Consider the following 71398-nt stretch of genomic DNA (forward strand, 5'->3'; position numbering starts at 1 on the left):
TGATACTGTTTTTATATATTTTTTTTGGAGGGCATTTAGGTTGTTAGTTTCTCTTCACTATTTTTAAGGGCCTTCCACAATGCAAGTTCACCTGCCAACAGCAAAGGATGTAAACATTTTATCTTTCTTTTAATCTTGGGTCAAAATGACAGATCTCTGGGTTTTCTCTATAGTGGCAATTATATGAGTTGTAAGATACTAGGTTTTTAAATTATGTCATAGGTGCCAATTTATTCTAAAGTGCAATGTGTCAAAGTGTAACTAATACTCACTGAGCAATAAAACACTGAGTTCAGAAAAAATTCAGGCTGTCTTGATTTATTTATTCTTTTCTCTGTGTGTTGAAGCCTCACAGCATGGTCATGAACTGTTCATAAAAGCTCTGCCATGAGCCTTAGAATGACAGTTCATCCCATGAGAAATATGAATGGTTTGAAATTTCTCTAGGGGATGAATCTTGGTGACCTTTCTGTAAGAGAAGGTTTTGACCCTGCCAAGCCCTCTGTTTGCCTGCTCGTCGTTAAACTGTTAGTTCCTGAACCTGACCTTTTCTAGCATGTTTGTGAAGCAGCAACATCTTTCCTTCATGAGACTGAAGGAGACTTTGTGCCATAAATAAGAGCGTGCAGATGTTCAGTGTCTTGCAGAACTGGCTCCAGCTTCCTGAGACCAGCATTCTGGACAAATGCTGAGCATGAGATCTGCCCCACTGGAAGAAGGACCCTGCAGAGCTCCAGTCCCCCTGATGACAAGCCCATCTTTTGCTTGAAGGTACACATAATTCCTGGTTATTAAAAGACAAGTGAGGAGCCTTGTTTAGTGGGGGTCATGGATTTGTGACAGTCTACTTTATACTCTCACTTCAGTGATGCATTTTAGTTGGGGGATTGGGCATATGAGTGTGCCTTTTGATTTTTAGCAATCATGATGCTAATAGAGATGGTGTGTACCTTGGGTACACATTGCAATTCAAGGTTGATATTCAAACCAAGAAAAAAGAAAACCAACAGACTCCACATTCTTTACTCGGCTCAGACTTTCTCATACAGATGTGAAGTCAGAAGGAAGAGGCAGCGCATTGTGTTAATTAGATCAGAAGTCTGTGATTGTTCCATCTCACTTCTAGCTGCAGTACCCCATCTCATACAGCTGTCTGCAGCAGCAGTGGATGCTTGTGTGTGTACTAATTGAGGAAACAAATAAATGATTCAGCTACCACACTTGACCTGTTTACTTTGCTGACGCTGTGAGATTTTTATGCCCTGTGATATAACTTACTTTTTGGAACAAATGACTTTTGATATTCTCTGTGAGGTTCTATGTGTCATATTGAGGACAGAAGCTCCTTGAATGATTCGATTTCCTTTTTGTGATAATGAAGCTCCTTGTGGCTGGCATGAGTTCAGTACAGGCAGGGCCATCTCTCCTGTGAACTTGAATAAACCCCACCTCCAGTCATGCTAAGGCACTTCAGATATAGAATACGGAAAACCTACTAGGTAATGGAAAGTTACATCTTGCTAAATAGTCATTGTTGGCATTTGAGGAACCAGTTCTCATGTCTGATGGGGAAACCACCTGCCTATTTCACTTATCATGTAGCAGCCATTCTTGCTTGCCACTGTACTTTGTTGCAGTTAAGCTCATAGAAATGTCTATGATATTAGGACATGCACCAGTTGGAGAAAAGGCTGGGGTCACCTATTAGTAAATTATCACAACATCTCACTGTATAGCAACACAAATTACAGGCTGGTTTATCCTCTTTGCTGTGTTGTGCTTGCTTCCCTAGTACCTTTTAGGTCTCTCTCTGAGAGCTGGAAGTAATTAGGAAACTGCACTGGCTCTAATTCATTCCTCCATGCTGGTGGATATCTCTGAGAGGATAAAATTAGATCAGCCCAAGAAACTCCCTGCATTCCTTACTGAGCCTTAGAGAAAAGCTGAGGGATGGAAGCCTCAACAAATGTGGATATTGGCTGCACTGTATTTGAAATTCATATTTAAAGCCATGGCACATTCTTTACTGTTCTTTTTATAAACCTTTTGGCAGGAAGCCTAAGCAAATGGCCCAGCTGGAGTTACTGATTGTAGCTCCCAGAAGCCATATTTGTTGAGATCCAGCGCCTGCTGCTTGCCTTGCATTGCTCAGTTGGAACAACGCCTCCCCCACCTTGCTCCTTGCTAAGTCCTTCCTGCATTTTAGCAGCCACCACCAGCAGTGCTCCTGGGGAGCAGGAATCCCGGACAAGTCTGACACTCAAGCATGAATCAGCCCTACAGCGTGGTCTGTGATGGGATTCTCTGTGACACAGCTGAGGGGGCAACCTCTTAGAGTTTGAAGAATGGAGCTCATTTGATATTGTACAATTCAGTACGCTTCTGCAAAGGCTTCAGTAAAGATGAATTTCTGCTATAGTGAAGGAAATGCTACATGGTATTCTGAGACTCAGAAACCTTGGCTTGTTTAGATATACGGAGCTCTGTGCCAGTTAGAGCTTATTCTGTATGCGAGGCCAGCCTGGCTCACCTCCAGCCCTGTTACAACACATCCTCAACACCCAAATTATTGCAATTTCTCATTTGCATTAGGTGCACATGTTCATGCTTTGTTTTCCTTTGGGCTTTTCCCATATCCTGAGCCAAAACCAGATCTTTGTGCTGGCTAAGTTTCCAAATGCTCTAGTGTAGCACTAGACCGTGTTCTTTCTGTCTCTTCACAGAAATCCAGTTCCCAGCTCTGCTTACCCACAGATGCTGGCAGCACAACTGAAAGCTTTCTTGTGTCTGTTCTACGAATAATTTGTTTATGAGTGTTTGGAAGTCTTTTACTGTTCTTGTCTTCAAGAAGGTGGGCTTGTCTTAGAAGCTGTGGACCACAGAGTTTTCTCCTGGGTCTTAGCCAAAGTGAGGTGAGAGGCATGGGAAGATTTGGGGAGGAGGGATCTTTTTCAGTCACTAACATAAACCCAAGTCTATTGAGTACAAAAAAAAGACACTTTATTGTCTCTAAACTGCAACAATATAAGGAAATACACAATTTCAACTCCAAATGATGGCCAAGGTCATGTGTCTTATTTTCTTAAAGTGGTCTTGTAAATTCCTTCTCTGTCTTATCTACACAAACTTCTTGAATGATTCTGCTTGTCACCTGTCTGCAACAGCTGCAAGTGCCTGTTTCAGATATTTCAGAGGTATAGAATTTGGTTTTTTTTCTTTCTGAGGCCAGCTGTCTGATGGATAAAAACAGAAAGGAAATTACCAAAATGGAGAGACTGAAAATTGGGTCATTATAATGGAACGTTCTTCCCTTTACTTTTTGCTCTTGGGTTAACTCCTGGTTCTTGCTTTATATCACACATCCTGTTGGTTAGAATGTAGCATCTCAACTGCAACAGGGGCAACTTCACAAGTTTTCTGTGCTCAAACACAGAGCTCCTAAGTTATCCTCCTCACCTTTCTTTGTCAGAAGAGTCTAACCATTTGTAGCCTGGGGAGAAGATATGTCAAGATCAGCTGTTTTTTTAGAATATGTACCACAGTTAGCTTTTAATTCTTTTGATGAAACAATGAATGTGGCCCCACAAGTTAACTGGTGTAGTATAACAACCTGCTTCTCCCTACTCAGTGTGCCTCCATTACTAATCTCTTCCAACCAGGAGCCTGCAGACTCCTGCAGCCTCCAGGTTGATTCTGGACTCCTGGTTGAAAAGATACATTGCTTTCCTGGAGGGGGATTTCTTCCCTTCTGTAGCAGCTTATTTCCTGCCTTCCTAGGTGTGTTCCAGTGTAACATGAATCTGATCTTCTCACTTTTGAATGGATTGAAAGTCCCACCTCATGACTTGCAACTTTTATGGCTAGTGGAAGGTAATGTTCTGTGTGTTAAGTAAGAATTCCGCGAACTTAATGAGCTAAATATATTTCCAGCTTCAATTTGGGATGGGGTTCTCTTTCCATTAAAGTTGTGTTTGGAAATGTCTACTGATGCAAAGTTTCTGCTCTACAGCAGTCCTGAGCTTCATTCTATCTTATCTATCACTTCTTAGGGAAATTATATGTGATACATGTAACACAGACATGATAGTGTTGTATTAGGGCATTAAAACACTTTTTATCTTCCAGACTGATGATTAAGTTTAGATCTTGAAATAAAATAGCTTTTTCTGAGAAGTCACAGAACAGTGGTTTCAAGATCTGATATCCTTGAATGTTCTGTGCTAGATTTATGTGTGATATTCAAGTGGAAATGGAACTGTAAATAGCTAAGGAGAGGGGGAAATTTTTGTATCTGCTCCTAGACTCAGTGGTTAACTAAGTGCTGGTTAATAATTAATGAAGGCACTCTCCTCAAAAGTGATGTAGAAGATAGAGTTCTGAAAGTCCAATGTATGGTATGTCATAAGGTACTCCTGAATAAAATAGGAGCCAGAATTTGTTGCTGTCTCATATCATTACTGCTGTGTGGTTGTGAACCTCCCATTTTTATGTAGTGACACAAAAGGGCAAAAGTTTGTGATGGAAGTTAGTGACTGGTTTTGAAAGGTATCTATCTGTTGTTCTTCTCGGATGTTTATTGACATTTTTTTAAAAAAGTTGCAGTACAGGAGGAAGACTGAGAGCTGAAGGAATGTAAGAGAGATGTATTTTTGTACACAGCTCGCCTTCCTTCTGTATGAAGATGTTTCATGCATTTGGTCATGGTTTATACTTGGCTTTTCAGACTGATTAGCTTTTTTATAGCCTGCTCTCCTGAAATGTAAAGCACCAAGTTGCTTCTTTCAAGTGAAGATGTTCCACGTCAAAACTTATTTTTAATTCTAAATAGGGTTTTTTTCCTAAGGCAAATTATTGGTATTTTTTCCCTCCATCCATAGACATAGAGAAATAAAGCCAGCAGCTATCTCCATTGACAGAAATGGAAAAAGAAGTGATTTAAAGAATTGCTAAGTACCATAATTTGGTTGCAGGCATTGAATGTTTTTATGACAGGATTCATTAGAAAATGAAGTAGGGTTTTCTTATTCTTTTATATTTGACATCTGTAACTTCAAAAATGTTCATAAAATAAGAAAAATTCATTCCCTTCTGAGATGAGAAATCAGAATTTGATGGGAAAAAAAGGGCAAAAATTGAGAACTAGATCAATTGAGCACCTTTAGGAGGAATCATTTAAGTAATAATTTCTGTTATTTAGCTTCAAAAAAGAAAAGACATAGTGGTGAAGTTGGAAGAATTACATCATCTGTGTTCTGCAGTGGGTTCTTCTGCTTAGTTTGTGTGAGATATTCACTTAAACCTTCTTTGTCTCTGGTTTCTCTAAAACATTATGAATATCTTCTGATCACTGCAAAAGGCTTTATCAGCCACGAAAGATTTGGAGTGAAACAAGAAAATTTCCACTGAGATAAAAATGCAGGGGTGGACCTCAGTTCCCTTGGGTCCATACAAGAATTCCTAGAACTCAAGAGGTACAAATCTGTTTGCATTCAAAACCACCCCAACAATGCAGGCTTGGCTGCAAAAGAATTTAAGAACTGCTGAAAATAAAGCTATTCTCAGACTTTCCTGCCTTTGGGGAAGTTGAAAGGTTACTGAGCAGAGAAGAGATCCTACAAGGCAGCAATGGCCATAGTCCAAAAGTGAGTGGGACTGCTTTGGCACAGCTGGAGCAGAGCTATAACCCAAGCTCAGGAAATCGTCCTGAGCAAGGAATGCCATACAGACACGGTGGGAACAATGTTAGTTGGGCTAGGCCTTTCCCCTGTGCAGAGGGAAGTTGTTTATGCCCATCACTTATCTGAATGCCTCAGGTGGGACACATTCACGTTCCCTTCTGCAGTGGACAACTAGGAGTGAAGGAACAGTAGGTGGATCAGGTTAAGAAGAAAGGATGGGGTATTATCAGGAAGCCAATATCAGCAGGATGGGCAAAAGGTGTTTTTGCCTTGGCTGTGGAGTGGATACCAGAGGGGGGCAAGTAAGGATCTGGCAGGAATTTCAGAGCTAAAGGTATGTCTTCTCTTTTCACCTGCCCTCAGGGCCGGGCCCTTGCTGGGCCCAGAGCAGGTGGCAGCTGCTGGTGCTGCGATGGACAGGCAGCTGGGCTGGGGGCAGGAGGCCTGGGGGGCCAGGCAGGATGCTGGGCCCCTTGCAGCTGCTGGGAGGGGCAGCACAGGCAAGGTGGAGCAGTCAGCTTCCCTCCTTGCACCTCTCTCTGCTGCTCTAACAGTCATGAGTCACTGCTCACACACAGTCAATGTTTGTCATGTTGGTATCTTTGACTCAGTACTAGGAGCTTGCTTGAGGGACATTTTGTCTTTTTGTGTTTCTGTTCACCTCCTCCCTCTACTGTGCTCCCTCTGCATTGATCATCTGCAGTGGTTTGAACTACTGCTGCAAAGGAGGATTATCTTTCATTTAAGAAGATGGAAACTCATCATTTAAATCTCTTTTATTGTTCATCATATCCTCAAAACTGCAGACATTCAGTTATTAAACACGGGGAGAGCATGAGCATCCTCAGCATCTTTAAATCCAGTCAGGAAGGTATTTCAAAGACTGATGGTTGGACTACATCTAGTAAGGGGAAAGAGCTGTCACTCAGCACAGATCTGTTTATAAATACTGTTCTCCAGAAGACAACTGACAATTGTAATGGGGCTAATTCTTCTACCAGCATTGGCATAACACCATCAGGGCTGTCTGGCGCTGCACAGGATATTTCTTCCATGAAAGAAAACTAATCCTTAGCAAGACGGTTTTAGTGTGAATTATGTTCCTTGAAGTGCTATTACAGCAAGTAAAACAAGTGGCATCATTTCTCAGTGTTTTAAAATAAGCTACCCTGAAATCAATATGGATTTATTCCTTGTCTCTTTCCACAGTATCCAGAAGGATTTTTCCATTCCTCTTTCTGACAAATGTGTGTCTTCATTTAATGCATATTATGTATTGCACCTGCTGTAAACCAGAATTTATATTCGATTGGCTCTCTTGAACCCCAGTCCTGCCCCCAAGCAATTGCAGCTGACTCAGTGGTGATGAATAGTGCCTCTCATGGATCTAGAGCTAATGCTAATGCTAGGCTTAACAGATTCTATTTTTCACTAAATGATGGTTTAACTTCCTTTCTCATATGAATGTGTGATTTCTATTTGTATTTCTTTCATTTATAATTTGAGTAATGCCTGACTTTTTTGTTTAATGTACATGAAGTCTTATCTTGTGTAGTTGTGTAAGATGTCCAAAGGCTGCATACAGTGGCTTGGATTTTTCAGAACATTATGATTTGTAGTTTAAAAATCAGAAGTCCAATTTGGGTGTAGTGGAAGTTAGTTTAGCTGGAGCTGTATGAGAACATTATGACCTTACTTGTGTTTTTCCATACCAGAAGCAGATACTTTCCAAAGCACTTCATCTGGGGAGACAGAGCGCAAGTTTGTTTATTTTAAGTGACATCTCCATGGTTCCAAACCCCTTATCTAGACTCTTCATGGACTGTAACTGGGTAATTAAAAATCAGAGTATGAGTCAGCTACTTCTGGTTTCAGTGTGGGATAAATGCATGTTTTGGAGCAACTTAACGTGGCATGGCTTTTAGGACAGCAATTTCTTTGGGCAGGGACTTTGGGGCAACTTTGGTCCAGAAATGGAAGCTTCACTAAGAAATGGCTCTGGAGCAAAACAAAATGTTTTGAGTGTCAAAGCGTCTCTGGGTTCTCTTGGAGGCTGTAGCAACTCTTTCAGAGCCTTATTCCCAAGAAACTGCTCAGAGCCAGCCCAACAGCAGCGCATTTGGCCTTGTTAGAGAAAACTCCCTGTCTGAATGGCAGGTACTCAGCTGGCTCACATAAGTAAGAACAATTGTAACAGAGCAGGGAGTCCTTTTGTACTGCTTATTGCTATTGCAATAACCCGATATGCAGTTACTTGCTAACAGAAATGTTAAAACTATTTCTGATTATCTGTACCAAATAACTGCCTGTTAGCCAATACCAGAGCGTATCAGAAGTGGATCTGGATTCACTCAAGGTGGTTGTCAAATCCAAATCTCAGGCTCTTGGGAGAGTTGCTCGCTACAGGACAAGATGCAGATGCTCTCACTAGCCCACAGACACTTCATTAGTATTAAACCTTGCACTACAGGTGGTGGGATTGGCTGTTGTGCTAAAACCAGAGGATTATTTTGAAAAAGGGAGAGGAATTGATGGCAGGTTTTACAGCTGCCACACAGCTGAATTTTACACTTTTTCACACTGTTGTAGTATTTCACTGTATCTTTGTATCTAAGTTAGGTAAGCAAGTGAAGAGCTACAGCTGCTGACAGCTGTGGGCTTAAGGTTTCAGAAGTGCAATGTAAGAATTCAGAATAAACTGCTGTATATCAGGTGTTTAATTATAATTTTTAAGCTTCTAAAGTCTACACCTTTTAGGTCCAGATTTTTTCTCTCTCAGACAGTAGCTAATCAAACCCATTTTTGTGCTGGATTTAAGTGCCCTGGTGTCTATCTCCTGTACCCAGTTATACCGACAGTGTGGACAGCTCATGTTTGTAGTTGGCTGAAGTGCCCTTACCTGGTGTGCAGAGCAGGGCAAGGACATGCTCATGTACTGCCTCTGTTCATTATCATGAACAGAGTGCTGAGCACTGAGAGGCATATTTAAAAATAGAAAGGTTCTACAGGCAGTTGTTTTTTTGTCCAGCTCTCATTGATGACTGACTGAGCCTGGATGAGCTGCTGTAATGTAAGATCACAAAAGAGAATCTTGATGTGCCTCCTCTCATTGAGGCTAGGCCCCTTCAAGCAGATCTGCTCCAGAAGGGAGAGAGAAAACGCTTCGAGCCTTCGACTCACATCTGAAAATCAGTTTGGCAGGTATCACATAGCAAACTTCCTTCCCCCTTCCTTTATCTGCACTGTGACTGAGCAGCCCCTGGGGAAGTGTTCAGTTATATCAGTATATGGCAGAGCTCCCTCGCACCACAGCAGATGTCTGCATGTGCATTAAAGATGAGAGGGGATGGTCTCCAGCTCTGAAATATAAGGCCGCACAGGGGACAGAGGAAAGGCAAAACCAAATGGTCAAAGATCAGGACTTGTGCAGGAGGGTGCATAGTGGTGCCTGTAAACAGATGGTGTAAGTCAGAGGTGAGCTGATTCCTCCTGAATAAACAACCTTCTCTCAATATACAGCACCTGAAACAAGTCTGGGGATGGCTCTTCTCTGAGAAGAGTCTACTTCAAAGTGAACGATTCTGTGGTTTTTTCCTGACTGTTCAAAACAGACTGGACTGAATCACACAATATTTTGCAAGTGAGAACACATATTTTGACTAATGAAAGCATTTACAAGTAAACATAGAAATTAGTGCTCACTACTAATCTGGAAGCAGGTGAAGTCTTAAAGAATTCAAGTACAACTTGAGAGTCAAACCTGGGAGGGAGACCTGAGAGCTCCTCTACCTTGCTCTGTGGGCACCCAGGTGCAGCAGGCAGAGGAAGGGGAGCAAAAGAGGTCTCTTCTCTGCTCAGAAAACTGATCCAGGCTGGTACATAACCCGTCTGCCCTAACGATTTTCTGTCACAGCTGATGGTGGCTTGCAGCACTAGGATTTGAACGTGCCCAGCAGGAGTGGCCACTGGCCTTCTGTGAACCAAACTACATGGCATGCTTGAGTCGAAAGCCCTGTGGGATGGAGCAGGGCTCTGCTGGAGCAGCTCTTATTTAACAGCTTCCATTTCAATTCATATTGTGAAATAATGCTAATCCATGCAAGTGTTATCAGTAAATTGTATTTCCCTGTGCTTGCAGAAGTAGAGAAATACATCAAAAGTGACTGCAGAACAAAACCAAACTGAAATCAGTCATCTGGATATGGTTTAAGACTCTTTGAAGCTCAACTGTGCACATTAAGGACAGTTGCTGGCAAAACGATACAGCTCTTCAAGTTCAACTTTGAGTGGTTTACCTTCCATCTGATCTTTGTGGCAGACGCAGTACAGAATTGATTGGTTCTGAACTGATGCTACTCTTAGCTGGTACCAAAAAAAATCTCAGTTATTAAAAATTTAAAAGAAAAACACACAGGAATTATGCAAATTTTTAATGCAAATTTCTTTTAATTTCAAATTAACCAAATTTTTATTCTTCAGTAAGAGTATTTACAATGCCGTGCAAAACCACAGTGTGTCGAGCTTACCCTGGGCTATGATTTAAGCTACGAGTACAAACTCAGTGCAGAGGTAGCTTGGGCTATAATTACTCCTACCCAGCCCCTCCTTTTGGTCCCACCTACAGGCACCTGTGTGTTCCAGCTGCTCTTTGCATGGTGCTATCCCAGGAGCCTGGCACAGAGGAGCTGAGCTTCTTCACAGCCAGGAAGCTGCTTAACAGCCCAGGCTGGAAGAGAAAGGCAGCCAGCAGTAGGCAAGGGGCTCATTTAAAGGTACTGTAGATCATTGATGCTGATTACCTGATGCACTCATGCAAGTTAGGTCTTGCTAGGCTGCTCCCCATTCTTTATGTGAGGAACTTCATGCTTACAGCAACTCAAGTTTTACTGCTGCCATGAAAAAAAAAAAAAAAAGCCTTTCATAACAATTAAACTGTTGTTAGTTATGTTGTAAGGTCTATATTTTAATCTCAAAGCAAGAGGCAGGAATACTACAGAACACATTTTAGAAGATAGCCAAGTAATCTTCCTGCTACTTTCTTAGCCTAGCTAAACAAAAACAAACAAAAAAACCCCCCACAAAACCAACCAAAATCAGTAGGTCCCTATGGCAGTATCTCATGGAGATATACTCCATTTTTCTTGCTGTCCTCTCTCATGTCTGGTCAGTAATAAGATCTAATTACATGGATTACAGTAGACTTAGTAAGCCCTCTACATGTGCTAAGCTAAAAGTAATTACTCTGCTGTTTGTACGGGAAGTTATTCCCTTTTCTTTTTCCAAAGTTGCTCTTTCTCTACTTTCCCAACAAATTGCAGAATATCCTTAGCAAGAAGTTCAGGTTCCTCCAAAGCTGCGAAATGGCCCCCTCGAGGCATGAAATGGAAGGAAACTATATTGGTGTATTTCTTCTGGGCCCAAGCCTGGGGTGTGTGTATGATTTCATTAGGGAAGGAGGCAATGCCAGTAGGTACTTGTACTGTGAGCCTGAGAGAGGAGAGAAAATAGTTTTAATCTTTCAAACACTTAAATCTGCAAGAAGTGAAAAGTCCCAAGAAAATGGTGTTCTTAAACAGCTGGGCACGCTGTTGTTAGACAATTATAATTTGACTTCCAGATCCTAAAATTGAAGACAAGACTGTAATTCCTGAAGAAAAAAAATATTTTTTTTTGGCATACATTTACATTAAGGCAATTTTTCAAGGGCATGAGAGTTAAAAGCATAGAAATGGAGAAGAGAGCTCCAGGAGGTGGTGGGCAGCAAATTTCTTCATGCTGCACTCGTGCTCAAGAGATTTACAGTGAAGATTACAACTCAAACATGTTGAGCCTGGCAGGACAACTTGGAGGGTAGGCAGGGGAAGAATTACTTCAAAGTGCTGCAAAGTGGAAGGGAGGAGAAGAAAATAGAGAGTAAATCTAGACTAGGTCAGAAGAAATGCTTCTGAATGTGAGACTTTACCCTGTAAAGTAGCTCTTGCTTTTAAGTGGCACAAATGCACTCTACAAAACATTCTGTGCATTAGGAAGTGTAAGAAAGCAAATGGATTTGAGGGGAAGAGTCTCTTAGAAAGGGAAACGATGTGTGCTTGTTATAAGAAGAGCCACATTTTCTAGGTTTAAATATCTCATACACATAAGCTGCACTGTCAGAAGTGACAGACTTTAAAATGTAGATACAAAAAACGTTGGGCACATAACCCCTAGAAGCCTGAGATCAGAGTGCCTAATTTTACACAAGACTTTGAGACTCTGTCCTCTAGGCACATAGAAGCTCATATACATCATCTCATGGAGCAGAACCAGAGCAAGATACTGCTCACAGTGTAGCCACTACAGCTCCAAGAACTGAGTCAGCTTCCTGAGAGCATCATTTCACAGCTAAATGAATCCCATAGCAGTAAGCTGTTGGTGCAAGTACCTCAGGGCAGGTTTAAGCCTTCACTAATACTCAAGCTGACACAAGTATATGCAACCAAGCTGCTGTCTTTAGTGTCTGTGGAGCAGGCACATCAGTCTTACTGACTTCTGACTTTACCCCTTTTGTCAGTATGCTGAAGTTGCTTCCAAAGGCAGGACTTCAGACTTTTGCAGAAATAGGCAAAGTGTGCCCAGAAAAGTAGTAAAACTACAAACCAAACTAAACAAAACTGACTGCATGACTCAGTCACAGGCTAATTTAGTAGCTGAAATAAAATCTGGAAGTACATGGATACACCATGAATGGGAGGTCCTCAAGCAGCACTTCCAGTCAGGTGTTCTTACTGATGGTTCAGGATTCCTACCTAATTACTGCATTTTCCAAGCTCAACACAGTTCATCAACTGTTCATCAACCAGGCCTGTCCTGCAGAGGAACATTGTGATATATTCAGAAACCTGCAACATCTATAAGGCAACAGTCTGTCTGCAACCATAAAATTAAGATCAGGGCAAAATATTTAAAGAGAAAAAAAAACCCACTTACTTTTCATGTTTCTGTGTGCCTATCCCCTTCTGCAAGTTTTCTTTGTAGAAACGCATTGAGGAGACTATACAGCCTGACACCCAGTAGATCATGATATTGGTGAGCAGATCATCCAGGTTAAACTTCCTGAATAGGTAAGCCCAGAGGATGCTTAGTTAGAACTGAATATCAATTTGCATTACTTTAGTAGGAGCTTGAATTTGGTTTGGTTGCAAGAAAAAAAACATTACAGGTAAAAAAACAATTAACTTGTTTGAGAGTGGAGAGGTGAAGTGTACTATTCCCCCTCTGTCTGTCAGTGACCAATTTAGGATGTTAAAGGCTTTCAGACACAAACTGGGAAGTGACATTTTAACTCCTACACAGAAGGCAGACTCCAATGAGCACCTTATGCTCCAGCATAGCTGTCTATCCTGTCCATAGACTGGGAGGGTGGGAGAGGAACAGCACATGGAACAGCTTGTGCCATTTATTAATGGTAATGTGAAATGCTACCGTGAGCCTTCAACAGAGCCATCACACACCAACATGTGCTGTAAACAGTGCATGTTTCATATATAATTATTAGCTGTATGAAGTGCAAACATTCCACTCAAATGGGCCTTTTCATAACATGCCACTTTGCTCCATTCCTGCCAGGTGGTTCTCAAATGGGATTTCATCTTGGATTTCTGCTGCACACTAAGAATGGTCCTGTATTAGCAAATGGTAGGTACATGAAGCAAAACCAATGAAGCCAAAGCAAATTCATAGAGAGTTAATTATTAGTATTAAAATAAATCAAGAGTTTTGTTTCTCAGCATCTTAATGGAAGTTAAACTTTTGGATTTTTTAATCCTAATGAGATTCTTCCCCCTAAGTCAGTTTTTAATATCCCAAAGTTGCAGGGTGTATTTCTTTTCTAGGAGATCAAAGTGGGAAGGGAATACATCAGCCTCCATGGCCTATTTGCTTCTCTGCATGCTGTAGTACAGCCCTGCACCATCTGTGGTCATCACAGGCTCCCTGTGAGGCAATCAAACCTCTTTAGCTATGACTCGGGGCTGAGTCACCTCATCCAAAATGGCATAAGAGAAAAGGCTTACCTCTCTAGTCCTCCATCCTCTAAATTCTGGAATTCCATATCAGTCCAGGAAGAAAACTTCTCCAGGATATATGCAGCCAGTCCTACAGGAGAGTCATTCAAACCACAGCCTGAAAAGGAGGAGGAAAAATTAACTGAAATTGTGATATCCAGCTACTGAACTCAGACTATTATAGAAGCAGCCTGTTACAATACAGCAGATGTAACTTTACAAAAGGTCTTCCAGCAGCTGTGTTCTTAAATAAATAAATAAAACAGTGCAATGAGTTGGAACCACTTAATCCTGAACTGATGTAACAGTACTGGATTTCTGCTGGCTTTTTATTTTTTCTTGTAAGCTAATAAGATTAAGCTCTATGTGCCAAGTAGGGTTTGCTTCCATTAATCTGGAAGTTGTCATGTATTAAACAGTATTGTAGGGCCAAACCTCACATGCCTACACATGACCAGGAGGATTTGCAGCATTACCTAACAGCAAAAACATTTTAAGGATTATTAGAAAGTCATTAAGGAAGAGCAAGACTTGACTAAAAGTCCATCTTCTGAATTAGCAATAACCAACTGCCTTCCTGTAGAACAAGCATTAATATAGTTTCTATAGTTTGTTTTGCTTGGACAGGAAAAGCACACCTGCACCTGGAACTCTGCTCACACATTCTAGTGCTGTGAAATACAGGGACGATAAACTGTCCCAGCTGCTCAGTAAAACCTGAGAAAAAGCTGTTCCCAAGGAACAGCAATATATTTGAAGTTCCATGCATGCAACCAAACCTTCCTGAAAGATGCCTAACACTGCAGCTGGCACAATGTCATCAGTAATTGCTATTTAAACATGACAGTGAAATTTCAGTTATCAAACAACCAATATTGATAACTGAAATAGTAAGCGTTTGAAAAAGTTCTATTTAGCACGTGTTCCAGATCTGCTGAACTAAAAAGCAATAGCCTGTGAGTAAAGAAGAGGACATCTGTTTACATATAGGAAAAACCAGCACTGATCCTAACAGCACCTGGAATACAGGTGCTGCCTATTTCCCTCAGTTGAAAATGAAACCACTCTCCATGCAGGTTTCCCAAAGAGGAGCTTCCAGCAACCTTACATCTCCTTCTTCAGAGTGTTTTCCTCCTTACAGGAACCTGCCACTGTAGACAACTCCTCTCTCCTTTGTCCTCAGAATTGCAGGAATGCTCCAGCTCCCAAAGCATGAAGTGGCTGCTGGTTCCCAGTCTGCACAGTCTGCTTTGACAGACCACACACCACTGGTAGGGACAAGAATCGGCCAAAAAAGCACAGCAGAGGGAGCATGGCTGTCAGCTTCCCCCTCTTTCCTAAAGTACAAAAGACTAGCAAAGTTTTAGAAATCAAAACTCAGTGGGAGCAAAATTATTTTAAATCCATATAATTATCATTTTGCCTACACATTTTAAGAACATACCTGCCTCTGTAGGTAAGCTTATGGAAGACCATTAAGAAATATTTTCCTTAGCTATGTTTTTAATAAAATCCATGAGTGAATTGGTCCTGCACTAAACTAAAATGTAGTCAGTATTCTTGACTCAGTTGTCCAATTCAGTCATAAAAGATGTTTTTAAAATAGAAACACTTAATATCCAGATACTTAAAGTAGTTAAGCAATCTGAGTGACTAGCTCATCTAGGAAGAACATTCATAGCCACACTTTTTTTTTTCCTTGAAAGTCTGCAAGTGATTCAGAACAATGAGTGAAAATGAAATGTGATTTCACTTCTCAGGTATTACTTATCTCTATAGTAAATAAGTTACACTGTGTGTTGAGACAGCTAAAAGCTTCTCATGGTTTACATCATTTGAATGTGATCCATTCTCTGAGAAGAAACTCTCTTTTGCTCTCAGCCTAGCTGCGTTTGAAATGGAATTACAGTCCCCAGTGGCAGCAGAAGTGGAAAAGTATTAAACAATCTATTTTATTTATGAAAACTAGAAATGAGGTCAGTGGCACTTAGAGCATGCTCAGTTTTGATGTGCAGGTACGATGCTTCTGCATGCAGAAGTGAGTGTAATGCTATATACACAGATGTAACCCTTTCTGACTTGGATAGAGAAAAGGAGCCCATCTTTTAAAATCTCCAACCTTCCCATTTCAAAGAAAAAAATATTTTCTGCATATTTTAAACAGGACATTTTGTTTCTACAGAAGTACAGCTAAAATGAACAGACTAAGTATTCTGAGCTCAAAAGGTTGGGGTTTTGCTTGTTTGTTTTACCAACAGTATCCGGCTTTGTAGCCTGTATGTGAGCATAGCCAGACTCCGACAAGATCCTGTAGAGCCCCTTTTCCAAGAAGGGAAACATCCGCCTAATATCTTCCTCCTGGAAGCCAAAGAGCCCTGGAAAGTAGCGGCCCAGCAGAACGGAGAGCAGGTGAGTGAATCCCATCTTCGAAACCGAGGCTAGATTTAAATGGAGACCTTTCATATGGCTAAAAGTAAAAACAGAAGAAGCCCCACAAATTAACAAAAATCAAAAGGGGTTTAAAGTTGTTACATTTAGAATCAGAGAATCATAGAATATCCCAAGTTGGAAGGGACCCACAAAGATCACTGAAGTCCAACTCCTGGCCTTGCACAGGACGACACCAAAAAAAAAACCAAAACCACACCATGTGCCTGGCAGTGTTGTCCAAATGTTTCTGAACTCTGGCAGGCTTGGTGCTGTGACCACTGACATTTAAAATGTTACTAACAAAAATGCATGCCCTTAAATTCCAACCTGCTAATTACACCATGACCTCAGCTGTACTTTCCAGTGTGGCTTTTCACACAAAAATGACAAGTCAAAGGGACAGCAGTCAGTAATCAGCACACACTCCTGGGCATTAAGCCACAAATCCTCTTTTTTTTTTAAACTTACAAGCACTTATCCCACTCCAGACATCAGCGGGGCCATTACAAAACTACTGCACAACAGTTTGAAAGAACAGGTATATAATATAAATTAAGGTATGTAATTTTGGATCACTGCTGAACACTGAACAGCAATGAAAGAAATTACGCAGTGCTCATGTGAGGACTTGGAGAGGAACTTTCAAGTGCACAAGAAATAACTACTCACAGAATAAAAGAGCTTTGCAGTGCTCCACCAAAGGGGTACTCACTTGGGAGCTATTTGGGCCAGGTTGGTGCAGATGAGCCAGCCCCAGTCACCACCTTGGGCATAGAACTCATTGAATCCCAGTCTGAGCATCAATTCATAAAAAACAGAAGCAGCACTTACAGAATTAAAGTCTGCATTAAAAGAAAAGAACACTGTTGTATTAATTCCACCTACACTGCTCACCCTGGAGCATTTATTCTCCACATAAAGGCAACATTCAAGTTCCTAAAAAGCTACAAGTCCGTTTCTCCTCGCCTGTCCAACAGACTATATGGAAGCCTTTGCACACCATCTAGGCAAGGTCTAGAGAGCAAGCAGAAAGGACCAAGTCCAGCCTTTGTTGCAGACTAGTGTTCTTCTAATCCCACCACTTGCCCATGCACTCGCCCCACCAAGGGGTTGCCAGACTCCCTTTACACTAAACTGTGGTCATAGTGCAGCTGAGCCCCATCAGAGGCACAGAGCATTGCCCAGGGAGTGTGCTTCTATTTTGTCTACTGTGGGCACACACTCCTCTTAATGACAGCTGGAAACTCTTAAGTTTCCACTAGTAATGCAGTTCTCCACTTCATTAGACATTGACAACATAAATTGTAAATGGGGAAGTAGAGAAAAGCAAAACCAACCTTCCCCACATCATTCACCTGCACACATAATTAAATACGAAACTCAGTATGACTCTAAATACTACCTTGCTTCAATTTGATGCAGCTTGTGTTTGCATAACTGAAAGCACAAGCTGAATGAGCAGGCTGCAATCTGCCTTGTAGATAATATGAACTGATTTGTTTCAACTGATGCTTCTCACCTACCTGTATAACGCCGTTGAATGTAACGCTGAATTCAGAACACCCAAAAGGAACAGTAATAAATTAAATTTACTCTGCCGGCTCACTCACAGACAATTCATGGACTCAATTACAATTCCTGAGTTGTCACTTCATAGCTTTTTATAGTTCTTTTAAACTTATCTATATGTTGCTCCAGAAACAACTCAGTGATGTCACCTAAAGTCACCCTCTTATCTCCCTCTTCCCACATGACACACAGGATCTCTGTTTCTACAGTGAGAAAACAAAAAGTGTGTAAGAGGAGTTACTGTGCTGCTACCAGGGGCCATCTCACTGTGAGACCGGGTTTGTGCTAGCTCAGTTTCTTCTCATGCATCATACCTTTTTTGTGGGGTGCTTCTGAGAAACCATAACCAGGGATAGATGGGCAAATGACTTCAAAAACGTGTTCATCACTGAGGCCATGGCTTGCAGGATCCGTCAGGAGAGGGATAATTTTGTAAAACTCATAAAATGAGCCAGGCCAACCATGAACCATTAATAATGGCTTTGCAGACTGGCCTTCAGACAAACGAGGAGGCTTTACATGAACAAAGTGGATATCAATGCCTGTAAAAATAAAATAATTAATTAGCATGCTCAAATTTACCACAGCGCTGAAACTATTCACAGAACAGACTAAGAATAAAGCTTTTCTGAAGTCTTTTTTTTAGTGAGGATGCAAACACACTGCACTTCTCTGGATACATTTATCCAAGGACCTTAAAGTACTTTATGATGGGTAATTAAGCATCACAGCAGCCAAATGAGGTTGGTGTATTTCTGTTTTAAAATAAATTGCTTCACTGCTATGTCTTAATTTGCCAATCTACTAACGGTAACACAGTGACTCACACAGCTTAAAGGCAGAAGAGACAATTACATCATTCCGTCCAAGTGCCCTTAAATTTTACCCAAATGTCCCTATATGGCACGGGATAGGCTCCAGTCAACCCCAGATTTTTCTTCCTGAAGGCATAAATTGCCACTTGAAGGCACCAAGAGATAGGGAATTCATCTCAACCAGCAGCTGTTTGTTTGGGGGTGTTAATCACTTCCCTCGTTTTGTGCATGCCTTACTTTACACTTGAACATGTCTGGCTTCTGTCTCCAGCCACTGATCCTAAATGTTACAGCAAAAGGAATTCTCTGTCTATGGAGGCCTCCTGTAATCAAGCCAGATAAACCAATCATGCCAAATCAAGGACTTGACAAAATGCCTTCCTAAAAGAGAGTTAATTTTTGTAGTTCTTTTCTATCTTTTGTCCAAAGCTTTCAGTATCTCTCAGTGTGTAAACCATAACAGGAGACTGTGTTCTAGTAGCAGTCTCTTCCTGGTTAAGTAAAAAGGTAAAAATTGCAGTCCAGTTTCCTCTGGGATCCTTTCTCTATGTAAGCAGTAGGCTTCACACAGCATTGCACTATGTGCTTCAGGTGAATTGCTCTTCCCAAAGCCCCATTCAGGGCTTTGCTTTCCAAGAAACAGTCATTTGCTTGATGTATTTAAGCACGTTTTACTCATATCAACTCCAGTTCACAAGTGATCTCCCACCTTCTTTCACTGACTGAGATTTCCCCATCCTTGACAATTCTGTGAATCTCTGTATTCTCTGAAAAACTTTCAAGTGATGACAGAAGGTAGGAATCTGATATACAGCAAGTTTGACCTTGTCTTTTCATGTCTCCTCTCTGTAATCTTTCCTAACACTGAAATTGCTCTTCCCATTGCTATACATAGTGCAATGTCCTTAGCTGCTTCTCCCTTTCTTGTCTCAGATATTTTTTTTTCCTTTTTTAAGGGAAAACTTTTTTGGTTATATCTTTTTCAGCAGTAACCATGTTGTATACATTTAAATAAAAGCTTTATGATCTAACCACTATGTAATAACCATTTATTGTCCCAAATCCATTTTAAATATTATGGCAAACTGCACCACTTGAAATAACATACAAAATTATGGATGCAAAAGTGTACAACATACTCTTAAGCTTGAATTTTGCCATCAAGTGAGACAACTGCCTGCTGTGCTCTAGATCTACAGCTGCACTCCCAAATGACCCAAGCACAACCCTAAATCAAACATCTTAAAATGCCCAGTTTGACCAAGCTCCAGCACCAGCAGACCTTACCTGAACAACCTCTTCCAACACGTGTGTGTGCTCTGAATAAAAAGACAAACCATTCTCTCACAACTGGCAGCACATCAACCCCAAGGGAAAGGCATTCTGCATCCCTAGTCCACGAATGCTTGAAATGGTGCAGCAGAGCACATCTGTCCTGCCAAGCAGGGACAAACCTGAGTGGCCAGCACACCCAGCTGAGGAGGCTGCCAGGCTGAAGGCATCACTGTGACAGCGGCAGCTGGGGAAGTACACGGAGCATGAGGAGACATCTGTGGGTATTTTTGCATGACTGCATGCAAGTCAGGGAACATGTGTACGTCTTAAGATCCAGTTCTGTCTCCAAATGCCCGTGCTTGGCTCCTGTTAACACCAGCTGACAACCCACTCATGCACAGGGAATTCCATTTGTCATTCCTTGTCCTAAAGGCTTCAGTTACAATGAAGGAATTTCTTGCTGCTTCAGCAGAGATGCCAATGATCCATGCTAGGGCAGCCAGGGAGGGAAGGCCCATCCAACACAACCAGAGCATTCTCACCACCAAGATCCCTTGCAGATAAGATTAAGTATTACTGTTTACTTTTTAAGGGGAAAAGCTACACACCTTGAATCTTTGTTTTGAAATGTGGGTACTTGTTGAGGACTTCAACTTGTTTCTTCCAATTGAACTGGTTTTTCCAGTAGGAGACAACCTTCCTGAGATACACTGAGTTAATCCCATAATGGAAGCAACTGTTCTCCAGTGGCTCAGTGAACCGAGCCTGGTCAAGTCTCCTAAATAAGTCCTACAGGGAAAAAGAAAGAGACATTAAAACACTTGTGTCTGCTGTCTTGGGCTCTCCCGTGCACGGTTTCTAGTAATTCCCAAGAGAAATGAGAACAATGAAAATAACATCTCTAATTAGACACCTGTGCCTTTTGCTGATGCTCCATCAGCTGTTCCAGTTCTTTTCCTCCTCCAGATGGCCTCCTTCCTCTTCCATTTACAGCTGTTCTTAACACTGTCTTTGTTCTGCAGGGCTGGATAACCTGTTTGCCAGGCTGGTAACCACAGAGGGCAATATGCTCTGCTGACACTACTGTGACTTCCCAGTTTAAGTCTTGTTGCCTTTCCAGGGTACTTTGTTCCCTAGGTTACCTGTGAGCCCAACGTCACAATCAAGGCAAGGATCTGGCCCAAACCTTTTGTTTTCCTTCCCAAATCAAGGGGTGGGATGTTTTCATTGGGAAACACTGAAGGATTTTGCATGGACACAAAGCTGGTGAAACCAGACTGAAATAAAGTTTCCCAGTCTGGAATAACTATGAAAGTGACCTTCCCACTGCACTTCAAGGTTACACACGGGATGCTGACAAAAATCAGTCCAAAATCACTCCGCAGGGAAGGACAGCCCAGAGCCCCTTCCTACTGTGAACAGAGCAGCTGAGGGTGGAAGGCAGGTCTGGAAATCTAATGCTGCTCAAACCTCCATGGGGTTTAAACCTGAACAGCATTTTCCAATAGAGCAACAGATATAACTCCCACTCTGACCAAGATGAGTTAAATGTAAGAACTGGCTCACCTCACTGAACAGGCAGTCTCAGCCCAGGCAAGATGTCAGAATGTGAACTCACTGTTTTGAAATCCATGTACAGAAAGCATGGATTTCTAAATGGCGTTTTTAACGTGTCTTTACATACATGCTTTTTTTCTATGCTCAACACCTTTTAAAATGTTTTAGTAACATGCACTAGCATAACTGTAACTCCTAGTTTATATTTAAAATCAGAGTTTTCTACCGATGGATTATGTTGCAAGAGCTGTCACAATACAGAATGGCATGTTTCAAAAATATTTGTAAGTTAGAAATTATCTAGCTTAATGTCTGCAGCGTAAGGGGAAAACATAATGGAGATCAATGTCCATTGATATGACTATGAAGGGCAAGCAAAGTGTTAAAAAACCCAGGACTTTCTGAGAAATTAGGAAGCTATTATAAATGAATAATATGAGCAATCCCATGAGTATTGTTTAAGCCATGACTCCACACAGATCTGTGAAATTGTTCAATCCCTGGCTTAAACACACACAATCAAAATCTTTCTATCCAACAAATTCTGCAACGTATGTTTACTGTAATTACCACAGTAATTTAGTGTTGACCAAAGTAGACTATTAATTACAGAAGAATCAGCATCCAACACAGCTGCAAACATAAAGCAGTCAAGAAAATGAGGTATTCGTAATTGCTTTGGAAAGAAAGAAAGAAAAAAAAAGACATTGTTCTTATTCTCATCTACACAAACTGAGCAAAGTGCACAAACAGAAAAACAGAGTTGAGTAATCTGTAATATGATTTTTATGTTTATTAGGCTCTGCAGAGTAGGTTTATTTACCAGCAATCTTGCTGCAGCCAGCTGAGAACAGAATTGTACAGCAGTGTATAAAATCTGCCTATCCATACCAATTTTCTGAAGTACTAGAAGTCCCTTCCCCCAAGACCTGGACATCATTGCTCATTCTCACAAGTGTAACTATTGGTTCCATTTAAAAATTACTTCCAAGCAAGTTCTGCATTTATTTGGCCATTTCTTATTTCTCTCTCCCCAGCCCAGAGATTTGCTTACACTCAGCTCTTCTTCTGTAGTTTCCACCTTAAATGGCCGAATAGTTGTATCTTCTTCAGTGTCAGGCTTTTGTCCCTTGCCCCACCATCCATCTTTGAAGGGCAATGTCTCTTCTTTCTTCTTGGAAAATAAGAAGTAGATAATGACTGTCCCCAGAACCAGGAATACTTCAAGCAGCATAATGCCTGCAAGAGAAAAATAGAACTGGGGTAAACCTAAGCAGTTAATAAACACACACATACTTTGTAAAGACTATAGAAGGTTATTCCCTTTTTAGACAAGATTCCATCTACATGAAGTTCTGTCACTCACAGTGTATCAACACTCCTGTAAAATTTCAGAAATAGAATGTTTTAGCCTACGCAACTCAAGTGGGGAAGAATTGTTTTAAATAAAAGACATATAACAAAAACAGAACTCAAAGCAAGTCAAGAGATGGTTTCATAATTAAATAGTTCACTGATGAAACATGCCACATTGGCTTCCTCAGTGGTCCACAACTGCAGTTAAGCTTCAAGGGTAAAGGAGGTTTAATGCTTTCTCTTCCTCTGAAGCTCTATACTTCCCACAAACTCAAATGCAGAGCATCTCTTCAGTAAGGCTTATACATCTACTGCTATAAATCTGTAGGGAAAGAAAAACAAGATATATATATATATATATTATATATACACAGAATTAAAAGTGAAGAGCGTGAAGGCAGCCACCTTGTACCTCCCAGTCACCCTGGGAGAGTGGGGCAGGGATATATTTGCATAACCCTTGAACACCAGTGCAAAGGGTAATAGGACCTTCCCTTTCTTTCTCCCTCTGAACTGTTTTAAAGAGAAAACCACATGCATGCTCTCCTGGCTCTAGAATACGATCACTTCCCCAAGTGACAAAATTCTGTCAAAGTGAAGAAGAACTTGATTTCACAGCACATCTGCATAAGCCAGCTGCAGGGCTGTTGTGCTTCAGTCAAACAAAACACCTTAGCAAAAAAAAAATCCCTTTTAAATATATTTGAACTGGTTTATGCTGCAAGTAGAAAAAAATATTCAGTCTTTAATAATTAATGTTTTCAAGCATGCCTTTAAGTATAAGAAACGTTTATAAAGTGGTTTGGGGAACAGTACTGTCATCATTTTAATGCATAATTTTAAAGAATGTTGTGTTTCAAACATTCATTTGCTGGGGAATTGCTAAGACATGAAGTATTTCAAAACTTCTGTAGGGCAAGGATTTTTTATGACCCAGAATGTCTTCATTCTGTCTAGAGCCAGAAGGTTTTGTTGGTTTTACTGCTGCAGAGTAATTTGATGCTCTGAAATGGCTCAAATAGTCATCAAGAATGTACCAAATTTACTCCTGGATCAAAACAGAAATTTTAACACAAGTTAATGGGAGTTCACAGGATTATAGCAGGAATGAAGCTGACCTGTGTGGTAAGTGCCTTTATGTGACAGGACACATTTTAGTCAACTTCTTGGCTTTAATTTTCTTATGGTTGACAATAAATTAATAAATGGTAAAAATAAGCACCCACTAAAACATCTGTACAGAAGTCAGGAACTGTGCAGATAGGACAGCAAGCTACAGAAAAATCCATTGCTTATATATGCAAGTGCTTCACCCTTGAAAAGTGCCTGAATCCTCAGAGGCTGGAGCTATTGGAAATGATGGGCACTGAGAAAACTTAATGTTTACTTGTTTCACTGGTGCTTCCATAACTTCTGTTGCTTGTTTTTCTTCACTGTGTTCTCTGGAGCACAAGACAACACTCTTTTCCCACCTCTACCATACTCAGGCTGTAACTTACCCTAGAATTAAAAAGTTTATCCAGTTTCAGCTTGCCTCAACACATAAACCAGTGTAGCCTAGGAACATCCTGAGCACAATTAAATTTCACTGCAAAGGACAACTGGAGGGGCCTCTAGAAACGTCAAAGCACTTCACATAGAAATGATACCTACTACAGTATTTAATGACATTTCTACTACTAAGTCTTCATAGAGAAAAACAGCAACTTCCCTGAAATCACAACAGAACTCAGGCCATGTCTAGACTACAAAGGTTCACCAGCATAACTATGTAAACACCACACAGAAAAATTCAGACTCTTGGCCAACTTCAAGATGTTTACAAAGCCCCACAACAAACAAAAAAGCTGCTGTCAGCGCCAGCCCTGTCATTCAGGCAGAATGGTTGGGGTACCTAGAAAAAACAGAGGATTCTTTCTCCTGGCTTATGCCAACATGGTGACAGAGGCACAGCACCTAATGGAGAACTGCCCAAGAACAGAACCTCAGCCCATTCTCTAGCAAGAAACTCTTATGTCCTAAGTCACCGGAGTCCCCAGAGCTACAAAAAACATTTCTGCTTCCCCCATCTGCTCTCAAGGATACTTGAGAAACCAGAATTTTTGCAGTAGAAGATATGGGAGGAATTGCATGCAAATATGTTTATTTTGCATTCACCCTGGACCTTGTGTGGAAAGAATTCACTGTGCGAACAGACACCCATTTTTGCAATTAATTCCAAACAGACTTGAGGATGAGCTTGTTTACAAACCAGCGATAAGTGCCAAAATCATCTTCAGGTCTCACAACAATTCTGTCTCCTATTGCAGAGAACTGGGACTGGTGACAAATTGATTTGCATGAGATGTCATTTTGACTCGAAGAAGCTGCCTCTGATACTGGTTGGATTATTTTCTGCTAACAGAGAGACCCTCTATATCCAACCTCACTTCCCTTGAAAGCGCCTGTAAAATTCCTGATTACAACAAGCACAGGGGCCTAGAGCTCCAACTACGCTACATTTTTTTTCTGAGTGCACAGGAAGAAAAGGGCAAAGTGCGTCAGCAGTATTTTGACTTGCACCAGTTCACAGCACGCTCAAAGGGATTGTTTTGCTGGTGATGAGTTGCTGGAACGCAGCATGTTCCTACCAACCGCTCCAGCCTGTGCCGAGAGGAGACCACTTAGAGCAAATGCACTCGGTGATTTCCCAAGTCTGCTATTCAAGCTGGTTCTCTAAAACTCTTGTGTGTTATTTGAACGGCATAAAGCAGCCTCAGTCGTGATGCATCTGCACTAGAATTTCCTCCGCTAATCATTACTGAGATCTGTTGTGAAATGGAAGCTATTAGCTCCTTACACTTGTTCCAGGGTGCAGCAACACAGTAGCAACCACAAATGTGGAAGGACAAACAGGTACAATAACACTTTTCCATATTCACAGTTTTCAGAGATGTCAACAACAAAGTGCTGGTGTTTTTATTTTCTGAAGTCTCTTCATGCAACCACACTGGCATGTTGCCTTTATAGCTGAATACTTCAAAGGGAGTTCATGTTTTGGTTTGGCTTTTTCCTCTTTTTATGCAACAAAGGCAAAACCTTAGAACAAAATATTTCCATTTATTCCATGGTCAAGTACTTAGGCTCTGAGACTTTGCTGTACCCCAGGGTGGATATTGTTTATAGACAACCCTTAAATACCTTAGACAGTACTTTTATCCTAAAGAGTTCAAGGAAGAATGCTTTTGGTTTGCTGCTTTAAAACCATGTTATAAAAGAAAAATGTTGAAATGCGATGGGTTCAGTAAATAGCCTAAAAACTAGCTCCTCTTGAAGAAGGCCAAGTGCATCTCAAGAAACGCGTTTGCAAGAAAACCCCTAAACTTTCTTACAGTAAAGATACTGCTCCCTCTTGAAAACACTCTTGGTTTTCAGCACTTTGTTGCATTTTGATTTGCACTGTCCTCTGTTCGTGCATTAACAGCGGAGCTAAGAGCTCCACAGAACAGAGCAATTATTATTTACATCAAAGCTACGTCCTGCCTCACACCTTGTCTTCATCAGTACCCAGTGGCAGATGCCCCAGAGAACACTGCTATTTATCTTTAGAGATGTCACCTCTGAAATAGTTTAAAGGTAAAATCCCCACCTCATCCTACTAGTAACCATCCATCTTTGCCTTGCAGCATTAGAATACATCTGAAACGTGCTACTGGAGAAATAAGTAACTGTGCAGACTTTCAACCTTACACTGGAAACCCATTTTGCAACCCAGCTACCACGGCCTGAATGATGCACAACACCCACAACTCCAAGCGGTGCTATCAAACCCTATGAGTGGGGTGTGGGTGAAGCAAAAGACATGAGAGACCGTGCTGCGTTCAGACCCATGCCAGAGGTAATCACGGCTTAAGGTTAGTAACATTTTCTCTCCAGGGTTGGTTTACTAGCAGACTGCAAGGTAGTTCAGAGCACTTGGTATGCTCTGATGCTGTCAGACACAAGGTTTATTGATTAATAATTACTCTGCAGGAGAAATAACAGCTCAATTTAGAAGTGATGTTTCTGTTTATTTTTGTTCTGTTACATAAAGTCCCCCGTTAGGTTTTACCGAAAAGGCAACCCTTTGCTGCAGCATCTTTGTTTACCCCTTGGTTTGCCTGAAGAGCAGCAGTTGCAGGTTACTCTTCCCAAGAGACCTGAAGGAAAAACAACCCACTGAAGGACTTCAAAAGTCCATGGCACCTGTAACAGGGCCCCTCAGCACTGACAGCTTGAAAGGGACTAACACATGGCACAGGCCCCGAAGCTTCACCCTCAGTCTACCTGCTACCATCTCCAGGCATCACGTTTTTGTCATTATGTAGCACCAGGAACAGACAGAAAATCATCAATTCAAGACACTTGTATAAGAAAAGCTTACTATTTCTGTAGTTTATGGAGCATTATGACAAGCTTCAAAATAGCTTAGCAACACAGAAATTGCTTTGCATACAACTGATAACATCTCCCAGGTGAGCATAAAATGATACATTAACACTGTAGGAAAGGAGGAGAGGTAGGCATCAGATGAAATAAAGCATCCTACGCTGGGAAGTGAATCAAAGACGGGAAGTACAAATCCAACAGAGTTGCTGCCTTGTCTCGATAAGAAATTTAGCATTTACATTTTTTATTGCCATAGGGAGGTGGCACACAATGCTGTCTCCAAAACAGCAGGAAGAGATGATATCATTCTATTTTACAGTCTTTTTCTAGACCGTTCACAATCAGAAATTAGCCAGTACAGCAGCAACCTAATTAGAAGGCTACAAGCAAGGAATGAGGTCACCTTCCCAAAGCAGGGGAAACCACAGTCTCTCAGGCCTCTCCCAGGAGCAGGGTATGCTGCTCCCAGGACAGGGTCAGGGGTACACTTCCATCACTGCCGAGGAACACCCCACACCTGTGGCACTGGGGCACTGCTCTCTGCCAGCTCTTCACTGCTTTGTCCCTTGGACAACAGGAACAATCAACAGGGCCAGTTTAGGGTCCAGAGGTTCCCATATGCATCACCCAGAAGTTTTATTTAGGGCAGTTAGTCCCTGAGGCACATAATTCCAGGGGAGTCTGAGCACCTCAGACAACATATTCCTATGATCCTGTGACAATTGTTAACTCTCCAGTACTACACTGAAAGCTGACAGGCACCAAGACCCAGCTAAGCATGAAAGAAAAGTAGTATGGGACTAAGTTCACTGTTATCCACTTTGCCTCACCCAGAGTCAGCATATTTATGTAACCACTGGCCGGTCAAAGCTCATATCACAATCACAATTTAAAATACTGCATGCCACATTTTTAAGAGGAAAAAACTCAGTTTACAAGAACACTTATTTTAGCAACATTACTTGCTCTTTCAAAGCCATGCCCAACACATTCTTCTGTGCTGCTTAAAAACATGTCTTGTTTATCTCAATTTTCCTTATTTCGCTTCTATTATGCTTCAACAAACCCACTTCCTTCCAAGACTATAAAAAAAGCCTCTGGGTTACAGAAAAGCAAACTGGCAGAATCCAACTTGGGATCTGTGTGATGCCTGTTATTGTGACCTAATGACTGTGCATGATTCAGAGGAAAGGAGATCTACTCTCCATCCGCAATAATTTCTGTTTAAGACAGAAAGGCAACAACAGGATTCTTAAATCACCACTGTTCAGTCATGATAATTCATGTGAATACCCTGAACGTGTATTCAGGGTGAAACAACTGTTTAAACTACCATAATAATGCACTAAGGTTAGATCATGCAAAGATTTTATCCTATTTATCATATTCAGTGTTTACTCTATTCTATGTCCCTCAAATTCTAACAAGAAGAGGTTTTTAGCATCCATGCAAAGAAGCCACAGAAGCCTGGCATAGAACTGGAGGGTGGACACAGCTGAAAGCCAGGTCTCCAAGACAGAGTGCTCTCTCAAATTACATGTTACAGTTAAAAAAGGGAAGGATATCATGCCAGTAAGAAGTTTTTAAAACGGTTCTTAGCCAGTATCCAGCCAACTAAATTACACAGTCCAGCAAAACAGAGTCCAAAATACATCTTGAGCTTTACTTCAATGTTTCATACCTAATGTCTTAAAAGAAATGATGAATAACACATTGTTCTGTTTTGCTTTCCACTAGAGTTTCTAGCAATACTGAGGTTAACCTCCTCATCCTATGCCAGTATCTGCATTTTACAGTGAGGGTAGGGGAAAAAAAAAATCACAGATGAACCAAAAGAGCTAAGATCTTACAGATAAGGAAATGAGATCGAGGTAATTGTTCTTCAGGCCTTAAGGTAAATAAGGGCTCTATTTTTAGCTTCACCAAATCATCCAGTACTGAAGAGTAAAAGGTTACCTTCCTTCCCTGCCATGGTATTATTGCTAATGTTTTGCCCAGTCTGATCTCTAGATAAGATTCAGTTTCATCCCACACTGCTGTGGTACAGCACAGCATGTGTCCTCCTGTTTCCTGCAGGATTTTCCATTACTCTAAGTATCTTAAGATTCTTCCATGAAATTAGAGAGTGAAAGATCTTCTTTTACTGGCAGATCTACAAGCTTTTTGAATTAGAACTGTTAGAAAACTGTGTTACTAAAACCTTTAATTATTAAAACATGCAGAATTGACGTATATGTGGTGCTTTGGCAGGGAGGGGAAGAGTGCAAGTAGTTTGAAGCACATAACAAGAAAGTACATGACAATCTTTCAGTTAAAAGAAGGTGTGGAGATGGAAACGATGAATATAAAGACTGTAAGAGGAATTTTCTGGCAACAGGCAAAACAGACGAGGTGCGCACTGCGAATTGAAATGAGGATCATGACTCCAGGTAGAAAGAGCAGCATGAATGAAAACGTGCTCCTTCGAGACTCCCTCTGACATTTATGATGTCAAACTCTACCCTTCTTCTATGATACCAGACTCCCTCCTTCCTCTGTGATGCCAGACTTTCCCTTACCTCTATCACACCAGACTCCCACTTACCTTTATGATGAGATTCCCTCCATGACTCCTTCCACAGTGATGCCAGATTCCCTCCTTCCTGCTGCCAGACACCCTGTTACCTCTGTGATGCCAAATTACCTCCACCCTCATTGAGGTCAAACTCCATCATTCCTGTGTGATGGAAAATGACCTCCATCCTCTAAGATATCAGACTCCCTCCTCCCTCTATGATGCCAGACTCCTTCTCATTACTCTACAATTTCAGATTTCCTACTACTTCTATGATAGCGGACTCCCCTGATCCTCTATGATGCCATACATCCCATTACCTCTATGATGATAGACTCCTTCCTTCCTTCCTTAATGATGCCAGACTCTTCTATTCCTCTTGGATACCAGATCCTCTCCTTCCTTCTTGATGCCACAATCTCTCTTACCTCTATGATGAGACTCTTTCCTTCCTCTATTTTCCCCCCATTTCCTTCTTTTTCTACAATGCCAGACTCTCTTTCCCCTATGACACCAGACTCCCTTGTACATCTATGATGACACACTCTTACCTTACTTCATAATGCCAAGATCCCATTTCCTTCACGATTCCAGAATACCTCTTATCTGTACGATGCCAGACTCCCTTCATTCTCTGTCATGTCACACTCCTTCCTTCCTTCCTTTCCTCCTTCCCCAGTGATGCCAGACTCTCACTCATTCCTCCTGGGTGCCACACTCTCTCCTTCCTTCAGGATGCCACAATCCCTCTTAAATGAGACTCCTTCCTTGCTCTATTTTTCCAGATTTCCTCATTTTTCTATGATGCCAGACTCTTTCATAGAATCATAGAATCAAAACGGTTGGAAAAGACCTCCGAGATCATCAAGTCCAACCCTTGATCCAACACTGCCGTGGTTACTAGACCATGGCACTAAGTAACACATCCAGTCTCATCTTAAAAACCTCCAGGGACGGTGATGCCACATCCTCTGTGATGCCTCACTCCCTCTTACCTCTGTAATGAGATTCCCTCCTTCCTCTAGGATGCCAGAATCTCTCTTTCCTTCATGATTCCAGAAACCCCTTGTCTGTGTGATGGCTGGCTCCCTACATCCTCTCTGATGCCAGACTCCCTCTTATGTGTATTATGATAAACTCCTTCCTTCCCTCCTTCCTCAGTGATGCCAGACTCTCTTCTTCATGATGCCACAATGCCTCTTATCTCTATGATGAGACTCCCTCCCACCTCTACGATTCCACACTTCTCCCTTCCTGTTTGATGCCACTCCCTCCTTCCTCTTTGACACAAGACTCCCTCCTGCCTCTATGATGCCAGACTCTCTCTTACCTGTACTATGACCAACTTCTCCCTTCTTTAGATGATGCCAGACTATCTTCTTCCTTTCTGATCCCAGACTCATTTCCTTCCTTCATGATGCCACAATCCCTCTTACCTCTATAATTCCAGCCTCCCTCCTTCCTCTACAATTCCAGACTCCCTCCTTCCTCTATGATGCCAGACAAGCTATTATCTCTATGATGATAGCCTCCTTCCTTCCTCAATGATACCAGACTCTCTTCTTCCTCTTGCATGCCAGATTCTCTCCTTCCTTCATGATGCCACAATCCCTCTTACCTTTCTAAGTCTCCTTCTTTCCACTATGATTCCAGACTCCCTCTTACCTCTATGCCATGCTCCCTCTTGTCCTCTTTGATGTCAGACTCCCTCTTACCTGTATTATGGTAGATTCCTTCCTTCCTTTCCTCAATCATGCCAGACTCTCTCCTTCCTTCATGATGTCAGACTCCATCCTACCTCTGTGATGAGACTCCCTCCTTCCTCCATTTTTCCAGATTTCCTCCTTTTTCTACGATGCTAGACTCCCTCTTTCCTCTATTATTGCGGATTCCTTCCTTTCTTGCTTCCTTCCTCAATCCTGCCAGACTCACTCCTTTCTTTATGATGCCAGATTCCCTCTTAACTCTGTGATGCCACAATCTCTACTTCCTCTGTGATGATAGACTCTCTTCTTCCTCTTGGATGCCAGTCTCTTCTTCCTTCATGATGCCATAATCATACTTACCTCTATGAGACTCCTTCCTTCCTCTATTATTTCTGATTTCCTCTTTTTCTAGAATGTCAGACTCCCTGGCCACAAAATTGGAATATTCCAACTATTATACAAGAAATGTAGATAGGAATATGTAAGATAATCAATTCATTTTGCCCAGAGGTATAAGTGTAAAAAGAAAAAAAATTATTAATTGTGTCTGTGGAAACAGGAAGAGATCAAAATTTGTTATCTCTCTATGAAGACTTCATTCTCAATGAGAAAAGGAACTCTGAATGATGACAGAGGAGGGGAACAGATGGTAGTCATCATTTTCTGTCAAATAACTGCAACACCAAAAGGATGTGCCAGAGTAAACATGTAACAAGAAAAATTCTTGCTACTTTATCTCTCTCTTAATAACAACTAAATATTTAAGTTCTCTTTGGATTTACTGGCTTCATCTAGAACAGTGCACTACCTGTACCCACCAGATTGGAGGAATTAACACTCTTGATGAAGCAATCAAGAGTACTAGGTCCTTCAACAGAGCTTTGGTTTTGATTCATAACCAAAGCATCACCATTTAACCTGAGAAAGAGTTGTCCTCTATCAGAGAGCAACAGACACAGGCTACAGACACAGAAAAAACTGGGAGAGCAATAATTACGTGTCTTCACTACAGAATTCACAAGATTAAAAAGTTTTACTGCTGGGTGCAATAAATATGAGAAGAATTGCTTGAGATAAAGAAAGAACAAAAAAAAAAGTTTGCTGAGCATTTACTTGTGTTGTGGGTTACACCTAATAATCTCCAACAGAGATGTTCCAAAAAAAAGTTGGAGGAATGTTCAAGAACAGCTCACTTTTCAGAGAAGAAATCTAGAAAACAGCCCCTCTTTTTTAACCCAGCAGGATCCCTTCATAAACATTTATGATCCCTTCATAAACATTCTGGCAAATACACTATTGAAAAAAGCACCTTAAAAAAGCATGGCTACCACAATTCCCACAGAAATATTCCCAGCCCTGCCAGTCAGAAAGGATTCAATCAATAACAATATGCTTAAATATATATATAAAAGCTGATAATGCTGCTTTAGAAAAACAACCATAAACCCCAGGGTATATTCAAATCACTGTCAGCCATCCTGCTATGTCTAGCATGACTAAGATATTAAAGCAAATGTCATTTTAGAGGTAGATTTTTTTGTGCTTTACTATTTATGTAAATATCCATTTACACACACAATGATGCTTTTAATTAAAAATAATGTGTTCAGAGGAAGAATCCAGGACTTTTCCAGCAGTAGTATTCAGAAGGGAAAAAAGTATTTTCAACATTAATTACAAGCAGACCAAAGCTCTTCAGAGAGAAGCAAGATGCTCTACTTTCCAAGTGACTTTTCTTTAGGGACTCACACAGTAATTAGAGAAGTATTTGCCACATTTGGAACTTGTACTTTAAAGAAGACTGCCCTGGTTCTGGGATTGTGCATTGCATGAAGAAAATACTCTTGCAAGCCAAATGAAGTAGTGCACACTCTGCCACAAAGGTAAGGCTTTACCTCTGCTCATATGGCCACAAAATTTGACTACTCCAACTAAAATACATGAAATGTGCATAGGAATATGTGAGATAATCAATTCATTTTGCCTAGAGCTGTAAGCTGTACTTCACCTACCACCTCCATCCCTGCTTTATTACTTCTCCACTGACAAATTACTTGACAAATTATTACTGAAGCAACAAGAATTTCTGGGAGTATTACCATTCCAGAATTATTACCCCAAACCTTTTATTTACCTGTTGTAATTACTCAGAACAAATTGGCCATGTATATTCTACTAAGGAGTCTGAGCTTCTTTCACAGTGCTTACCAGATTAAAACATTGACATTTTATGTCTGAAAATACTAGGTAAGTCTGAAGGTTTTGCTGAAACCCAAATAAACAAACAGGTTGAAAGCACGGTATTGCCCTACAGAATGACCAAATATATAAAGTACAGTAGACCAACAGGGGAGGGGGAAAAAGGCCTTTTAAAGCACCCAGTAATCAAAAATCTATTTTGGACAATTCATACAGACAAATTGCATGTGGATTTTGGCTGCACTGGTTATTACCAACTATGCTCTATTTCCAATTATTTACTTCAACACCATGATTACACATATGAAAAAAATAGCAAACTCTGGAAGAAATAACAAAGAAGCAGAGTTTAAGCAAATCACACGCACATTATTATATATGAAATCAGACTGGAAAAGATGTAGAACAAAGAGCCACAAACTTGACACTGTGCCAGGACCTTCCCCACAAGGACTTCAGCCCTGACAAAGATCTAATCCTTGTCCTTGGACAACTTCAACTGTGGATTGATTTTCAAAGCTGCTTAATTGCTTTTGGGACCTATCTTCCATCGATTTTCAGTAACCAGTAGCAATTTGTGCACTCAAGTCTCAGTTTTAGCTTACTTCAGACAGGAGTAATATCCGCTTCAGGGGAGAGGCATGGCTTCTCCGAGGAGTACTGCCAATCAAAATATTAACCCTGCACTTGTCGCCCTGTAAGTAAACTTGAGACACTGGCCTCTAAAACTGATCCTATCTTCTAGGTTCACCTACAATAACTAGGCAAGTTGTCTTATTTTTGATAAAGCTATGCTATGAAGAGAAGAGAGAGTGCCTTAATGCAACAGAGTCGGAAACTTAAGCAATGTACTTGATTATGGTATGTTATAACTGCTGGGCAGTCAAAATCCCAACTGAATTCTGACAAACTGAGCCAAACTTGAGGGGAGCACGTCATTTGCTTAGTCTTTGCAGATTGCTCAGTTATGCAACAAAATATGCTCATTAAACTTAAAAGGTTTTCTTCTCATCCCTAAGAGCCTTGCTCAGCAAAAGGAACTACGTATACAGTACTCAATCAAACAATTTTCAGGTTTGGCAAATTACCCATAAACTAACTAACTAAATAAAAGTTCAATTTCATACCCCCATTTTGAGATGAGCAACAAAACCAAACCAAAACCACTTATACGCCAATAGTTTAAGCAACTTTAACTAAACTGGGAAACCAGGCCGCATTCCCAAGGAATGTTAAATAAAATCGCTGCTGCCGTAAGCAGTGTCAGCATTAAGGCCAGCTTATCAGGAACCTTTACCTGGACAAGCATCCCTGGCTGCAGCAAGCCCTCGGGAATGTCACATCTACGCTTCCCACAGAAACGCAGATTAGGGCTTTCCTGTTCCCAAATCAACCTAAGCATCCCCACCCGGGGTTATCCAGACTTCAGTAATTCGCACTGTTAATGCGCGGATACCTCCGGCTTCGCTTTCCAAAACACTGGCATTTTCGGCACGCAGGCGCAGCGCCCGCTCTCCCGCGGTTCGGTGCCCGCAGGCTTCGGCACGCGGAATCGCTTGGAAAAGTAATTCCGCTAACTGGATGGGAAGTTTTCGGCTCTTCCGCCTGCCGGGGCACCGTTCGCCTCCCGCTTGGGAACTCCACAACCCCCGCAGCAGGGCGGGGACCTCCCCGCTCCCAGCCCAGGGATAGAACGGGACCCGCCCCAGGGGGACAACGGGACCCGCCCGCTCTCACCTGCCGCGGTCGGGACCGCCGCTTCCCACTCCTCCCCTCGCCCTCCCTTCGCTGTGCCGCCGGGGCCGCCCCCGGCACGCGGGAGAGGGGCACGGCCCTGCCCGGTGCCCGTGCCGGGAGATGTAGGTCCTGCCGCCGGGGCGTGAGTCCGGACGACCCGGGCGCTGACCGGGACTCTTCCCGGCCACCGCCGCCGCAGCTGTGCCCGGACGAGCCCAGGGATGCGGAGGCTTTGTCCCCTTTGTCCACCGCGCTGGTGGATCCCTGGAGCGCTCAGGCAGATGGGAGCTCAGCCTGGGCTCCGGAGCACAGGGCTCACGGCGGGTTAGAGAGCCCAGCCCAGCAAACACTGACCCACCATTGCAATGCCAGAGTTGGGGCACGGCCGGGCAGCCATCAACTGGTGCCACCTGTGAGCTTCCTAAATGGCCTCCCAGCCAATCTCGCCCGCGCTCGGTGCGCTGGAGTAGAGCCGACTGAGAGAATCACATTTTAGACTCTTGTAGTAGGGCTGAGTGAGAGAATCACGTTTTAGATTGCTGCACACCCTGGCTCCTGTGCTGTGCAGCATGACTACGTGCCCAACAGAAAACACACCGAGAATGCATCTGACAGGGGTGGTTTTTTTTCTGAACCTGTACTGTTCAAGGCCTGTCTTCCAAACTTGGTCAGAGAGATCTCAGCAAGCCTCAGAAGGTCAAGTCGTAGCAACTAAGCCCATCAGTAAAAACATAACAAGAAAATGTTAAATTCTTGATTGACTCTTCAAGGTTTTTCCATTCAATCTCAGTTTTCATCTATCATTTCACTCCTAAATTCCAATCTTCCTCTTTTCATCACCTCCATGCCATCTCAGTTCTCTTGTTTGTATTGTGGAAGGCTCAACAGATGGACTTGTGATCACAGATAATGATTCCTTTCATATCTTTTTCAACCTCTTGTATCCAACTACCCCAGTCTGCTCAAGTAGTCCTTTGCCCAGAGTATTGGGTGTAGTTCTCATGATCTTTTGCTGTGAGCAGCAATAGTAGCTAAATTTAAAAAGTAATCTGCTTTAAAGCAACACATGCCTAAACTGTTCTGCAAGCAAGGCTTGTCCTTTTTTATTGTTTTCTTCTTCCACACCAAATGTGCTGCTGAGTTCTGCCCCTTCTGGGGCATCTATCTTCACAAGCAGCTCCATAGTACTTTTCTTGAGACACCAAAAGTGTTAGTAATAATCCATCTGTAGGACTACAGGGATTTCACAAATGTACAAATAAGACTATGTTGAATTTCACAGTAAACAGAACTTTTATAGGATGACAGATAAAAATGCAATTGGATTATGTGCCACTGTCATAACACTTTATTACAGCTATGGTATAGATACTTGCCATGATTTAAACTCCAGCTGGCAACCAAGCACCATGCAGCCACTCACTCCCCCACCAGCAGGATCAGGGAGAGAATCAGAACAGGAGAAGTCAGAAAACTTATGGATTGAAATAAAGACACTTTAAGAGGTAAAGCAAAAGCTGCACACAGAAGAAAAGCAAGACAAAGACCTGCCTTCCCATAGGCAGACAGGTGTTCAGTCCTCTCCAGGGAAGCAGGGCTCTATCATGTGTAACATTTGCTGGGAAAATAGTAATTCCAAATGCCCCTCCCTTCCTCCTTCTTTGCCCAGCTTTATATGCTAAGCATGATGCCATTTGGTGTGGAATATCCCTTTGGTCAGTGGGGGGCAGCTGGCCTGGCTGTATCCCCTCCAAATTCCTTGTGCACTCCCGACCTCCTTGCTGGTAAGATGGTGAGAGAAGCAGAAGAGGCATTGATGCTGTGCAAACACTGCTCAACAATAACAAAAACATCTCTATATTATCAACACTGTTTCCAGCACAAATCCAACCCAAAACTCCATACTAGCTACTGTGAAGAAAATTACCCCAGCCAAAACCAGCACAATATTCTATTGGACTGTTTTAACTAATGAAAAATTGCATTTCTTCTATCCCCTATTTGTTATAAAGATGCCAATTCCAATCTGTAGTTAGCCAGTAACTCCAGCCTCTGCAGGTTGCTGAAGAGGTAGTGTCATATTTTATCCAGGCTGTCCCATGTTCTGGAAACAGGTGTCTTCAGTTATCCAGAAAGGTACCCTGTTACCTCTGATGGCCTTACAGTTCTTCCTTTTTTGAAGTGGGCAGGGTCAATCAAAGTACCTAGAGTACATATTGTGCAGATATCCCTCTGACACGTCTTCCTGTGGGTGTCCACCCTTGTAAATTGCCAATTCACTTAATATTAGTTTTTTCTGTGCTTTAACAGGACTGAACACTTACAGAGATGGTTTAGTGGTGGGCTCAGCAGTGCTAGGTTAATGGCTTGACTTCACAATCTGAGATGTCTTTTCCAACCTACAAAATTCTATGATTCCCTATTGCAGTAGCAGCAGTAAGGAGCAATGAGCAAAGTTGGTACCTCAAACACAGTGAGAACAGAGGAAGGTTATATAAGGTTTAGTTCCTACATGCATTCCTCCTAACTGGAACTGGTTGGGCTGCTTATTGTGAAAACTGTACAACTCCTACAGCCTATCAGAGGAAAACACAGAGATGCAAATGCCACTAAAGCCAAAGTGACAAACCATGTCCTGGGGGGGCATCAGCCAGTCACCAGCCAGTCATCAGCATCACCAGCCAGTCAAGGGAGGTGATTGTCCCACTCTGCTTTGGACTGGTGTGGTCTCACCTTGAATACCGTGTGCAACTTTGGGCACCACGGTGTAAGAACGACATAAAACTAAGAGTGTGTCCAGAGGAGGGTGACCACCCTGGTGAAAGCCCTCAGGGGGAGGACTTAGTAGGAGCAGCTGAGGTCACTTGGTTTGTTCAGCTTGGGGAAGAGAAGTCTGAGGGATGACCTCATCACAATCAAACAACTCCCTCACAGGGAACAGTGGAGAGGGAGGTGCTGATCTCCTCTCTCTGGTGATCAGCAATAGGACAAAAGGAAATGGAATGAAGCTGCACCAGGAGAAGTTCAGATTGGACATTAGGATAAGGTTCTTCACAGAGTAGTCAGCCACTGAAACAGGCTCCTTAGGGAAGTGGCCAAGGCACCCAGCCTGCTAGAGCTCAAGGACCATCTGGACAATGCTCTGAGTCATATGGTTTAGTTTTAGGTAGTCCTGGGAGGAGCAGGGAGTTGGACTCAATGATCATTATGGGTTCCTTCCAACTTGAGATATTCTGTTATTGTAAATAAGAGAAATGGAAAACATTAGCAACTCCATGGTCTGGCATTCCTCAAAGTTATTTTTGCTTGAAGAGTCGAGCTGAGGTAGAGCAACAATACACGGCATTATATCCACCTTTAGCGCAGCTGGAGTTTGTTACAGAAATTAAGGGCAGGATGTGGCCATTATAGAACCTTATGGGACTGCTGGTGTGAGGGGAACTGCAGGGAGTTCAAACAAAGATTCATATAAGCACAGAGAAAGTGACAACAACAGATGTGGCTGGAGAACAGTTTTTATCTCTAAAATCATTCCTTATATTGTGAGACAGATATTGATGAGAAATTATTATGGAGAAGTGCTGATATCTAATCATTACAAGTTGTAGACTGGTGGACAGTCATCAGAGAAATAAAATAATGCCAAGTATAATATGCAATTTGCATTACAGGAAAGTAAATGAACTGCTACAATCTAGGTAGATTCTCCAACACATAGTGTGAGCTGAAGGATCTTTTTATTCGCTAAAGTCCAGGTGTTGTTTGTTTATATCCAGAAAAACTATTTTCTTATACTATTATTGGATAAGGAAGGTGGTCATCCCGTTTACTATTAATGTTTCTGTGACACCTACACACATGCTCTTCACAAGTGTGACAATGCAGAATCTCCCTCTACTGAAGATCAGCTTTGAGAATGAAATCTTCTATTAGAACCCACAAATAGAAGGTGGTAAAGATGCAACTCTGTAACAATCCTCTTCTCCTAAGCCAACTAAAAAGGCACTATCATCAACTGTATAGAGGAAAATAAGAGGAACGTGAAAGATCTAAAGAGAAAGAATAAGTTTAAAACAAATGAAAATGAAGAAAGTACTGAAGAATCAGAAAAGAAGGAAGCTTAATACAGAAGTCAAAAGAATGAGGAAAGAAAAACTCTTTTCTGTGAAACCAGAATAGTCCGTTCTCACCACCACTGAAATCCTATCCACGAGGTGTTTCAGGATTTGTGTTTCAAGGGTTGGCCACCTGGATGTATTCTGGAGGCATCTTAAGAATTTATAGGTTTGGAGCAGCTACAGCTCACTGAACCATTACTGTTGGAATCACTTAAGCCTTTAAACATGCTGATCCCTTCTCAAACCCCTGCCCCAACATCGGCACTTTAAGAATGTTAAGAATTAAAACTCGGTTTGATAAATCCATGATATAATTTCCACCTTGTATCGTGTTCAGTTGTGGCTACTCTGTTTGAGAGACTACCAGAGTGCTAAAGGCTTTTAGGAAGAATAAAATCTACAACCTTTGGTTCCACACTTTCTGTATCATCCATACCAACTAGAACAACACAGAAACAAATTCAGATATACCTAGTTTTTAGGTTAATATTGTATAGCATGAACATTACAGGGTATGTAATGGGTCAGATGGGAGGTTTTTACAAGCGAGAGAAACTCTGAAGTGCAAGTTATTTAGGTTGTGGTTCCATGGCAGCCTAAGCCAATCTAACTGCTGGTTCTTTTACTCCCATCATTCTCCTCACCCCTCTTGGGAGCTCTCAACATTCACTCCCTGCAGCACTCAGTTGACCTTTTGTGAAGCCATCTCAGCACACTAACCAGGCAGAATACCAAACCAGCAGCTCCCCAGAACACGGAGGAGTTTTCTGATGCACTGGTAAATAGAAATGGTTCAGCTGAGGCTCTGAGGCACACTGGAATCCATGCAAGGGGAAAGAGGAATCAGGAGCCAGCTGTTATACTGACCAAGGCTGGTGTGGAATCCCAGTCTGCACATTTATTAGATGATCAACATCTGCAGTGGTTATGAAACTATTTGCAAAGCAGCTGTTTGCTCTGCTAAAAATTATGGTTGGTCATTTGCACGTTTTTACTCACGTGTTACCTGGGTCTGCTGTGTGACCAAGCACAGAAGGTTTGCCTCTGGGCACAAACGAACAATCCCCGATGAAACTTGTTTATTTCTTCGGTTACTGCCCTCAGCTATATGGTAGCACTGCCACAGAAAATGTGCTCAAAAAATAAATAACACCTCCCCAGCTGACAATCACTCATTGAAAAGGTCAGTTTCCCTCCTGACCCCAAATTCAAAAACTATCTTTTAAGTTAATTTAAAATAAGACACTGAATTTCACACGGGCATGTCTGAGGCATTAGTTCACCCTCCTGCCTGCTGACTCCTTAACGGAGCAGATGCCTTTGGAAAGTAACATCTTTAAGCCACACCGTTTGCCAGAGCTCATTTGTCAGCGCCCTGAGGCAAGCCTTTCATCTTTCAGCCACATAATGATAGCAGAACTGCATTAGAGGTGGCTGTATTTACATGCATGAGCAATCCTGTTAAAATGCATATTTTTGCTAGCCAAAGCACCAGCAAACTCTCCTTTGCTCACTACCAGCTAGCACAGCCATTCACTAGGTGTTCAGAAAACTCAAACCCCTCTCCCCAAAACCAGTCTTTGAAATCTTGCTATAAACACTTGCCTGTACTCAAAAAGGTTCTGCTCAGTAGAAGCAGAACAATGCAGACTAGTCCTTTAATGAACAGATATCACTTCTTCTAGACAAAAAATGAACCCAGCAGGCAAATACAACTTCAAAGGAAATAAAAAGATCAATCTGTCCTGGACCTCTCGGTATGCCTGATATTTTAAGTTCCAAAAGAAATTAGTCAGACTTACCACAAAAAGAAAAAAAAAAAAAGAGAGACAGAAGAATGTGAGCACAAAATCAAAACTTGCTAAAAAAGCAAAATATCATCAGAGCTGGTCTTGATTTAAATAGAAAACACTTTCAGAAATACCAACGTATTGTGCAGTTTAAGAGAAACACTATACTCTTAGTTTTATAATACCGATATTCACAACACCTAGAAACTGTCTGAGGAGTAATAATGGGTCGAGTACACTGGTTTTTGCTAGAAGATTGGCCATTTCCACGTAAGGGCACTCAGAGATGGCACTCAGAACTTAAGATGCTTTTAGAATGGCAGAGAGTAATTGCGTTCCCATTACAGGACTCCGAGAACACACCCCTATAACTAACTTTGGCACAGTGTAAGAAAATAAGGACTTATATCCTCACCAGGAACAAAGACTATGTTCAACATAGACATGGGCCTGTACTTGCATGAAGGCAGTTAATTCTGCTCTCGTGGTATGACCATGCTTTTATTTGTTCAGTTCCCACAGACTTCAGTTTCACATGGTCCAATTTAAGCCCACATTCTCCTGAGGGCATTTAGTCCGGTAGAATAGTTACAGGACACACATACACAGGTTTGCATAGTAAGCAGGGGCTAACAAACTACCATGCTTTGTATTCTGCCGAGTAACTAATCTGCTTCTAAAATACTGTGGCATCATTCTTATCTCAAAAATAATATTTCTATAGACTAAAAAGCCCACATCTGCCTCCAGTCTGCAGTGATTCAAATTAAATACTTCAGCCCAGCATCATGGTGGGGATGTTTATCTGGAAGCCTGTCTAAAGAGTCTAATTAGTCTAAAGATCGACTTATGTAAAAGTAGTAAGAGATGAAAGGCATGTTTTTATGTCCTCCCCAGCAACAAAGACAATTCGACTTCTGCTAGTACTTAAACAATCCTTGAACTCTCAAAGCCTTCCTAAAAGATAGTATCTTTATAAACAAACATCTGAGTCATGCAGCATCCACCTTTAAAGGAGTGTCGACATTTCAGAACAGACACCTCCATCTCTTGAAAAGCAAATCACTCTTAAGCAAAAAACTAGATATAGTTCTTCATAGACTAGTTGATATAGTTCTTCATAGACTAGTTTCCTATTAAAAAAAAAAGTGAAGAACCTTTAAGAAAGTAATCTATCAAAAGGACTCCTTAGATTTGTTTGATCAAAATTGCTTTGTTTCAGTCAATTAGAAGTTACCTCAACACAGAGCTCTGTACAAAGAAAAATAGTTTTCAGCTAAGCTGCCCCTCCTCCCTGAGGACACATGCTAATGCTCACAGGCTCTTGAAAGAAACTGGACTCGTGCATAATCTGCACACTAGTTAAATTCACAGAAAAAAACCCATCTATTTGCTATGGTGGGGGGAGATCTGATCCAATTCAGATCTCAAACTTCATTTAAAAGGTGGTTACAGTATAATTTCCATGTTTTAGTTTTGTCTTCCCCTAAGCCAGAAGAGAAAAAAGCCCAGGTGTATTGGGGGTAACTGTGTTGCCATCCTTCTTCCAGGTAATTGAAGTGAGGGGATTCATTCTGCCTGCAGCAGGAAGCAAACACACTTTTCAGATGACCTAATTCTTTAAGATCAGCCTATGGGAATAAGTCATCATCCAAGTCCTACTGACCACACCTGGCAGAAACCAGGGTTTCTTCACGTTGAATATTACCCACTTTTATACTGCAGGAAGGAACTTACTGAGATGAAATATAATTATTTTGACATGTTAAAACACTTCTAAAAGCCCCTGCTTGGCTTCAGTTCCATTTCCCATTTTGACAGACTCCTAAAAGTGTTAAGTCAGGACTTTACTGGAAAGGTCTCTTTCATAAGGTTCTCAGACAAAAGACCTGAGACCAAATTCTCACTTCTACAAATAATTTTTAAATCTTTCTGTAATCCAGAATACATTTCCACAACAGACTGCATACAGAGAAGCTCAAGGTTGAAAACCCTAAAATGGAAAACAGAAGTGGTGTAGTTGCACATAAGAGAGAGCTCAGACACAAAGTCAGCTTAAGCACCGTGCACAAAGGAAGAATTGAAACCAAAATGCTCAGAGAATCCAGGAAATGAGAACACCAGAAAAACAGAAAAAATTCCATGGGTAAACTAACCCAATTCCTTTGCACAATAACAATGCTTGTACTTTTTATTAAACTATCCCCACAAAACAGAACAATTGCTGAAGTTAACTAACATGCAGCAACAAAACGAGCTATAGCAGAGGAAAGTGTCCCACTTTTTTCAACAACTTTTCACTTCTGCCAAGGTCACCTGTCTGTCACTGCACAGGTTGCCCATCTGCTCCAGCACTGCCTGTTTGCAGCCTGGAATTGGCACCAGCTCCTGGCTGGTGATCAGAAGCATTCGCTGACATGCTGGGCTGCCCAACACAGGCATTCAAGCACCCCTTCGGAGCAGCAGCCACATTAAACTGATTTTTTTATAACATACCAGGGGATACATTCAAGTAGTTGGACTAACTCATTGAGTGTTTATTAGGACAGCGATCCGTGTACAAAAGCACGAGCACACTCTCAACAACAGTTTAAGCATGAAAAGACAGAGCTTGGAGTTTGGAGCTTCTCCACTGCTCCATGAACACAGTACTGAAGTTGCTGAAAATTCCAGGACAAAGTAAAGAAGCACCTGTCTGTTCCTAAAGAAGTTTCCAAAACATTTTTTTTTTTTTAAGTAGCAGCTTAATCATATTTTCTTGTGTATTCTGATGGCACAGAACCACTCTAGTTTTTCTGTCAGTATATGAAGAACAAGCTTAACAACACATACTCTTACAGAAGTAGCATCAATATTTCCTTATGGTTTTATGGAAATAATTTCTCAATTTAGAAAACTAGAAATATACTTCTTTGCCTGTTTTGCTAAATAGTATTGTAATTGCCTCTCTCTGAAACCTGCTTAAGTATAAAGCTTAAGCTTTTCAGCCACTTGGTACACCAAGTCTGTCCACAGTCTCATCTCTATTTGATCCTCTGTGCAGAAGCAATACCACTGAAGGCTTCCTTACCTCAGCTCACACATTAACCTGCCAAACCAATTTACAGGACAGGTCCAGAAGTTACACTAGAATTGCTGCAGCCTTTTCATCTGCCAATTTAACAGCTCCACTTTTATGACTTTGTGTAGCAACCACTTATACTGCAGAACAGTGCTTTAGACAAAAGTACTTCATATACTATATCGAAAATGTTAAGAAAGTAATTTGGACCATCAAGGAAAAAAAATCAGAATTATAGTACCTTAATAAAAGTTTAACAGTGAACACAGTCCAGCCTTCTCTCTGCATTTATTTGCATTTCAAAAGCCAATACAAAAATGTTACATACATACCAGTCACTCCTGTAGACTAGAACTTGAGTAGTCACTGTGAATTTAGCACTGCAGTGTTTTCCAACAACGTGTAACATTTTACGTTCAGCTAAAAGGGTACTCTAATGCAATATTCCAGCCTGGGGCTTTTTCCAAGCCTTTGGCAAATGTGGAAACTCCACATGGAGTACTACTTCTGAGTAGCTCCATTATTTTTATGTAAGTGCCAGCAGGTAGCTATTTAAGCAGATTGTTTTGTTTTATATAAGTGCCACTACATGTATGCCTCTGCTTTGCTTTCATGGCTTGGTTTAAGCCAAAACATTACTTCTGAAAACATCTAGTTATACCAATGGCCTCATTACATGAAAATGTTCATCTGGTTTTAAGTAGTCAAAGCAAGTATCAATTTTAGCTACTGGGTTGTGAAGCAAAAAGCCTTTGCAAGAGACAATTAAGGCTTCCATCACCCTACCAGAGGTAAGTATGAGAAACAAGTCTAAGCCACAGGAGCATTGGTCTATTTTTGACAGTGGTATTTAAGTATTTATTAAGCTGGTTTTCATCCATTTATTCAGTTGGCTGACATCCATCTGCCACATGTAACATTTGAAAATGCAATTAACAAGTTGCTAAACTAGGGAATCTGGATAGCATTCGGTTGGATTTCTTTCTATTAACATAATAGGTAAGAACTTCTGGAATTTATCTTGCTGATACACTTCAATCCTGCCTGAAGCAAGGATGGGAAAAGGTACCCCTGCTAGTACAAAATAGTTCAAGTATGTTAAAAAGCAACTGACTATTTTTTTAGTAACAGTGTTTGCATAAGCAGAAAAAAAACCCTTTCAGTTTCTCACCCATCTCTAGCAATATTCAAGTGAAGTTCTACTTTAATTTTTAAAAACAGAAGTTTCATTATTTAGCCAATGTGACAGTTCTGTAAACTGCATCACAGATAATGCTGCACAACTTATGATCAAGAGCAATACTAAAAGCTAAAATGTTGCTAGTGACTGTGGTAGTACAGATTGGCAATTTCATCATTTCAGTTCAGAAAACATCTGTTCCTCTAAACTCCACCAATTAATATAATTTATGTAAATATTTATTAAGTCCAGTCATCATGCTACAGTATTAGGTTAATAAACCGTCTCACTGTAAGAATATACCAGCATAAGGTATGAACACAATGAAATCTATGTGAAATTTTATAGTATCTTTACAGAGATACGCTTGTGGCCCATCAAATTCATACTAACATACTGCAGATTTAAAATATTTACTTGTCTTCTTAGCATACCTAATGTGTAAGAATAGCTGCTTGTTTGATACCCAAAAATAAATATAAGCTTTCAACTGAAAGCATTTATTTTCCGAGTTTTCCAAAGCGGAGCCTGAGGGGCGAAAACGCTTCAGACACGTCATCGGTCCACTTCAGTACATAAAAGCATCTCCTGTCCCAGTATTCGTTCAAATCCAAGAGACATTTTCTCCCAGTGAAATATGACCGGAGTACTCATTTTATTTTCAGCATTTCAGTCTGTTTCCATGGCAGCACTGCGGGATTCCTTGGCCACCATGAGCCGCATGAGCTGACTGTGGAATTTCTCGATCTTCTTTACGTCTTGTGCCTGGTCTGTTCTGTACAGCAAACACTGCAAGAGAAAGTTGCTGAGTATCAGATTTCACTTGAACTGTTTTATCTTGTTTATAGTTGCAACACATTTGTGCTTAGAACACACAAAACGAGGAGAGTACTTAAATGTTCATTTGTGGCATGTTGTTACCATGAGGAAGCAGCAACACATCTACGCTGTTTCAAAATATACACATTTCAGTTTCTCCTAAACATTCATGCCTTCCACTTTGAAAACAGGGAAGCTCATAATTTATACTAATTTCTTCTAGCTCAAAAAACCTGTTAAAGATTGGGGTTTAAAGCTGTCTTTAAAGACACTCCTCTTTGTGTTGTCTAAACATAGAGCCAGATTTTAAAACTGAAGTTACTTCCCTATTCTCTGTATTCTGAAAGCAAGTTCATTTTGCCTTTCACGGTCCTTAATGTTACACTGCCAGGGACATAAAATCAGATAGTATTTCCCACTGAAAGGGATCCCCTCCCTCAAGCAAGATCTGTTTCTAAGACAGCCTAAATAAGGAACATAGCATCTGATTAGGATAAAAAGAAACTCCTTCATGTGACAAGCCTTTAATAGCAAGGGACAAGGGTAATATGCCAGTGACTTATCACAGAAAGACTGTGGTAGTTTGTTTTTCTGCTTGGAGACTAAGCAATTCCTTATACCTGTACAGCATGAGTATGACTGCCCAGGCTGATGTAGCAAAAAACCAAAACCACCCAGAATACTCCATTCTTCAGCGACTTTTGTCAGCATTGAATTCCTATTTTAATTCAGAGGAAGACAGAAGGAAACAGTTTATTTGTCCTTCAGCTATATTAGTTCTACAGATTGAGCATCGAGGAAACTTCCTTTACCACCTTTAGAAAAAAAAAACCACAACAAAACACAAAAAAACCAAAGCAACCCGCCCCTAAAAAAAGTCAACAACAAAAAAACCTGCCAAAGGCACCACAAAAACAAACAAACAAACAAACAACAAACCAAAAAAACAAAACCAATCCCCATTTCCTCCCACCTGGTGTAACATCTGTGAATGGAAGCAGGTAAGGCAGCCTTATATATACCCCAAAAGAGTTCACATTTGTGAATCACCTGACTCCTACTTCCCCTATGGAAGGTTTCAGCAAAATTGCCCTTCACTTTGCCCTGTTATCAGCACCCCACACTCCACATCTCTCCCACATTAAGTCCTATTACCCTACCAAGAAGTGCCATTACTGTAGTTTCACATCCCTCCCAGGCACTTGAAATACCAATGCCAGACTACTTTTCAAGGAAAGAAGAAACCTGATTTTTTCCAAGTCTGAAGAGAAGGGCAGAATACTGCTGCCCACCCTGGACTGCAGAAAAACAGCTCCTCAGCTATGACACCACTGTTGGTTAGTCTTGAAATCACAAAGAAGGAGCTGAACCTGTGGTTGGAAGCTGTCACCACTCTAAGCAAATAAGGCCCACACTCACACAAGTAAACATATGTTTGAAAATGCTCCTGAATTGCTTCAGCAGAAGTTACCAATGTTGTTCCACGAAGCAAGTTCAGATGGAGTGAGTCCAAGATTTCTGTAGTGCTCATTTTCCTTGATCTGACAGAATCCTACAATAATTCTGTTGAAATCCATAAAGAACACTGAAGTGTTAGAACTTTTCCTGGACTGCACAGAGTTGAACCACAGCTCAGTGTCAATCACAAACACAGCAACTAGGGAAGGCTGAGCAAAAGGTTTTAGAAAACTGTCAGGCACTCCCAAGGCAGTGGCTAAGAGCTCCTAGTTGACTGACAGCAAAATGCAAGTCTATGAGAGTACAACAAACCCTGAAAGGGGAATGTTTCTGTACTTACAGCTACGTCATCTGTTACTTTGATGCAGAGGTTCCCATCACAATGTCGGTATTTCAGAACAACCCGCACCTGAAATGACAAACACTTCAAGAATTAGCACCTAGAGCTAACAATTTTCAGAACATACTGAAGGAAATCTGCCCACATTCAGACTACCTTTTATTATAATTATGTACTACTTCCTGTTTTCACCACCTCTGTGGTGGTCCTCAGCTCTGGTGGCCACTAATCCTACAGCCAGGGTGGTGTGGAAGTCGAGCCAACACATTTCCCTGCCTAAAGCGTTAAACTGGTTTTATAGCAGCATCAGCAAGGTTAACACTGGGCACATTCAAAAGCACAGTCAAAACAGCAATGGCAGTTGCAGAGACCTCAGTGACAGGCAGGATAAACTGTGAGAGCCAGTCGATACAAGACACCCCCTCGCTATGTATCGCACTACAGAAAAACTAACTGGAAGCTTGTGTTTATAAGCTTGAAATACTTAAAAAAAAAAAAAGTAGCTCTTCATGAAGACCTGAAAGGGATTAACTGAGTGAGGTAAGCTCAACATCACCACTTTTCTACAGTACCTGAACTGTTATCACAGTTCCTCCTGCAGCCATCTGCCCTGAGTCCAAACCTACCCAGTCCCTCTGGACCCTCAAATCACCAAAGTTCCCAAAGCCACAGCAATAAAAATCCACACCCTCAGATTCTGACTATTAAATGGTTCCTCTTGAGCACAGACAGCCATAGTGACTTTGTATCTATTGTTTCTAGCCTCAGCTAGCACCAGTAACTGGAAACAAAGCAAGGTGGCCTTTGAGAACATTCTGAACTCACACTGTAAACAGGACTTTGCTGTACAGAGTGACTCGTGCTAATAGTAAACCAGCTCCTTCACTGTAAAACACATTTTGAAATTCCTGCTCCAGGATGGATCTCATCACAGATGTACCCTTTTTGTTTAACAAGCTGTCACCTTCTGACCACAGCACACATCCCTGCTGAGCAGGCCCTAATACACAGGAAGGGCTGCCACAAGCAGCAGGCATAGACTTGATACACTGAGAACTTGCTCTCCCCAAAGGCGAGACCACTTATTGCCTGGGTGGAGAACACTCACCCACCTCCCCCAGCTCTTCTTCCTTCTGTTTCCCAGCAAGCTCAATTACATACAAAAGCTCCTCAGGCTAATCCTTTGCCAAATTAAAAGGAGGGTACTTGTGTTATGATTCTGGGGCCCGTATAAACTCCTTTGTAAACAGATGAGTTTATTGCCATGGATGAAAAGAGATTTCCTTTAAGAAAAGGGGAAGAGCAACTCCTGGCTGCAGAGTCCCTCCTCTTTCACTTAATCAAATGTCACAGAGCACAAGAAGGCAAAACTGGGCAATGTTATTATCACAGATAGGTGGCAACCACATATGGTGTCTCTGTGCTAATTAAAAGGCATATGTTCATATGCCTTAAATCATCAGATGTTAATTTAATCTTCTGAAGGTTACTCCACATCACCTATTTTTGGTGAAGGAAACTAGGCCTTTTTTACTGAAGTTTTCTCAGGTGTGAATTCCACATTACATTTTTGTGCTCCTTTGTAGCTGAATTATAATGCCTTTTCTGAAGACTGAGGTTACTTTTAATATTTACATAAAAACAGTACTCCAGAAAAAGCCACTGAAAACAAGAAGCAGTCATATACACCAAGAAGTTAAATCCTCGAGCAATTCCTCTTTGGGAAGCAAACACCTTCCAGTCTGAAACGTCACTGCAGGCAACAACACAATGTAAGAGCTAATGAAAGCTTTCTTTTAACTGTTTCAGGAAGACAAATTCCAATGATACAGTCTTAAATGTGAACTCATAAAACCAATTATCGATACGTTCTTCATCCAGCAGAACTGAACCTCGGTTTCTATCACACAGGTACACTGCGAATAAGCACAATGGCTCTGAAGTTAGGCTCTCAAGGTTCATCCCAGTTGCTGACACCACCACCCAAAACACGTTTTTGGGGTGATAAACGAGAACTGCCCCGTGTTTTGTAGAAAAGGACAGTCAGGTGCAACACCAGCAAGTAACCTGTCCCTGGAGCTGCTTTTCCCCCTGTACTCAGCACTGGTAAGGCCACACCTCGAGAGCTGTGCCCAGTTCTGGGTCCCTCAACTCATGAAGGACATTGATGTGATGAAGTGAGTCCGCAGAAGGGCAACACCGCCTGTGAAGGGTCTGGAGCACAAGTCTTACGAGGTGCAGCTGAGGGAATCAGGGGTGTTCAGCCTGGAGAACGCTCAAGGGTGACCTTATCGCTCTCTACAGCTGCCTGAAAGGAGGCTGTAGCCAGGTGGGGGTCGGTCTCTTCTCCCAGGCAACCAGTGACAGGAGGACATGGCCTCGAGCTACACTAGGGGAGGTTTAGGTTGGACATCAGAAGAAATTTCTTCACAGAAAGGGTGATTAGACATTGGAACGGGCTGCCCAGTGAGATGGTGGAGTCACCGTCCCTGGAGGTGTTTAAGGAAAGACTGGACGTGGCACTGAGTGCCATGGTCTGGCTGACGTGGTGGTGTGCTAGGCCATAGGTTAGACTCGATGATCTCAGAGGTCTTTTCCAACCTACTTCATCCTGTGATTCTGTGTTTCTGCCTCCCCCGTGCCTTCACCAGCCCTGCATCACAGAAACCCCCCCGAGCCCGACACCGCCCGCCGCCCCCGCCGAGCTGCGCGCAGCCGGGGCCGCATACGGAGCGCCGCTCCCGCGGCCGGGACGCGCTCCTCCCTTCGCGACCCGGGCTGTCCCACCTTCATGGGGTCGGCGAGGTAGAGCTTCTCGGCGGCGCGGGTGAACTCCTCCCAGGCCTGGAAGTGCGGCATGGCCGGGCCCACTCCGCTCCCGCGGCCGCGGAAAGATGGCGCCCTGGGCGGGGAGGGGGGGGCGGCCGCGTGAGACGGCGCCTCCATTGGCCCGCGGAAAGCACCGCCCAATCGCGATGCTCGTGACTCGGCGCTCGTCGCCACAGCGCCCCCTGGAGGCGCGGCGGCATGGCGGCAGCGGGAGGGCTGCCGGCCTCGGGGTCGCAGGTTCGAGCCCCGCCACAGGTGGAGCGGCTGCCCGGGGCCGGACCTGCGGGTCTCGGCCAGGCCAGGCCAGGTGCGGGCTCTGTCCGCCTCAGCCTCCCACCTTCAGCCCACGGAGGCGGCGGACACACGGGTGAACCGGCGTGGAGCCTGGAGGTTATGACGGGAGGTGAGCGCAGGGCCCCGGGCCGTGTGTCTGAGGTGCTGTGTGAGCTCGGCTGGCGCTCGCAACTGCATCAATTCCCGGGTTTTCCCAGGCTGCGAGGTCCTTTCTGAGGCTGGATGTTGGCTTCGTATGGAACAAAAAGGGTATTTAGGAGCCCTCGCAGGTTTTCCTGGTCCTGGCTGAGAGGTGCTCAGGAAGGGATTGCACTGGAACTAAAGCTGCTGGTTTGGGAATGCAGCTCAACGGCATAAAATAAAATTATGAAATAAGGTCTTAGGGAGCCCTGCTTTTCAGTTGTGTGTGTGCGTGTGTAAAGCATTTGCATAAAACTTACTAAAATTCATTTCAAAAGGGAAATGAGGGAGAGGGGAAAAAAATTCCAAGATTTCTCCCATTATATTTTAAAATTCCATTTCCTGAAGTGATTTGTGTGCCTTCATAGCACAAAGCTTGTAGCCAGCCACAGAGCTAAGCTCTGATCATGTCACACAGCTTGTGTAACTGCTGCGATGACAATAAACACGTAAAACTTGCAGTCTCTATTCTCTATTTCATGGGGACACACTGAGAACCCAAAAGCTCCTGATAATGAGTCACAACTTCAATTTAGTTTTACTGAATGCCTCAAACCTCAACAGTGTGGCCAAACAAATAAACTGGAAGGTTTAGGGTAGATCTACATGTGAGGGGACAAATTATGCAGGCTGTTGCAGTCTCCACTAGCAACATGGGGAAATATTATAGCTGGAGGTTTTTTTGACCACAAAAGGCACAATAGGCCCAAGAGAAAACGAAGAAATGTGGCATAGAAATAAAAGGGTGGATGGGAGGTAAGGGGAGAAAAACTAGAATGAATTTCCCTGAGTCAGTAAAGCAGAAAATAATTGTTACTGTGGGGATCAACTCTGAAAAAGTCTGCAGCGATTAGGCTGCCAAACTTCATAAATTGCAACTTGTGGGTGTTATGTGGCCTAAACAATTCTGTTAAAGGGTTTTGCACCAGTGAGTGGAGGTTATGGAGAGTGGAAAGATTTAAGAATCTGGTTTTTTTTTCTTTCTAGATTAGCTCACAAAGTTTAGATGCTTGTGTGTCTGAGAACTCAGCTGTAGAAATATATATGAGTTGTCTTTCAGAGATGCTGATAATCAACAGATCTCATTCAGGTGATAGAGGCATTGACAGAGCCTAAAGCAATCAGCCCAAGCACTGGAAGCACCGAGGGACTATTTCTTCACTACATTAGGTTTTGGGTAGCTATTTATAACAACAAAGTGGGAATTGTGTTTGGTAGAGTTTATGTAGAAGATGCAAATATGTGAAAATAAAAGATGTGGGGGAGCACAACAGGTATAACTTTTTATAGAACCATTGTTCACCATATTTGGATTCAGGTTTTCCAGTGGGACAAGGATATTCTTTCTGAAAAAAGAGTCTCAGTTTTGGGCTGTCCCGTCATAAGCACTTTAGAGTTGCTTTTTGGAGGACTTTAGTTTTGACTTAAACATTCAGGATCTTTTATGTGTTGATACAGAGCTGTCTTAGGAGCTTGCCAATGTCCAGTCATTAGCCCTGTAATTCACCATGTCTGCAGTTGAGCTAATGCAACAAAGCAAGATTAAAAAACAAATCCAAATCCATTTTGGTATTTCTTTTTCCTTTACCTAGATTATTTCTGTGATCCATTTCAGGATGCAGCTTCTAAAACTGCTCTATATGCACAACTTTGCAGGTGACAAACTGCAGCAGCCAGGGCAAGGAACAGAGAGAGGGATTTTGTAATTGGCCTTGCCTCTGAGGAAAATGTGATGTGTCACTATGACAGTTATATACAGCCTAATACACAGTGCTGCATAGCTGGTTCCTGGCTGCAGATCTTAAGGATTTTGTCTTCCCTGCCACTGCCACCACCACCTACGGCCTCGCATTGCACTGCCACAGTTGTTTGTAACTGCACTGGGGATCAAACCAGTGCTGGGATTAAAAGCAGCACCGTTTTTAGCAACACGTTTTTTTAACTGAGATCAGTTCGTTTTTCCAGTTTACTGTGTGGCCTTACATACTGCTGTGCTGACACAGCTGTTGAAAACGTACCTTTTTTGGTGGCAAGGCAGGATATGGGAATTCCTACTGTTTTTGCTGGCTTGCCACCAAAAAAGAGGGACTGTATGTGAAACCACCCCCACTCCCGGTTATCCTGAAAGCAAGGCCAGTTGCTGAAATCTCAGCAATTAACTAGAGAAGCTATTTCTGAGCCTCGGGGAATGTCTCATACCTGTAGTTAGTGTGCTGCTTCGCTCTGTTGTTCTCCTCTTGCCTGGAGAACAGAACATTTTCTTGACATGTTTGGAAAGTAAGTTAGACCACTGCAGTTATTCAGCTGTAAGTTGTACTTGATGTATGTCCAAAACTGTATTTTTCAAGTGAGCTCCAGTGAATGCAGTAATAGTAGAAATCTTTCAATGGGCTTTCTGTTTAGTGAAATAAAATGAACAGTTGTTTATCACTGCATGGAGTGTTTGGTATGCAGCCAATAATAATTTAGTAGTTAGTAAGAATTCTGCTAAAACATACATACTTATCTTGCTTTCTTTTCTTGACTTTCTACTTTCTGCCATGCAAGAAATCATTCCAATGGTCTTAATGGCCATTCCATCACTTGCAAGTGAAATCTGGAATGCTATAAAACCTCATTTACCCTTTCCTCAGTCTCTCATTGTATATCCTTGCTGTATTCCCTAGACCACCCTAGATAATTTCTTTTTTTGCTTGGATTTAAGACCATAAAAAGCTATGAAGTAATAACGTAAGTACTTGTGTGATGAAGATTTTTCATGTGGTTTTTCCTCAGGCCTTTTCCCCTCATCCAACCTGTATGTACATGATTAATGACCTCTCTTTGATCAAGCTTCTACATGCATTGCCACTGCAAGTTTTGCTTCGTAAAGTAACATTCAGGCATCTGGATTGCACATGGTGATTTCTTTAGGTTTTTTATCTAGAATCTTCCTTTGCATAAATGACAAACTGAAATAAAAGAGCAGAAAAAGACCTTGCATCATATCTTAAAATATCGTCCACGGAGATCTTGAGTTCTTGCAACTCCTACAAAGTTCGTGGAAGTTGCAGCTGCTCAGCATCACTCAGGGTCTTGTTCTTCACATTAATGTTTTTATTTGATCCAAAGCAGGTGCCATATTCTTATTTGCAAAACTACTTTTCTTTCCTGGATAAGGAACTAAGATAAGAGTATTAAATTCATTAAAATAGTTATCTATCACCATGGGTATAAAAAGTGGTCTGCCCAGCTAAAAGAAGGTATGTATAGAACACTGTGCTTTATCAAGCTAAATTATGGATTTGATGGGAAACAATAGCACGAACTCTGATCTCAGTCATACTGCTGTAAATCCAGAGTTATTCCGTTTATTTGATTGGCTTTTTGTGTGTGTGTGTCTTTAACAGTATAATTAAGAGCAGACTTTGGTGCTGAGATGTTAATCCTGTTCTTGGACTAGGAGCAACAGAAAGTCAGCGCAGTCATTCAGGTCTGAGAGAGTGTTAATGAGGAGTTAGTTACAAGGCAATTACTACTGCCAGGAATGCTTAGTGCTTAAAGGAGATATAGTTGCTTCTTTCAAAATAGCTTCAGCCCAGCCCTCAGTAAAGTTGAGGAGAATCCTGAGCATTGTGATTATACATTCCATTCTTGTGTGTCTGAACCAGCCTGGGATTTGTACTGATGCAGACTTCAATCACACGGGGTTATTTTTTGCTTTGAAAGGGCATTTATGTGCATAGGGGTGCAGATAAATCTTGAATACACTAAGATCCAAGGTCTTTGACATCTCACCGGCTTCTGCATCTCAGTGCCCATGAGAACCAAGTCTGCAGTCAGAAGCAGTTTGGATTTGCTTCTGGATGGGTTATAACATGCCAAACTGAGCCACAGGTTTCACTCCACAGCTCTTGAAGGAGCACAAAACACGCGTCTCCTTTCTGTGGGTTTTATGTTTTACACAGCTTGGCTGATGGTTTTGCCAGGTTGAGCCATACACAGTTAATTACATCAGTGCTAATTTTCTATTTCTTTTGCACTTACTGAGTGATTCAGGCTCATACTGTCATAACAGGGTAATACAATAGTGGTGTCACTTTGTTGTTAAAAGGCAGTTCAGGACAATTAAGGCTGTATGTGGACAGCAGGATTCTGGGGCCCTATCCTGGTGTCTGTCACAGCCAAGTCACAGCTTCAAGGCAGGGTGAGACCTGGATGCCTGTTGCTATCCTCATTCCTTTTCCCCAGTGCCCTTGGTCCTTTGAAAGGAAGCACACTCCAAACATGTCCTTGACCAGGGCCACTGGGGAGCCCACAACCTTACGCACACCGTGATCCACACTTGCCATACCTTTTAGCAATGACCTTGCCCAAGGCAGCATTATTTCCTGGTTTGCTTTAACTATTAGAAAAGAAAATGTCATTTAATATGGTCTAATCTGATCTTGCTTTATGTCAGGGAGTATTTATGTGTGGATGTCAATAGCCATTACTGTAGCAAGAGAGCCGTTCCTGCATGTGGCTATCTTCTACCCTTAGTAGAAAACTGCCCTTTCATTTTTGGATGCTGTTCTGACAGCGTTCTTGTTAAGCTGCTTGGTTTTGATAGCTAGAGAGATTCATCCCTTCCTGTTAAGTGGTCAGTTTATTCCCTTCAGCATAATAACATATTCAAATGAATGTGGTGTCATGCAAGAGACATATGCTAGAGAGTAGGCTCTGTATTGTCACAACACTCACTGCCTGTTGAGGTTTGAGAATGAAATAGCAGTCCTCGTGATGGCCTTCAGGGAAAAGAGGAGCACATCTGGTAGCCAGCTCATGAACCGGCATTGGAAGCGCTCTGGAAGCAGACAGACACTCTCAGCATTAACCACTCATAGATTTTGTATCACCATTATGTGGATTTTCTGAGCCTGCTTAAGACGGGGTTAGATCATCTGCTGGCACGCACTGGAAGCACATTGATTTCTTACATTAATCTTTAAGTAGAAAAGCTTTTTATTTGATAGGCATGACTTAAGGCTGGTTTACCTGTGCTGTTCATACTGCCGTGGCTGACGTAATTGAAGAGTACAAACAACCAGAACAGACAAGTGAGATTAAACGCTTGTAGCGATACCTTCCGAAGGCCTCTGGAGCAGTGTAACTGCAGCTGGGGTGGAAAGGCTTTTGGACTTTTTAACTAAGTTGGCTTCTAATTCTAAACTACATGTCTCAGCCCAGATCAAATGGAAATTGCTTCCTTCTTAGTTCAGCCTGCAGAAAGGGAGACATGAGCAGCTCCTAGCCTGCTGTAATGCTAAAGCCCGGACTTTCCTGGCAGGTGAACCCTGCCAACTTCTTGCTTAAGTTAGAGTAACCAGCTCCCCCTTCCCCCATGCTGTGGCAAGCCAAGCAACCTGAAGCTGGTGGGAAACAGTAACTTCTACTGTTTACAAAGTAAATTCATACCTGTCCCTGCAGTCGCGAGACCTGGTTTCAATGGACTCTTGGTTTAGCTGTGTTAGTAAAAGAGGCTGGTAGTCCCAGCCACTTGTTGTTGCCTTTCCCCAGGAATTAATGCCTTCTCGTGGGGTGTTTGCAGAGATGCTTGTGTGAGTGCCCCTTAACCCACTTCAATCACACTGAGTTAGCAAAAACCTCCTACTTAATCCATTTAAGCTAAGTCTGGCTCAGGTTGACCAAAGTAGGTTAGGGGGTGTCCACACGAGCCTACTCTGCAGGCAGATCCAAAGAGGTAGTAATTTCCACAAGAAGCAGGACGGGCTGAGCAGGGGTAGTGGATCTGAATCAGCAGCTTCTCCCATCCTTTGGCTGCAGGCAGAGGAGGTGTGATGGTTTCACTCACAGGAGTGTTGGGCAGCTTGGCGGGCAGGTGGAACTTGGGAAGCCACAGCAGTGCAGCTGTTCTCCCATGCACCCCTTCCCATGGTTACAACAGTAGAAGAACTTTGTACCAAGCAGCTGTGGCCAAGAATGCACAGCAGAATAGAGCTTCTGCAAGCTCCTCAAGCTCTCCTGTTCGAGTCTTTGTCCTTGGTCAAACATTGGTGGAGATGGAGGTCCGAATTATGGTCAAATTAGTGTCAAAGTGAATTCTAGTGTTGCCAATTCCTGGAACAGCTACAAGCACACACATTCCTTTGATGTCTGCAGTATGGCAGCTTTCTATAAAAGATGTCTGATACAGAGCTTGTGTAGCTATTGGGCTTGTAGGCCCACATAAAACATATGTAAGAGCTAGGATCTGTGCTGAGAAGAGCTTCCTTATTTCCAACATGGTGCTGCTGTTAAGATCCTTGTCACAGAGGTTGCAAGTATTTACCTGGCCCTTTGGTTGGTTTGGATCTGCAGAGGAATTTTAACCTCAAATCTCTAAGTTTAGCATTCTCATAAGATTTGGAGTAGATTAAAAATATGAAAGGAGTTCTAGGTGGTGTTTAGGAGTGGGGGCAGGGAGAATATCTGTATAAATTACACTCTATTACTGTGATTTTATGTTGAAGGGATAACCTCTAATAAGATTTGAAATGTGCCCTAACCATTGCATTCGTGCTGTGGTGTTTTTTTCCTCTCCATTAGCAACTTTTACTGATCTCATTTTTCTTAACACTAAGTTGGTCAAAGGTTGAAGTGATCTTCCTCCTTCAGGAATTAATGACAAAATTCTCCTTTCTTTTAGATGAGACAAAAGTTGAGAGGTCGCACAGATACCAGGAACACACAGGCAATGGACGTGAATGAAGGAGGAAACACTCACTGCTCTCACCGTTTCAGGGCCCCGAGAAAGATGAGGGGCCTTCAGGCAATTCCCAGATTGCTGCTGACCCTCCTGCTTTGTCTCCCTGCCTCTTACCCACTCCTGGTTGGGAGGGAGAGGAACTAGAAATGGTAGCTGCATGTTTTCTGATGAACCTCTGTACCAGATCTCTCTGTATAAAGGATTCAGCCAATCTGTGTCCCCTTTATGCAGCACAAAGAGATGAGGCAGGGCATTGAGGCTGCTCATACATATTTCAAATCTCTTTCCTTTTTTTTTTTTTTTTTTCTGTAGGGTTGTTTTCACTTTTATTTTAAACAGGGTAAATCTGGCTGCCCTAAAGCTAGCTCATCTTCTATATAGCTTACTCTTGTTGATTTAAAAACAAGGATCATGAGAAAGGTTTGCCAGTATAGCATTTGCTATGCAACATTTACATGCAACTGCTTTGAACTAAATTCCCAGCAGAAGTGAAAGGATTTTGAGGCTTCCAGATCTTAGCAGACTACTGGGTTTTTTTGCAGACAGAAATCTGCATCATATGTACTTCTCCAGAGATCCTTCCCAGTCAGCTAGGACTGTACTATCCTTCTCCAATCCCACTGAGGCAGCTTTTGGGAGGGGATTCTTCTGGACCTAGAAAGTTAATTAGTTTTGCTTACAAATATCTACCACTGAAGTGACTGATTACTTTTTGGAGGTAAGGAAAACTCATCTCTCGAGCTGAAAACAGCAAAAGCATGCGAATTTGTGTAGATTTTGATGCTTATTTCTCTTCTATGGGGCAACACGTTTCTCCATATGTGGGCAAATTTTTCCAGCAATTCCAGTTCAGTTCTGGAGTTGTAGGCTGAATGACAAATCTAGTCTTATAGATCAAGAATATGATCAGTAGTATTTGAAGGCTGTTTGCAAATCAAATGCTGGTACTTTCTAGGAGGATAAGTCTTGCCCTACCTGACTCCAGCCTGACCAGTTTCGCAGAAGCTGAGAATCTGTTGACACTGATAGTTTTTTTGTGAAACCATGATCTAATCCAGGGCCAGAGCAGTAAACAAGTGGTTTGTTGTTTAGGCATGTAAGGTAACTAAAGCAATTAAGGTAATGCAGGTCGCTTACAGGTGAGGTGAAGATGTCTCCTGGTTGGCACAGGAACCTCCTCACACCTTGGTGGTGATGTTAACTTCAGCAAGTGGATGCTTTTCCCCTTAGGAGCAGGATCAGTTTGATGCCCCATAAATCTTATTAGGTATTCTGTTCATTCTTCAGAGAAGTATCATGAGGGTTAATTATTTCTCTGCTCTGACTCAGACAGTGATTTTGTGCCAGAGGATTCTGGCACTAAGTATAATCCTAGTGATACCCTCAGTGAGGAAACCATTGTTAATGATGTTGATGAGGAAGCGCTAATGGAAGCTGAACCAGAGCCTGTTATAGAAACCGAGAGACCTAAGGCAAACAAAGGGAAGAGGTTGGAAACCTGGCTGTTTTCAGCTCTCTGCAGCAGATCTCATGAAAAATAACTCTTTGTCTTCTTCCCCCTTGCCCCCCCCCAATCCAAATGCAGGCTGCAGAATGGCTCTCCTGAGGCTGAGCTGTGCTAGAGGGAGGGAGGAGATGTGCTGCTGAAGTGGTGGTGCCGACCATCATTCCCTGGGGAAGATGTGCAGCAGGGGGCAGGTTTCAAATAGAGTGTTTCCTCTGCAAAATCAGGTTGCCAGATGGGGGCCGAGGCCCTCGCTCTGTCCAGGCTCCAGCAAGGCATTGCTCCAGAGCCGGTTGGCACTGTGAATTATAAATACATTGGCCATGTTACTCCATTTAGGACTGGTGCTCTGGAGTTAGATGTTGCATGAATAAAACATATATTCCATACTGATCTTTCTGCTATCAGTATTTTATTAACTCAGGATGAAAGACCAGTGATATTTACCTGCTTTTAACTGTACTGAGAAGGGTAGAAGGGCTCCCTGCACCCTGCATTAAGCACAACTTAGCCCTTTAAAAGTTTTCCTTGTCCCAAAGAGGTTATTTTCCTCTCCTAGCCTCATGTGGTTTCCAAGGCCCATGTTTAAACATACAATGACATAGGATAGATAGCTATTTTCCATACATGGCCTTGGTTGTTCAGCAGGAAGCATTCATTGCTTTAAGACAGTACTGAAAGGGATTCTGTTCTGCACTCCAAAAGAGCAGCAGGCGGGATTATCTTGGGTCACATCTTTCTTCTATTAGTCAAATGGTGAAACCAGACATCTGAGTTGTTTCAGTCTGTGGCCTTACCCTGTGCTTCCTGACAGATCTCACAGCTTTTCAGTTGTCCCTAGTTTATATGCAGGATTCTTCAGCCCCCCTGACAATCTGCATTCTTATTGGAGCTTTTTTCTGGTATCTTGGGCCCTTGGGAGATCACAGCCTCGCCTTGGTTTCTATGTGGCTGCATAGCTAACCACTCCAATAATTCACTGCCTTAGTCTGGATCCCTCTGCTGAACAGGCTTAAAGGTATTCACAGCCTTCTCCAATGTTTCTTGATGCTATTCAACCTATATAGTGTTCTTTCAACTTGCATTCTTCCTGGATGCCTCCAGAAGCAGTACAGCAGGCTCCAACATTTCCTGACACTGTGGCCCTTTATAGCAACCAGCAGCTTACACATTTGTCATTCAACTCACAATCTGCTTCACTCTTTCTGGCATCTTACGGTTGCTCTCTCATTCCCTAACATTCTATAGCCTTCTTCAGGCTCAGCAGCTGCTCCAAGAAGGTTCCTAAGGCTTTGGAGCTTTTTGCTGAAAACATTTTTCAGATTCTCCCTTATGCTCTCTAGCAACGAATTTTTTTCCCCCCATTTTGTGATATGATGTGTTTTTCCTTGGCATATTTATAATTGCTTCTTCATTTACCTTTATAGGTCCCTGATCTCCAGCAGCATGTGTTATTCCTCATAAAATATGGACACTCTGACTTTGACATTCTTGTAGTTATACCCAGCAGTTTTAGCCCTTCTTGATGTGATTGCATTCAGTAACACTCCCTCGTATTAGCTGACTGTCTTTTGTGTCCCCATCAATTCTCACCCTTCTCTGGTTTTCATCATCATCATCCCGAGGCTTACATCTCATAGCACTGTGAGGCTTTCTCAGACAACTCTGTCATGATGATGTGTCCTCTGGTTTTTTGTATCACCCTGGGACGTTTCTTGACATACATATCTTATTCAACTTCCCTTATGTCCCACAGCACTACGCAGACTTCCTACATCCTCAGCAACTTTCATGGTACTCTGATGTCCCCTGGCTGTTATCTGCCTCTCTTTGATCTTTCCCAGCTGAATCGCAGCACTCTCTTAATATCCCTCTCTCTATCCTCTATGATCTTCGTAGGCACCTCTGGCTTGCTAATGGTTATTTCCACATTCTATTTTAAGTCTGTTTCAAAACATTTTCACTCATCTACAAACATTTGCAATCATGCAGCCGAAAAGGACTTTCTGCTAAAGCAGCAGTTCAAGCATTTATTTTGTTTCTCTGACAACATTTTTTTAAAAGAAAATACGTAGTTGTCCCAATGAATTTTGAGAAGAGGAGGTTGCTACAGCATTTGCAGAAATGTACATGAGCAGTCTGATGCTCTTTTACTAAATGACTAAAGTAAGGTAAGGATTATACCGTGGTGAGCTTGCCTCATATGTAAAGACCCTGCAGAGAATAAGACTGGCACTGCTCTCAAAAATTTGATCCATAAATTCCATAAAATGAAGCAGTGCCTTTGCTTCTCTTTGTTAAAATGCATACCATTGTTCAATGCATATTCATGTAGTAATATTTGTAAAGTACTTGAAATATTTGGGCTCCGTGGAAGGTTAGACTGTTGCTATTCTTACGTTAGACATCTTTACTCATAATGATTAACAAGAAAATCCTGAGTTGGACAGAATAAAGCACTTTTTTGCTTGCCTGCTGGCTGGTCCCAAAACTTGTTTGATGTCTATGGTTTTCAGACAGAAAAAAAAGAAACAGATGCTGAAGTTTATGAAGCTCTAGAATTGGCTTTATTCTAATATTACCTCTTTAAAATATATGAGCATGAAAGGATAAAAGTTACATTTCTCATTAGCTATTTATGTCGTAGCATCATCATCATCCTCAAACTCAGCTGGTATAATGTAAGCCAACAGCATCCATTCTATATGGATATAATTCTAGAGTGAATATTCCTTCTTCATAAAAATTCCAACGCTCAAGTTTGTATACTTTGACTCTTTCCTTGTCCCCAGTGTTTTGATTGCAGTAAGAATCCTAAAATTAATTTATTCCTATTGTTTGTCTTGTGCAAACATGTGTTGCACCCATTCCTGGTTTCTACTTACAAAAATTACAGAAAAGCCCACGTGATATAAATCATACAGTAGTGCATTACAGCTTTATTTAGTTCCTTAGTCAACCGTGCTTTTAGTTATCCCCAGCAGTAGATGCCATGTTTAACAGTGCAAGGGCTACATGCTTGTGTGCTTACTTTATTTCCTTTGCTGCTGAAGTTCTAAAGCAGTCAACAGCACTTTAAATACGGATTTATTGCTGCTTACGCACCACTGAACTGCAGGGGAGGGAGGATAAAAATGTTACCCGGTACAGTGGGGTCAATCTCTTTTTGCATGAAAGGCCTGTTTGGCAGAGGGGGAAGAAGCTGAACCTGGTGCCAGATATTTTTGCACTAGCCAGGTCCTGTCATCAAAACTGCACAGAGGCTGTGCTAACTTAACTCTGCAGTAGGGTAAGGTTAACTTAAACTTCCAGATGTACACTTTCACAAAGCCCTGGTCCTTTCCTTCCTTCCTCTCTTTTTGCTTCTGGGACAAGTGCAGAAGCCATTTCAGCTGGCTGGACATCATCATCTGTGATGGTCGTCATCACTCTGGAGAGCTTAATTCAGCAAGTGATCCAAGTTCAGTCATGGCCTCACTGGGTATAAAGGTTTTTTTGTAACATGAAAGCTGAGCTGGACATGACAGCTTTTGGAAGATTTGAGGGGAAAGGAAAAACAAAAAATATTGAATATAGTCTATATTACTTTTGCACCAGATAGATGTCTCTTTTATTGTATTTCCTAAGACGGAATTTCCCTGGTGTTAAGGATTCCCCTGTGGGTGCAGAGCCAGCATCAAGGGTGCAGCCTGCTCTCTGATATAGGCTATCATCGTGGAGGCTGGAGAATAAACATTCAATAAAATTTAAGCTCGAATGGTCCTCCAGAGGTAATTGGGTCCAATCTCCATTCCAAGCAGGGCCAAGTAGATGAGACTGATCCCTGATGATCCTTCACTGAGAGATGGCCCATGGCGAAAGTAAAACCTTCAAGTTTAGATTAGGAAAGCATTTCTTAAACTTCTTCTGAGCTTAGATAGACCTCTCATGAATCATTTGTCTTCCCAAGATTTTTCTGAGTGCAGCAATTCTGCCCAGACTAGGGAACAGCTAACTTCTGCTGATAGCAACAGCTCAAATTCCTCCAAGGTGAGGGAGTGAGAATTGATTGTAGTTTACTTGTTTGACGTGTGAAGATCCATTTCTTTGCCTTGGAAGAACTGCACTGCAGTGAACAGTTACATGAGCTTGCATAAGTACTTGCAGCCAGTTCTCATGCCCATATTCTGCAGGAAATGAGCAGCATCTAGTAAGTAGATCAATTATTTTTCTCTATCTTGTTCTTTTTACTATATATTTCTTTTTCTTCCTGTGATTTGCCTAAATTTATGGTTCATCCTTCTTAGCTAAGAAAGAAAATATTTTTTTCTCTTACATGTCTTAGACTCCTTGTGATTCTGTTTGAATCCTTTTTCATTGTAAAGGATAGTCTTAACTGTCTTTGGCCTAGCAGTGGACAAACATCAGAAACAGAACTGCTGGTATATAAGGAGATTGAACATGGGCAGTGCAGAATTAAGTTTTCTATTGCTTTTGCTTTGTAATTTGCCTCATGGTTGATGCAGCGGCATTACCTCTAGCAGTGCTGGTTCTCTCTCTAGTCTCTGTATTGATATTTCTCCCAATAAGTGAGAAATCTATTTTTGTGAGCATCTTGTGACAACCGGCTCAAGTGACACAAGCCACTGAACAGCTATTGAGCAAATCAAGGCTAGATTCAGAATAGTAAATTAGAGGGCCAAGTCTCCACATTCAAATAGCAACAACAGATTAATCTGGACCAAGTTTTTGTCCTTCAGTTTCTACTTGGTGTGACAACTGTCCACTTAAAATAGCATTTAAATGAAAAAGAAAGGAAGCTGTGTCAGTCCTTTCAGTCCCCCTGCGGTAGATGTTGGTACACCCCTAATGCATAATGCACAGCCTCTCCAGAATACACATCTCTTCAGTTCCCAGTATCTGCAATGTTATAAAGCAGTTCAGAAAAGAAAGGGAAGAATAACTTCTCCAAATGCAGCTGGAGAGAGAAGTTTGAGGGAGCACTGGATATAATTACCTGAGCTGGACTCTAGCCAGGAGAACGCTGAGCTAAGGAACAGTAAAGTCCTGACTCTGCACAAGGGATCCAGACAAATTTAAAAGAAACTGCAATACCAGAAGTGGGATTTGAGTGTCTGGGAAGACGTTTTAGAGAGTGAATGAATGCAAACTAAGGCCTCCAGGGAGTCTGATAGGAAACAAAAGGAACAAAATGAAGAACAGATTATAATGGTAATATATATGGCACTGTCTGCCTTACAGGCAGTCGGGGCTATCTGGTAAAACTGTATCCTCTGCATGATCTAAGAGATCTGTCTTCTCTGAGTTCATTTACCTCTTTACCCAAGCCAGACTACATGAACGAGGATGAAAATAAGACATGTACTCTCTGTTGTGTTCTTAAACAGCGATGAATAAGAACTGAGTCAGACCTGATAAATATGTTAAATCTTTAACATAGCACCGGGTTAATTAGCCACCATTAATGGAAAGCTTGTGCTGGAAGGATTTCTCTCTGTTTGACTGCTCCCCAGCTAAGGAGAACTGGTCTCAGCTCAGTAGTATTTTACCTTTAATCACAGATTTCTTGAAGGATAGTTATTCTACCACTTGGCTACTGGTTTTTGACAGGACTGGTGTCATATAAACATTTTAATTTTCCTTCACTTATTCCTCTTTTACAACATTTCCTCTTGTACAAAGTCTTCACAACTGCAGTATCAGCAAGCCAACATACCCAGTGGAAGGATGACAAAAGGGTCTGCTATCGACTACCTTTCACTTTAAGGTCCTATTCTTGGGGTGTTTTTTCACATTTGTTGGGAGCTAAAAGCAAACTCAGGCAGCTACCATTGCACAGACCATGCTCAAAGCCTTTTGGTCCTTCCAAACTGTTCTCATTCAGGCACTCTCAATTCAAAGAGAAGCAGTTTAAAAAGGAATGCAAATGCAGAAGTGAAGAGCTGATAGATTCGAGCAGGGAAGGTGGTCCACATAGCAATGGTAAAAAAAAGGAAAAAAAAACCCGAAAAATAAAAAAAGGAGGGGCTGGAAGGAAGGTGGAACATGACGAAATCCAAATAGGGTAGCATTTGGGATTTGAAACCGTGCATTTTTCCCACTGGCAGGTTTTTTTCTTCCTTTCCCTTAGTCCTTTCTTTTTTCACATTCCTTTTCCCCCTGGCTCATTTGTTTTATGCCAAGAGGCTTATTTGTCTTTCCTGGCTCATTTGTAGTGCATCTGGATTTAGGCATTCTGATAAATCAGTTGCTCTGAAGACTGTGATCTAAAAATGAATGTTGAGTTGGATTTTGAGCTAATTTAAAGTGATATACATCTGATGAAGTGAAGTTTAGCCATGTAAAATTCCACTGCTTGAGCAAATGCATAAACAATGAACATTATTCCCCTTCAGTGTGTCAGAAAAAGATGTTGTCTGCTCCCTACCAAAAAGATTATTTAAAATTTGAAACACGTACCTATAAATGCCTGTATTTTGCAGTTTTGAAAATCTAAGCATGGAAATGTATTATGTTAATACATAGCACACACTTTAAGAGATTGTCTTCTACTGAGCACATTATTTTGAGAAGAGCTAAACCTTTCGTTAGTTTTATCTGCCTGAATGTATTGGTTTAATTGTGTGTTTTATTTGCTTCTATAATATGTGTGCTTACTGTGCTTTAGCAAACAAATGTAAGCCAGGGTCAGAGTGCAAGCTCAGACAACAGTTTGCAATATTCAGCACCCTGCAGGATTTGGGATTTCATTAGTAATTTTTGGATTTATTTTATTATTAAACACAGAATGAGAACACCATGGAACTGATTCATCTTAGTCACTGTTCTTATATGACTGGCTTGGAATTGAAAAAATATATTTTAGAGACAGCTTTGCTTCTGATGTTAGGGAAAGCACTGATGGGAATTAGTTAGGCGCTGCATCTTAAAAAAAAAAAGGCAGATAATTAGAATCCAAATTTTAATCTTGCTGCCTTTGAAAGCCAAACAAAATCAGTAAAAATCTAAAATCATGTCCCTTGCTACTTTTCAATTTAGTCAGAGCAAGCCTGATTTCCACTTATGCCAAGAGCTTTACTGTGTGTTGAGAGATGAGCTCTGGTGAATTTTGCTGCAGCAGCTACAGATGTCACTGCCTTGGCTTCCCAGCCTGCTGCTTTGCTGGAGGTTATTGCCACCCAACAACACCTCCATTTCATCATGGAAAACCTGGTTGTCTACTTACGTTCACCTCAACTGGATTCTTAACTGGATTTTTAACTGGATTTGCACCCATTTCCCCATAGAGGTGGAAGCACAGGCCATCAGCTGCGCACTCGGCCATCAGGTGGAAACCTCCATTAGAAGGACTGGAGGTTGGAAGCTCTTGAGTCCACCACAGCAATACTCATCTGTCAGTGGTGGGGAGGCATCAGCTCATGGTGTACCACAACTGTATGTGGACAGCAAATTATGCAAAAAAGAGATTAGGGGCTTTAATGGCAAGATAAACAAAAATACACATGTATAGAAATAATAGGACAAAATGCTGTAAGATTCAAACAAGAATTCATGTGGTCAGTAAAATGAAATCTTCCTTTTCTATCAAATACTTTTATTGTCATATGCATGACGGCCAAGTACCACCACATCAGTGGTGCCTAGGCCTTTTGTTATCTCTGAAGATATGAAAATTACACTCTGAATGAAAGTGCAAGAACACTGTGGCTTCCACTGGATCTACCACCTGCCATTTTAGTAAAAAGCTATCATCAACTTTAGATATTTGGACTGAAAAGATACAGATATCCCAGCCCTAACTCACTGTTCTTGTTCTGTAGTCCAACTGGAGACATGTTTGGACATGTAATTTCTTAATTAATTATTCACCTTAGTCCTGACTAGGAGCAAAATGCATTTGTCCAGCAAACTGTGTGCAATTGCTCTGAGAACTGCTGAGCTCCTGCCTTTTTGGTGTGCTGTTGAAAATCAAATTATATAGCTTCAGCAACAGTACTATAATTAGGGTCAGTGGAAAACTGTGGGTAGGATAATATTGTGGATTCTGCAATTTTTTGTCATGTTGCTCTATAATATGCCAGAAACCAGTAGTTTTATTGCTCTGCAGTGCATTAGCACTGTCAGTGAAACATCCTCTGCTTCCTGACGTGGGACTGACCCTTCTGTGAGCCTGTTGCCAAGGCTGGCCTCAATTTACAGTAATTCACAACTGTGCTCCTCCTGGAGTTAGTGGCAAAGCTCCTGTTAACTTCTGTAGAAGCTGGGCAGGCCTAGGCAGGGAAAATGGGGATAGATAGGGAAGATGACAGAGCAGAACTGAGGAGAAAAGCAGGCTATCGTGTTTCATTATAATCTCTCCAGTTATCACTGAAACTCATACTGGTATCACCAGGAGGTTTGTTCAAAGATTAAAATTATGTTGTAACTAAAATTTAATCAGTTCTTATTTTCCTGTTCTCCATCACACTGAGAAAATCTCTCCTCAAGGCTACTGTTGCTTCTGCCTCTGGGCTCTTAAGTTCCTCCTTTTCCTCCTTGGATGCTCTTTTGCTTACCCCTCATCCCCCCTGCACACCTTTCTTCCAGCTATTTCCAGATCTTGCCTCTTGGGGGGTGTCATTCTCTCCACTTGCACCATTCCAACCCCCAAAATAATGAGCTGTGGGCAGGCTAATCACTGACTGAGATGTGCCATTGCTGGCCCTCTCAGCCAGGAGAATACACCTCTTGAGATCATTCTTTCAGGATGTCAGCAAATTCAGGCAAACGTTACGAGACTGATATCATAGTTGGAAGGCTGCCTAAGATCAGTTTTTATCAAAAAAATTATGATTAAAAAAACCCCTGAGTTTTAACTCTTGTGACTCTAGTGGTGGTCTGAAGACGTAATACAAGTTCAAACAATTATAAAGATAATGCAAGATCCAGACTCACGCTTCATTCCTTGTGACAGAAGAGGGAAATAAAAATGAAGAAGGAAAAAAAAGATGAGTTAATTGTGGAAAAGCAGAACAGAAACAGAAGAAGTGGAAAGGAAAAGAGAGATGGAGAAATACAGAATGCTCTCATTTTTTTTGAAAAAGTATGAAAAAAAGCACCAAAAAAAGAAATAAAATCTAGGGAGTGAAGAAAAAATAAAAGGAGGAAGAGTAGGAAGAGTAGCATCGTAAGCTGGGGGTTGGTTGAATTCAATTTAAGCGCTGCAGTGAAAAGTTCCAGCTATGGAATTACAATCCAGATTCTTTAGATTGCAAAGTTGTCTGTGAAGAGACTGGCTCTCTGACTTAGAAACTACCACCACACAAATACTTACAAATGCTAAGAATAAAAGGTGAAGTAACTGGTGCACCAGATGACTTGGAGGAACCTCTGCATGAGGTGGCAGAAATAAAGATCGTATAAAAATGGAAGTGATCCGAGCAGATGAGCAATGGTTGAACTCCAATTCTTGTATTCCTGTACTTCCTACTTTTTGAATGTATTTTCATTTCAAGTTCCCTGCAAACTAGTTTATGTGTATACACACACACACACAGTCACACATATATCAAAGAATTTCACAGCTTTTTAAGGAAGGAAAGTTGATTTCCTTTCACATTATACTACATTTAGTTCCTTTTGTTTCATTGGAAGAAATTCCAGATCCACAGATTGAAGTAGAAGTTGATGGACAGCTCTTATTATGTAGAAGTGTATCATCCCCTGTGCAGGCTGCAAGGAGACAAGGCATGCACTTTTTTAGTGGATCTCCGTAGGAAAAATAGAAATATACCGCAACTCAGAAATTCTGGGTTCTATTCCAGACTCTGGGAGGAACCCACCAAGGCACAGAGTCAGCTCTTAACACAAATTTGAAATGTTCAGCTCCTAGTTCTTCTAGCTTTTCCTTCTTACAGTCCCAATTTCTCCCCCTCTTAGCCTTACATCTGCTTGTCTTCATCCCTGTTTCTCAGTCTCCTTTGAGCTTCATGTTTTAGTCCTCACCATTGCCACATTCCAGCTGCCAGGAGCTCCTTCTTCAAGTCCTCATCATAGATTCTGCTGCTTCCAAGCTCCATAGGTCGGTCCCTGGTACGCCAGGTACCCCCTGGTACTTTGCCACAGGGCTGCTCCCCCTGCTCTCCCACCCAGCTCTCTATCACACCACACGAGTTTAGTCCAAGCCTGCCCATTCCTGACTGAATGAGTAAAAAGCAATTTTCAGAGATTTGATCAAATTGAGAGGCTCATGGTACGAACAGCAAAAGGTGACTCCTTGATATCAGCATTGGTGATCTCTCCCTCCTTCAGAGTAAGGATGGGTTAGGATTACTACCAAAAAAAGATGTGAATGTTTTTAAGACAAAATTTTGTAATACTGCAATTCAGCTAGAAAACAGTGAATTAAATGGACAGTGTAAAAACCTCAGATACAGGAAGCCTTAACTTTATTATCCATAATGTCACAACCTCCTTTCCAAAATAGCTACATCTGCTTTGAAAATTGCAGCTAAAGACCTCAGCTCACTTTAAACACATTTACAGTCTCTCAGACTTCCTAGGTCAGGGAAATTATTACTGTGAAGGCAGAAACAGAGATACAGAAGCATCAGAGGGCAGTTTCAAAGTGCCACAGGGGGACCCAAGGGAGAAACAGATCCCGCATTAGCCTGAATTCCCGTTGTATGCTAAATATCATAATTCATTCCCTGTGGTGTCAACGGATTTAAGGAATTCACAGTAACTGAAGCATAGAGAGTGCACAACAGGTATAGTAGGAAAGGCAGGCATCAGAGAGCTCATCTTATGCCATATATCAGAGAGACACAAGCAGTTCTTTTCCCAAAGAAATTTGTTATCTCAGATGCTGTTTTCTGTTGTATCAGTTATGCCAACAGTTAATTCATGTGTGACAGAGCCCAACCTACTCAAAGGTCCTTATGACTTACAGAGCCATGGCTTAAGAAATGAAGTTAAAAATTAACTCCTGAAAGTTTTTTGCTGACTCCACCTCACCAGCTTATTTGCCATTTAGCACATGTCATGGATTTACATACGAAACATGAGAGGTTTTTTGCTCAGATCCCGATGTCCCAAGGCTATGTGTGTGTACATGAACCGTATATAAAAGAGAGGAGCTCTGCTTTCCAAGTGCGAAAAGGAAATTGTTCTAATGCGAGACATGCATCATTGGCATCCCTTTCCCTTTGTTCCCAAACATGGTAAAGAGCAATAAAGCTGTTTGTGGACTATAGGGTGACGTCACGTAAGAATGCCCAGTTCCCATTTTTTTATGCATATATGTATATAACAATGTCAGTGCGGGCATCCAAAGAATTAATGGTTATGAAATACTGAGCAGCAGCAATGTATAAAAGGTAAATGACACACGGCAAAAGAATCTCCTTCAAATCACATAGCACATGAAACCATTTTGGTCTGTGACAACGACACCACTACATTTTTTCCGTGTTTATCCAAAGTAGCTTAGTAAGCATATCATGCATGCCATTCACTAATTCTGTGCACCAAAATACAGAGTGTGATGACCCTAAGCAATGTCTGCAGTGCTAGTAAGCTTGACAGAAAGGGGAACTGCTGATACTCCTGTAAAGTATTTATTTGAACTAATTTTTGCTAGAGAAGTGACAAAAATAGCTCTCATTCTACTACAGCTATTCAGCTGTTATTTTGGTGGAATTACACCTGTGTAAACTTCTTAGAGGTAGGAGTTGTGCACACGTTCTGTGCGCTAATGAGACTTCAGAAAAGGTTGTCAAGGATGGCACAAGGC

General features: G+C 41.8%; 3 protein-coding genes and 1 long non-coding RNA gene across 8 annotated transcripts in view; 2 read left to right on the forward strand and 2 right to left on the reverse strand.

The window, feature by feature from the left end:
- Positions 1–296, forward strand: part of TMEM63A (transmembrane protein 63A) — a 32144-nt gene extending 31848 nt beyond the window's left edge. For both annotated transcript variants that reach the window (XM_018085297.2, XM_018085296.2), the window contains exon 23: positions 1–296. This exon is cut by the window's left edge and continues 809 nt beyond it. The gene's annotated coding sequence lies outside the window, so the exon portion shown is untranslated.
- A 9798-nt stretch (positions 297–10094) lies between these two features.
- On the reverse strand, positions 10095–35372 carry EPHX1 (epoxide hydrolase 1). 4 transcript variants are annotated; one of them, XM_018085315.3, is made up of 9 exons: positions 35326–35372; positions 22421–22605; positions 20418–20598; positions 18034–18261; positions 16863–16992; positions 15973–16187; positions 13730–13838; positions 12645–12770; positions 10095–11165 (listed from the first exon to the last, which is right to left on the reverse strand). In XM_018085315.3, the coding sequence occupies exons 2-9, from the start codon at positions 22598–22600 to the stop codon at positions 10940–10942; spliced, it is 1395 nt and encodes a 464-aa protein (XP_017940804.1). In that variant the 5' UTR covers positions 22601–22605; positions 35326–35372; the 3' UTR covers positions 10095–10939. The 4 variants fall into 4 exon arrangements, with proteins under 4 accessions (XP_017940804.1, XP_017940807.1, XP_017940806.1 ...); XM_018085318.3 differs by lacking the exon at positions 35326–35372 and adding an exon at positions 29794–29800; XM_018085317.3 differs by lacking the exon at positions 35326–35372 and adding an exon at positions 23128–23156.
- Positions 35373–44540: 9168 nt separating this feature from the next.
- SRP9 (signal recognition particle 9) lies at positions 44541–51002 on the reverse strand. Its single transcript, XM_018085358.1, has 3 exons — positions 50879–51002; positions 48092–48160; positions 44541–46263 (listed from the first exon to the last, which is right to left on the reverse strand). Exons 1-3 carry the CDS (start codon positions 50948–50950, stop codon positions 46144–46146), a joined length of 261 nt encoding a protein of 86 aa, XP_017940847.1. The 5' UTR covers positions 50951–51002; the 3' UTR covers positions 44541–46143.
- A 210-nt stretch (positions 51003–51212) lies between these two features.
- On the forward strand, positions 51213–51593 carry LOC115308009. The gene is made up of 2 exons (XR_003916361.1): positions 51213–51323; positions 51412–51593. It is a non-coding gene; the product is annotated as an uncharacterized LOC115308009 (long non-coding RNA).
- Positions 51594–71398: the final 19805 nt, after the last annotated feature.

The sequence above is a fragment of the Manacus vitellinus genome, unplaced genomic scaffold (assembly GCF_001715985.3).
Source record: "Manacus vitellinus isolate BGI_N305 unplaced genomic scaffold, ASM171598v3 scaffold_8_pilon, whole genome shotgun sequence".
Lineage (NCBI taxonomy): Eukaryota > Metazoa > Chordata > Aves > Passeriformes > Pipridae > Manacus > Manacus vitellinus.

What these genes read in the sequence shown, in the direction of transcription:
- EPHX1 (XM_018085315.3), bottom strand. Translation starts at nt 22,600, where the DNA reads ATGCTGCTTGAAGTATTCCTGGTTCTGGGGACAGTCATTATCTACTTC. An exon ending in TTTCAAAACAAAGATTCAAG is followed by an intron (nt 18,262 to 20,417) that starts GTGTGTAGCTTT and finishes TTATTTTTACAG; the next exon opens with GCATTGATATCCACTTTGTT. An exon ending in AGAAGCACCCCACAAAAAAG is followed by an intron (nt 16,993 to 18,033) that starts GTATGATGCATG and finishes CTTTTAATGCAG; the next exon opens with ACTTTAATTCTGTAAGTGCT.
- SRP9 (XM_018085358.1), bottom strand. Translation starts at nt 50,950, where the DNA reads ATGCCGCACTTCCAGGCCTGGGAGGAGTTCACCCGCGCCGCCGAGAAG. An exon ending in ACCTCGCCGACCCCATGAAG is followed by an intron (nt 48,161 to 50,878) that starts GTGGGACAGCCC and finishes TTGTCATTTCAG; the next exon opens with GTGCGGGTTGTTCTGAAATA. An exon ending in AAGTAACAGATGACGTAGCT is followed by an intron (nt 46,264 to 48,091) that starts GTAAGTACAGAA and finishes TTTCTCTTGCAG; the next exon opens with TGTTTGCTGTACAGAACAGA.